A 72,089-nucleotide genomic window follows, 5' to 3' on the forward strand; every position below is an offset into this window, starting at 1 on the left:
GAAAATGTGTTTTTCAAATATTCATAATTTAACAAGTGCTTTACAATTAATTTCACTGCAACTGTAGTAGGATAATGGCTTCAATGGTTTTATTGTGATTATTATCAATATTTTACCCACTCGATGAGAAGTGACTCAAGCAGATAAGGTAGAACCTTAAATACGTCTTTTGATTTTAACAGCTAAATTTAGATCAAGTGAAGGAATATTCGCGAAGACAGTCAATGTGCTTGACGTAGGAGTGATGATCCCAATGAAAGCCCGTTACTCACCCGATGCCAGTGGCAATGCGATAACTTGGAGGAAAGATGGAGGTGATATTCTTACACAATTTGAGGGACAGGCACAGATCAGCTTCCCAAACCCGATCCAGATATCAGACCAAGGGATTTATGAGGTCTACTATGATGGCGAGAGAGGTCAGAACAGGGGAGGAATATACAGACTCATTGTCAGAGGTGATCTCGTTATCTATCTTCTAGAACTATTACTGTTCGTTCTGTAATTGTGGGATACTTCTAGGACAAATGTACCATAAAAATTATCAATGCCATTTCCCCCCTTTTATTCAATATGAAAAAAATATGAATTGAATTGAAATATCTATTTTTGTCTCTTTTTTGTCTGATATTAGAATGTCCTGCTGGTAAGTGGGGTCCGCCTGAATGCAAGGGTATCTGTGATAACTGCTATAACGGTGGAGTCTGTGACGACAAGTCTGGTCTATGTATATGTCCCAACAATTTCAAAGGAAATAACTGTTTACAAAGTAAGTATGCTTGAAAATTTTTCAGACATAGATACTTATATTTTAAGCGATACATATATCAGGAAGATATGACACGTTTTATTTGACTATCATTAAACAGTCATCTATGACACATTACCAAAGGGAAGAAACGTGTGAAAAGAAAAATCGACATTCTCATTGGTTATACACAAACATCATTCCGCTTTATTTGATTTATTCGAAATGAACTATCATGGGTCGAGATCGTTTTTAAAATTATTTTATACCCATATGTGAATCAGGAAACATAATAACTCATTGTAACTTACTTATTTTGTAACTGGTTTTAAAGGTAGCGATTCAAACATTCAATTTTCAGTTTGTCGGGACGATGGTGGAAATCGTTTTGGCTTAAACTGCGAGTTTAGGTGTTCGTACAACACAGATGGATATACTCGGTGCCATGGAAAGCTGTTTTGCCTACCAGATCCTTACGGATGTACATGTGATGTTGGTGCTCATGGTCATGAATGCAATACACGTAAGTTTGCTACGCTCGTGGAGGCGCAATCACCACGTTAGGCCTAGGGAGTTTCGCAACCGCGTGGAAAGGATCGATTTTGACCTTAACGTTTCATGAAGTTCTAATCATCTAAACCCACATTTCCTCATTAAATCAGTTTTTATCCTTTATATGCCTTATCCCATCCTCGTATGGGTGTATCACTTCAAAAAGTTATCCCTTATCTTATCAAAGTCAATTTGCAGGGCTATTTACCTTGATGCAACCCAAGTAGGCCTAGATCTTGAACCTATTTCACTCAACTACGATAGATGCTACGAGTTGATCCAAGGAATATCGAAGTAGCGAATCTCTCACAGGTGCAGGAAATGTAACGTCCCTGGTATCAAGGAGTTTGAAGCTCCTCGCTGGTATCTATGCAGATACAACAAGCCTTGACGATGATGGCCTCTTGTCGAGGCCGTGATGGCAGAGCCAACTCGTGATAGCTACAAGGGCCATCATAGGGCCACGGATAGACACGAAAGTATTTTCCCTCATCTTATTAGAAGTTATACGAACCAATCTGTTTTTTTTTTTACTTCTTCCTAGTCATTTCATTTTGTTACTTCTCCCTATTTCCCCTGACGTGCCTGTGTCTCACCTACTTAAGAAAGCATTGGGTTGGCCCCTGTTTCTCATTTAGTGCTGCTTTTAATCACCATTCCATTGTAATCATGGTAATTATCACTTTGAGAATATATTGAGTAATTTCGTCAAGAATTCACGTTTGGAAATTCTTTTGCAGCATGTTTTGTTGGTACGTATGGCCCAGGGTGCTCACAGAGGTGCCACTGCGCAGGCGGAGCATCATGTGATATTTTCAGTGGAACATGTCGAGGTGGATGTCAGTCAGGCTGGTCTGGGGACAATTGTCAAAGTAAGTGAAACATTCTCAATACTTTCAAGTGCCGGGAGCAAGGGGACGAGTCAATGATCAACCCATTTGATGCAACTAGCTGGTCTGATGATAAAGAATCTTTTAATGAAAACCCAAACACCTTTCTCTTCTTGCTCCAAAAACACAATATTTCAAATGAATTATGTAAATTTAAACGATGAAATCGATCATGTATTTTAATGCCAAAACGTTTCGCGAAGGGCTACGTTGATAACAAAACGGTCAATATCTGAAGTAGGGAGAGGTACAGTCCAAACGAACTTGCTGGAAAATAGCACACCCAATCTGCCCTTAACTATCAATATCATGTTTTATTCCATTTGTTTGCAGTTCCTGATGTGTGTAAAGACGGTTATTATGGATCTCAATGCATTGATAAATGTCATTGCTTGAACAATCTACCTTGTAATAAACGCACAGGACAGTGTCTTTGGAAGAAGTGTGATATAGGATACCATGTACGCAATGACCGGGTCAAATGTGACGGTAAGCAATATATAGTTTATAAGAAAATCAATACAGTTTTGATTTTCGTAATCAATTAAAACTCAAATTTTATTGAATTTATCTCGCAAAGATCGAGATTCTTGCCTTGCATTGAATTTGTATGTTTTACGATGTCATGTCTTCTCATATCCTCCTTTCGAAATTGTTTTTAATTCTGTAATCCTTTGATTCTTCGAGGATTTCTGCCTCGACAAAAACTTAATGTTTTTGGCAGTGTTTCTCAATTCCTCGTTCTGATATCTCATTTTCCTTGTGCTCATGAATATACTGCATGTATGTGTAATCACGTATGCTTTCTATTGACTATCTGATGACCGCAAGCATTTCTTTGTAATTCGTTTTTATTGGGATTAAAAATGATTGAATTGAATCTACCAGTAGAAAACTTAAACGGTTTTTAATAGCCTCATCTTTAGATTTAATAATTAATTTTATATTTAGATACATTTAGGCAGAAGCAGATCCAGTAATAATGAGCCATGGGCCTATTTTAGAATGACAATATATGTACAGGGTCAGGGTGAACGCAATAGAACTTGGTGACTTGTGTATTATATATATTTTGAAGTTCAACAAGAAAGATATGATTTATATATTATATATTTATATTGAACTTTGTATTTTGCATTAATATGTATTATTTATTGAAGGAAATCTTCAATAAGGAAACCTTCAATAACAACCTTCAATAACAAGCTTTGCTTTTGGGAAGGTTTCTATTTTATTTCATAATGTTATATTATATTTTGCTTTACCTTGTAACCTTGTTGAAATTTTGGAATGAAATAGATTCGTTATCAATCAATCAATCAATGTAGAAATTAAAAACGAACACACAAAATGTACTTTTGTCAAACAATGTTCTTAAATGTTTCTAAAAATGATGGCACAATAAGCACGCTAACAAGTTTGAACATGTACTTAAAAAAGTGAAATCCGCAAATAAAATGTTTTTAACATGGTAACCAATAAATAATTACCCTCGCTTACGCTCGGACCTGAAAAAATATTGCGATTTATCAAATTTCAATTCGAAATTAAAGATCCAATGTATACCTTCAGCAAATGGCCCATTTTCTGGTACCTATATGATAAGTATTCGATGTTAAACTTATTTGATGGTTGTAATTGAGAAAATTAGCGATAGTTTGAAAGAAATTTAATTTAGTAAAGAAGGAAAAATTGGTGTTTTAAAAGAGTAATCAGCAGAACGACGTCAATTTCAAATTGAAAACTTCATGAGTAGGCCTACATCATCACAAGTGATCGAAAGTTAACAAAAATGAATGTCGATATTTTTTTGTTAGCAAATTGTAGCATGCTAGTCTGATGGGGAAAATGTTGTTGAAACAATGGAACCACGGTGAATGTCATCCGCGACAGGTATTGCCGTTGTATATAATCATACATGCTTTTCTGTCTCTTTTATGTATTATTTCAGTTCTTCCAGTCTTAGAGAACGCGCCAACTGTAGTGAGCATTTCACCAACTACGGTGGGTCTTGAGTGGGACCCTTGGTCTGCAGAGGACCACATGGGTGTTGCTAATCTGATAGGCTATGATGTCTTTGTAAAGAGAGGAGGTGATAACTGGGTGAAGGATCAGAGAGTAAACAGATTCACCACATCGGTTACTGTTATTTACCTTTTTCCTGACACCGAGTACAGTTTCAGTGTAGCAGCGGTGCGAGAAGGAGATGGTGGGACTGGGTCCCTGTCTCACCCGTTGATCGGCCCAACAACTCTATGCATTGGTATAGACTTTATTAAAAAACCTCAACAAAACAAACAAAAACATTAACGATGCCAGAATTTTCTAAATGGGGAAGGGGGGGGGGGGTGTGGTGGGAGGTAAGAGAACCCAAATGTAACATAACGTTTTTACTTTACATGGTTGAATGATAGAGGTGTTATTATTCAGGAGAGGATCATTACTTTTTTACAAGTTTTTCCTTCTTCTTTCTACCACTTCGTGCTCTTCTTCCATGTTGTTTACTCTTCCTATTTTTGTTCTAATACATGAAAAATCGTTGGGCGGTGATATCGTCCCTTGGCCCGGCCTGTGGTGCCCTCTGGAAACAAACTACATCAATGTATGTGAAGGATCGAACCTTGAAGAATATGTTTGTTTTAATAGCACGGATTTCCCCCAATTTTATGCAAAAAATGCGATTAAATAATGTCAAAAATAGGGGATAACAGTAGGACAGGGAAATTTGCTGTCATTTGTAAACCTTAGGCGATTACAGCGAATAAGATGTCGGGCAGGGTATATTCTAATCGATTCTGTGTCATTTTCTTCAAACTTGAACAGGTGATAATCTCTAGCTTAGTTTTAATAAAGAAATAAATGGTCAAATGGGTGCAAAAAACTTTAAATCCACATAAATAAATTTTTGCGGGAAATCTATAACATAAATTAACGCAAAATTTAATTTCCATTCCCTCTCCTATTATTTGTTTGTTTTGGTTATGTTTCGAACTTTCGGAAGTAGTGCTTGAACCAGGCAGAACCCAAAAGAATACATCATATACCACACTGAAATAACCCATGATTATTTTAATCCATAAACTTATTCTTATGATTTTGATCTTTAGAACCCAGTGTTTCTCCAACTGGATTACAAGTGGAAGCATCTAGACCTAAAGAACTCCAAGTGGTATGGGAGGTAGGATTATCTATATTACCGATTTATAATGTCGCAGACAATAAAAACCGACCGCTGTTATATCCTTAGAAATTAAGTGCAATTGGTTGGTCAGCAGTCGGTTTCTACGTACTTTACGCTGTTTAAAATTTGATGCAACGCTGTACTGAATTAACTTTACAGTAGATGTTTGAAGATCAAGTCCATGACCAAAAAATGTTTATATGAATCAATAGAGATAAATCAGACAAGCTGAAAATTTCATCAAAATCGGATGTAAATTATTATTTATCACAAAACAGTATACATATGCATAAGTCATATGCAAATGTGATTTTTTATGATGTCCCTAACTCAACATTTATTCTGTTTTTATTGCTTGAATTATACAGTAATTGAATTTTACAGATATAACAATAATGTCCACAAAATGATAAAGAACATTAATTCTACATGTTCAGGGATGGGGGGGGGGGGGGTAAACTTAAATTTACATGATAATGCGGAAAAAAAATATTTCGTATTTCATATAATCAAATACAAAAGAAACAGTGAGTCGGTGATGTCATGAGTCCACTCATTTGCATACCGACCAGGATGTGCATATATTTTTGTTTTTGTGAAATTAAGCGAAACGTTAAAATATCAAAACATTCTTATTTTACATCCGATTTTGTTTTTCACTGTTATGCTTGTTGTTATTTTCTCTTTTTTACAATTTTTTTTTCTTGGAGTGGACATGTCTTTTAAAAGTTTAAAAACCATGCTTGATTAAGCTGGTCATTATAGGCTCGAAGCGTAAGACCAATTTATTTGCCAATGTCAATGTACGGATTAATGACCAAGTTCTGGAAAGAGTAGAAAACTGCAATTGTTTGGGTATCGTTATTGAAAAGGAATTAACTTGGCGACCATACATTGACGGTGTCCGATCCAAAGTCCTACGAAGTTTCTTTATGTTGAGGAGAATCCGACCATATATAGACATATCCACTGCTACTCTTTTGTATAAGACAATGATTCACCCCCATTTCGACTATTGTAACACCGTGTGGATGAAACCTGATTCAACTTCTCTGAAACGGCTTCAAATCCTCCAAAACAGAGCATTGAGGATAATTCTACAGGTGGATTGTCGCTACAGTAGAACACTTCTTTATCAGACTGTTTCTGTTGACTGCTTAAATGTAAAGTTAAAGAAAGACCTCGTCACTTTGCTATTCAAACTATTAAATAATCTGCTTCCAAATGTGCTAGACTCAAAACTTACAATTAAGGACACGCACCATTCACTTAGAAATATCGAACAGTATATTTATCTTCCAAAACCCCACACCAATTATTTGAAAAATAGCTCTTTATATCTTGTCAGTCATTTATTCAATAATCTCCCCCAATCTGTAAGAACACAAACAAATCTACCGGCTTTTAAAAAATGCATCCAAAATATCTTTCCTATTAGTTTTCCGTAATTGTTGCTGACTGAGATTCTGACTATTGTATTGTTTTCGTTTTTTTATCATGTATATTGATTGTACTTTTGTTAATGTTTTGAATGTGTATATATTTATATATTTTTTGTTGCTTTTTTAGTTCCTATTCTCTTATCTCAAATCTTTATTTTTATCATGTACAATGTAACTTATATCTGTTCAAATGTTTGTACATGTATTTATTATTTTGTTCATGATTTATAATTTATTGTTTTATGTTTTTCAACTTTTATGTACGGACTTGCTGAAAAACAGCCTTGCGGCTGATAGCAGGTTTTTTTATCCCGTATTTAAATAAATAAAACATACATACATACATTTATTGAAAAATAAATAAAAAAAAAAAGCTTTGTGCTTTAAGATTTAAAGCACTAGTTTATGCTTAAATAACTACTTTAAGATTCATACAGTGAATAGCTTTGTATATATATAAAAAAAATAAATAAACAGCGTTTAGGCTGTGTATATCGATGACAATATTATGTAAGGATGATAATCACAATGACTTTTCTTTTTTAATGTACATTTTACGAAGCAAGGTAGCCTAATAAAACATGTTTTCAAGGATTGTGTTTTTGGCTAACAAGAAAAGCGCAATATAAGTAACAGTGATGATGATGATAATCATAACAATAATAACATTCGTGAAATTAATGATAATATTAATTCTATTTTCACATTTGTATTCCAGCACGTCCCTAGAGAATCGGTAAACTGTAGGAGCGGAGTAACGTTTTATAAAATCTACTATTCCCCCTCTGGATCAGCTGCTTCAAACTCGAGCATGGTTTCTAGTGATGTGAACAACTACACAATTACAGGTCTAGACACCTATCTGGAATATACCATCCAAATAAGTGCATGGAATAAAGATAAGGAAAGTAAGAAGAGCACAGAGAGAGTGGGCAAAACCCTGGAGGAAGGTAAGATCTCATGTCTCGGGTTGTGCTTTGGAGATATACAAATAGAATATTATGATTATGGACATCCCTTTTGGTACATATATATATATATATATATATATATATATATATATATATATATATATATATATATATATATATATATATATATGTCAATTATGTGGATGTTTACACTGCTGGACCAATGGGTAAATTATACCCCGCCCACCGTTATTATTTAAAGATAAAAAAATATACATACATTAAATTGAAATGATTATACATAAATAAATATTTGGTACTGCAAAATTGGAAAATAGCATTACAAAAGAAGATACTGAATAGTTGCGACATGCACCCATTGGATAAAAAAACGATGTTTGAACAGAACACTAGAACGAAAAGCTTTATGTATGTACGTTTTTAATGCAATTTCCAAATAATTGTGCAGTATGATTATGAAAAGTTGTAGACAAAACTTAAAAAACCGATTAACTGTTTAAGCGAATTTGTTACAGTATGGATTGTAAGAACGGGGGACATAGAACGAGGAGGACAAGAGTAAAATCAAGAAGATTGAGCGGTAGGCATGGTAGGGTGATGATAGGAATTTGATATTTTACACGTACTGCCGTATAAATGCTAACAGGATGTGTAGTGCACCAGCCAAGTTTACGAAGCCGAAGAAAGGTATACTAAGTATACCCAGAGTATGTTTTGAAAAAAAATAATTCACTCGTCTGAATTGGTTGGAATGGCTTGCAACGATTACTTATGTAATCACGTCACGGCGTGTTATCAGGTTTTGTGTACATTCGTATACTAAAAGAAAAGTGTTGGGTAATGTGACCCAACAATTCAATAACCCTTACTGTGACTGCTCGTGATTTACCAGCAGGTAAAATAACAAAGTCTAGACCCTACACTTCGTAGATAAGAGGACGCGTTTACACGAAAGTACTCCAAATGTGATAGCGCGTCGTGACGTGATTACGTGAGTAAACTTTGCAAGCCGGTCGGAATTCACTCGTTGTACGTAATATGTGGTTCAACAGGCGGTTGTAAACTTTTGCCCTTTTGAATAGAGAACATCATATTTATTGGTATTTGTACCCCTGTCCAGTCGCCCCTGCTCCAATCAATGTGACCGTTCCGAGGAGTACTCCCAGTTCCTTCACCGTATCCTGGGCCACTCCTCTACCATCCAACCTCAATGGAAACATTCAGAAGTATAAAGTCCGCTACCAACAAACTGATCCGAGTGTAGATGGTGTCCATAATACGGAGGACATTATGATGAACCTGATTAGAGGGGAGTATACTGTTACAGACTTACCCGCAGAGACCAATTACTCAGTGCAGGTGCGGCATCTCAGTCATAATGATGATGATAATAATAATAATGATAATAGTCGTAGTAGTAGTAATAGTAGTAGTAGTAGTAGAAGAAGTAGAAGTAATAATAACAATCATGATAATAATGATGACGAAGACGACGATGATGATGATGTAAATAATAAAAATAATGATGATAATGATAATAATATTAAAAATCATATTTTTTTGTATTCATACTAACAATAGTAGTACATACAATTCTATCGATTTTTAAAGAGAAAAAAAAAAGGAATCGTAGCGATGCAACAGAACGAAAAAGAATACAGTATTTTATGCAAGTAAGAATTAACATGGAAGACCAATGACATCCCAGAATACCATGTAACATTCACAGAAATTCAACATTGCATGTAATGTTGATAATGTAGATAAAGGAGATAATCTCATTCATCGCCTACATCATGGTCAAGATGAACATTTTGACGAATTTGTTTTGTTGTTGAATCACTTTAAATGATATGACTGTCAATCTTGTTGGTTTATAAATTAGATACAGACAGTGAATGGAGCTGGTTCTAGTAACTGGTCGGAACCTGTAAATGCCAAGACTGTATACTCAGGTAAATATTATGTTTTTTTTTGCTTCTACCATTGTCACGAGTCCATTCAGGTTGTGCTTCTTCGATATAGGTGTGATAAAAATATAAACTTTAACCTCCTGTAACTTCTCAGTTATTGAGGCAATCAATTTAACATGCTGATGATCATAATGTGACTTCAATAACCCCATTCTCATTGGTCTTTCTTTTGCCATTTTGTGACTTTGGATTCCGGAACCAATTGATTTCAGGGGCTACACACTCTTTGTGATTAAATCAATCTCGTAATTATTGATATGTGCTCAATAAAGTTTATTGGAGCATGCCTGTGTCAAACTTTTGTTAATTTGCACTCAGTGAAATTTGTGTAGTGCGCTTGTGTAGATTGATAAGTTTCTTTTGGAACCCAGTTTTAGTATGAGTACATGCATGGAGTATGGGTGTGTGCGCGCGCGGGTGTGTGTTTGCGTGAAAATAGGCTCTTTTTTTTTTTTTTTATACATGTACGCATAATGCTCTATTGTAGAATATAGCATTGGCTATGTTCGCCAATCCTCAGCAAATCGCACATACTTACATACATACAGAGAGAGAGAGATGTAGAGTGCGACAAATGTAGCAAAATACGAATCCTCACCATTTCCTATCAAAATTTATTCAGCATCAAAATTATCAATGTGTGTTTTTATATAGTTTTATAAACACACCTCGTGTGACTCTTTTTAAACACATTGCAGGTGGATTTGTTCCGTCGGTAGAATTGCTGATATGGTGTGTGGTGGCTTGTCTTGGCATCCTCCTGGTTTTCATCATTGTTATTGTCATTGTTAGGAGGCAAGTGACCGGGATTTTAGATTTTATTTACTAGTTTTTTTTTCACTGTTAACAAGTACAAATAGTCAATGCGCCAGTACCAACATCTCAACAAATATTTTCATGCATAGATAACAAGCAAACAAGAACTATAACTCGCCACAAAGTTTTATCCACTTCGCCTGTCATCGCAAATGGAATTAGAAATAAAATTTAAATTTAGCAAAGACAATTTTACATTCCTTTTAGCTAATTAATGTTCCCTACGAATACATTAACCAAAAAAAAAAGTTTTAATTGTCTTGTCACACAACCTATGAAAAATGGTATCTATTCTCAATTAATTGAAACTCTGCGCTGGTTCACCATCTACACATAACTCAAACAATGACATGTGTTTTTTGACAGCTCCATCTTTCCATTCATATTCAACTCAATTTATTTTTATTTCTACTTTTAGTTTACCTTGATTGCATATGGTGTAGTTATGCAGGGAAATTTTATTAACCATATTACACATTAACCAGGTGTCGTTTTATAAAGGATTATGGACATGTTTATGAAAGAGATGAGTCGGTTACGAATGCAAAGCTTACAGAGAAATGATCATCTCTTGTCAATAAAATACGGTTTTACTAGACAATAAAGCTAAAGCAAAATGTATTGGAACAATGACGTTACTCAATGTAAGAAGTAAAGAATAAATACAGAAATAGAAAGTAATATAATTGCTTAATATCAAACACAATGGGAAACGAGTGAGTTAAGCAAAGTACAACAGACAAAGATAAAATGCTCGTTCACTTGACAAAATTGAACATATCATTTTCAATGTAATGCAGAAAACACTGTCTCTTAAGAAAACGGAAACAGATAAATTGATTAATTCATTAACATATATTTATTGACAAATTTCTGCATAATCGTGATGATTACAAGAATGTATGGACAATTTTTACTGCCTCTCCCTTTCAATAGAAAGACACGCTCTTGTAGGAAATACTACATGAATGAAAAATGGGTTGATTTGTTTTACGTCTTTTCTTACTAAAGGAGAAGAAACAACACATGTCGAGGACCAGCAACAGCCACGACAAAGCAGACTGGTGAGTGATTCTTTTTAATTCATTTTTGGATATAGCACTAAATGTCTTTTAGTGCTATTAATAATTACAATTGTCGCATTTTGGGGGAACATTTATCGTGATCTGCTATTTAGTGACGTTACGACATGCTAGTTACATGTAGTAGTAACCATTAAACCACAATTACTACGTTTTCTACAGTTGGGCCCTTTTGATTGCAGGAAGGAAATCTGTATAGGTGCTACATGTCTGTATCATGGATAAGTCAACAAATTGTGAATGACGAGGTTTGAAAATTATTATCTATTTTACATGCCATTTTCTGATTGGTGTATTTTGAAGAAAAAAATATCATTTTCGTTATGGTGTCTGTGCTCCCAAATAACGTTTTATGACGCAAATTATTATTACTAGCGAACTTCAAGATTTGAACGCGGGGTCAAGAACTAGGACACGTCCGCAATCCGCTTAGATTAGAAGTCTTTGTTTAAATAGGGGGCTGTCAACATCCGTAATCCTTCTATATCTATATGGTTGGTAATAATTTCAGAATATATTTGCATTACCCCATTACGTATCACATCACGACATGTTTTTAAATTCCAAATAGGTTTGTCTACTGTCACTTATGAAGTTGAAGAAACCGACAACACTTATAATGAAGTATCTTATGATAGTATGGCCGTTCACCATCCTTACAAAGTAGACCTTCCACTGGTAACACGCCCATCTTCGAAACAACCCATCAAACCAAGTTTGAAACCTGAAAAACCAAAAGGGAGTCCGATTACCATGGTTACATTAGTTCACCCTGCATGCCCTGAGAGACTGGAAAAAAAAGAATTGTCTTCAACGATGCCGAAACCATTTGTCCTGTGTGAGAAAGAGAAATTGCGAAACTTGGGAAATGATGATGTCAACATTGACCATGTTGGCAGGAGGAAGAAGATTGAAACGCCAGTCCAGGCTCGAAGACAGGAAAATATCGTATCACCAGAAGTGCTGTGGGACCGAACTAGGATTCAGGAAAATCTAGGAAAGGGTGGCACTGAAGATGGTGATACCGGGGACATCTACCAAGACGTGACGATTCCATCAATGGTGTTGGTATCCGAGCTTGAGACATACATCCAGAGAAAGAAAAATGGGCATATTAATGAACTGGCCAATGAATTTGATGTAAGTCTCAATTTGACTTTAATAGTACGTGACTGTCTTGACATAAAGATATTACATGTACACTGAGGAGCGAATTAGAAGAATAAAAGTTGGTTTGAAATCAATCTATTTTTGTATTGGTTTCGTTGAGGATAAGTAATCAGTTTGGGTTTAAACAAATTAACACAGGACACATACTTGCTCTAAATGCTTTATTTAAATGTTCTGATGACCATGTCTTACAAATACTGATTCACCGCCATAAATACATGTAGCCAGTAAATTCAAAATGAAATTTCAAATCACAATGTAAATGTATTTCAGAAGGTCACATAAAAATGATTATAATCGTGTTTTCCCACCATTCTGCTTTAATAGACAATGTAATATGGTATTGAGGGTAAAAAATTCAATCTCAATCAGTTTCCTACTCGATATATCCGCAAATTTCGTAGAGATAAATTTCAGTTAACCTCATTTCCTACCGATTTTGGCAAAACGCGAAGGTTCAGCTCGTTGCAATAAACAGCTAGTTGCTAGTTAATATGCCATTGCATTTGGGGGGAAAAAATATGTTATACTCATTTCACAATGAGCTTTTCTAACGAGATCCATATAAGTGTTGCTTTCTTTGACAAAATGTAGCCCGGAATAAGTCTTTGCTTTTGCTCAAGTCTTTTAATTGCCTTTAGCATTTGCTTTAAGTGAACCTCATGTCCTCATCGACAAGACCAAAACCAAAGGCTATGTTCAGAATGGCAGATAGGGAAATCCTTCTTCCAGTCTTCTCCCCGCCTCCATGGTCAAATAACTTCGATCCAGCCTGGTATCTTTGAAAGAGGCGCGGTGTAGTAGTTCTGACTCTTGCCTTATAATCAGAGGGTTACCTAACCTAACTTGAAAACTTAGAAGCAAAAAATACAGGTGTTATGCAAATAATTAAAATTTCCTATGCATTCCTCTGTCAATGTTTGTTTAATCACTTCAAATACATTATAGAAATCGAAATCTAACGGCTTCCTTTAATGCAGCTTATGCTCTGATATGTTTGTTTTAAGCAATCATAACAGCTTTTTTGCTTTATTCTATTTCAATGTATTAATTAATTTCAGAGGTGGAGGGTCAAATACGAAAAATATTTTAGAAGGCGTGGGGTCATTTTTTTTGCGGGAGTATATATTCACAGTATTACAAATTCTTGAAATATTTATGATAAGCTTTTCAATCTATTGATAGCTTATCAGTGCCGAGCAACTCCATCCTTGGAATGTAGCATCTAAAGAGAAGAACAAGGCTAAGAATCGCTTTAGGAATATCCTTGCATGTAAGTGCCATGTAAGCTAGATGTCAAGTTCCTATAATTTGTAATTAATAATGTAGATTTTCAGGAAGGGTTACAACCGGTATGATCTGTCGGGAACATGGTGCGATCTTGTTTGAAATAGAGGGAGTTCGAGAAGTTAAGGGGCAGTCTGTGAAACCTTCGGTAAAGAAATGGACGTAGATGCGGGAGAGAGTAAGAATTTGGGACTCTACATTAGCATTTAGATGGCGGAAGGGTTCCACCAAGAACACTAGAGTACTGCAAAATGAATCAGTTGAGCATGCCCAGACTCGGGGTAGACGAGAGTTAATGGCCAACATTTTCTTGCCTCGTTTTTTTAACCGAGCCAATATTATGTTTCCTAAATAACGCAACGGACATGCAAACTATGGAGAGAATTGTTCCATCGAATCATGTTGTATGTGGTGTTTTAGGGGAGCGTTCTCAACATGTAAAGTATAAAGTCCCCAATGAGCACCGGGAAAGCTAGGGGTGAAGAAAAAGTCTTTAATTTCAAATCGATATACATTACTTTTAGAGAGATCACAAGTACAGATAGCCATATATTTCATGCTCGCTGCGGTATTCATATTGGCAATGTTTTTACGGCCATATGATATCTGGGGTAAAGGTTTAAAATATCTAATAAGTTTGTAATTAGTAAGCTAGCAATTTAGTTTCAATGTTTGTTCGACGACTAATTTTGGTCCCGGCAACGATAATTGCTTTTACACTCATCTCGTGACATTAGATACAATGAAACGTGTTATTTGATAGGTATACACTGCATGAACCTATGGGACATAGTCACATGAAAAACAATGGAAAGACATTCTCAATGGCATTTTGTTTTAATTTAAGATGACCATTCTCGTGTTGTGCTTAAGAAGGTTGATGGAGATCTCCATTCTGACTACTATAATGCTAACTACATCAATGTAAGTATTATTGCATTTATCCTGAATTTACCAATTTGTTGTTAGTTTTTAATACGTAAACAGTAGATTTTAAAAACTTAGTAATATAAGATCCATATTAGGTGAAACTTGGAAAGATTTCATACGCATAGACATTCTGAAGGGCAAAAATACCCCACAACGTATTAAAACATGAAAACAAGCACACATAATACTTTATAAGTTATTATAAAGATCAATCTATATAATAATATATACGTGCATCGTACAATATTCAAAAGGGTTAATGCCCACAAAAGATGTTATTCTTTTTTATTTGAAATTCTTGTTGGTAAACGACGTAAAAAACTATTCATTTCTGCAAATTACAATAAGTTACAACAAATATATCATATACACTTCATTACGCATAGTACAATTGCACAAGTACGGTAAACCATTACAAAAAAATATCATAGCGGAAGGGAAAAAAAGAACTATGAAATCTAATTTCACAAAATACAGAGATACGTCATATATTTAGCTGTCAGTCTACATGTATATAGTTTGGTAATAGATTTGGTAATATCTATATACACATGTAATGCACATTGAATGTATCTATCCCATTGTGAAAGATATGTCATTTCTTCTGAATATTTTTTTACTAAAAATACGAATATTAAATTATATAACCTAAAGCAGATGCTATAAATCTGCCCATTTCATTTTACCACAGGATTTTCGAGGGGAAAGAACTTTCATAGCATCACAAGGTAAAACAAAATACTTGTATTCCTACCAGTTATATTGTGTATCATTTGCATTTTTTTCTTTGTTATGGCGAAATGGAATGTAAATGTATTACTCCCCCAATAAAAATAATGGCGTCGTCCCTGTTTTGAATGAATAATGTCTTACAATTAAATACAATGATAGGCCTAATACTTTGAGGTAATAAATTTAACATAATAAAATACGTACAACTCTGGTATTTCATAAACAGTAGGACATACTCTTTGACAAATTTTACAAATTCTTTCCAATACCCCTATTTATTTATTTTATCTTGCCTGGCGTTACATACTTGTTAATAATGTTTGTTGAATGTGTTTTATTTGAATTTTAATAATGTGTGATTTTATATACCGGAATGTGCAATACTCTCAATGGTTTTTCTATGAGGGCTCGCATGCCTATGGGCAATATTATTATTTTTGCGAGCCCTGGCCCATGGAAAAAACAGTTCCTTGCTCTTTTCTTCTTCTTTTTTTTACCAAATTTAATTATTCAATTTCAAATTCTATTTTTGTAGTTACATTGTACAATTTGTGTATATTTTTTTATGGCCAAATAAATAATAATAAATAATATAAGGTCCTTTTACTAGGAACAATTGTCCGCAAATGAATTTGTTTATTGCTTGTTATTCCAGCACCAAACACGGCATCTTTGACAGCATTCTGGAGGATGATTTGGCAGGAGAATGTTACCACTATCGTCATGTTAACCAAGTTGATGGAAGCAGGAAAGGTAACAATGGTAGAATAAAATAAAAGTAATCCAGACCGAGCACTTAATTGATGAAAAGTCATAAGAATCATATTATTTTTCACTTTCCCAATATATATTCATGAAGATACATCCTTGAAATGTTAATTTTGATATGACCCGAAACGTTTTATTTGCCACATTTTACACAAGAATATTATCATTGTTAATGACGTCATTGCCGCCGATATAAAAACAATCAAGATCATGGAGAAGGAATTGCAATCAAAACTACAAATTTGCCATATATATGTATATCTATCTTTATCCGGTAGGCGAGCAACCACAAAGAATAAAAAATAAATTGAAAAAAAATCATACATTTATTGGAGATCCAACAAGACTTGGAGGCCCATGGATCCACCATTGATATCACAATCACAGACTTGGACCTACCAATGAAGCTAAATGATAAAGATACATTAAATCACATGTGTTCTGCTGCTATTGGTGTATTGTCTTTGGAGGTAAATTTTAGGCACCCTAATTTGTTGTTTAAAATGTGAGTATTTCAATTTGTTCAAAAATTTATACAGGATCGCTGCAGACAGTATTGGCCGAAGAACTCGGGAACCGTTGAAGTTATTGGTGACTTTTGTTTGACCTTGATGGAAGTCGAGCAGTTCTCGGATCACACAGTGCGGACTGTGATCGTTAAAATGGTAATGTTGTATCATAAATTTGATAATAAAGTGATGTGTATTTGAAAAATGCTATGCGATAGCTATGGCTTAATGTGAAAAAGATAATAAGGTATTCCATTGACAGGAATGCCTTATCTTTTGTAGTTGTCTCTTTAATCTGGATTGTGATTTTGCCAAAAAATTCTGGTTTTAGACTATATAAACCCTATATCCAGAGAGCGCCATTTACCACTAGAGCCCCTATTATACTTTTACAGCCGGCATTTTTATATAAAAACACCTTGCGAACCCCGATCGCTGGATTTCCGGAGTGCCGGTTCGTGGTGGCCATTCGTAGCGCCATTCACCACTAGAGCCCCTATTATACTTTTACAGCCGGCATTTATATATAAAAACACCTTGCGAACCCCGATCGCTGGATTTCCGGAGTGCCGGTTCGTGGTGGGGCGATGAAAGCATATAGTGAAATCATTTCCATCGGGCGCGTCCAACCATCGGCGACAACGTCAGATATATCCATATCGTGTATACGATGGCGCCTAATACAACGATGATTGGTCCCGGGCTGTTAATATTGGACGATCTATAATAGAATCCGTGGTTTCCTAAATAAAATAATATATCAGCGAATTAATTTGTGCCATATACAATCATCTTCTGCAAACATTTTTTTCTGTTTTATTACCCCTTACAGGCAGAGCAAGGAGTCCTCGGAGGTGGTGTCGAGGAAAGACGCACCATCACGCAGTACCACTACAGTTCTTGGCCTGACATGGGCGTGCCGGAGTACTGTACCACCCTTGTCAGTTTTACCAAGTCTGTCAATCAACATTATAAGAGGGTGCAATCAACAGGACGAACAAGTCCTCTGCTGGTGCACTGCTGGTAAAAGATATTAATGATGTTGCTACAGATGAATTTCAGCCATTAAAAAAAAAAATTATTTAAACGAAAAAAAAAGATGAATGAGACAAGCATGACGATTGTGATTCTTGGCACAATGTGATTTAAAATATTGAAGAAAGTTGGCACATTAAAATAAAATATTATTTATATGCAATATATTCAATATGTATTTTGCATAACCCCGCCCCCCCCCCCCCCGAGATGGGTTCTTATGGGATTCCAAGTTGAACGAAATGTCGCAAGCTATACATTTAAAGCCTGTCCTTCATTAGTGGTAATATATCTGAGGCATTAGATACGTTTCCTTGCGTAAGTTTGTCTAGATTCCAATAAGTCCAATAAACATAATCAAATATTGGAATCGAAATTGGACTCCAAAATTTAATTTCGTGCCAAAAAAATAAATCAAATAATCGCCAAAGCAGTATCCATGATCATCATCATCATAAATCGTCGACCTTTGTAATTGTCAAATGATGATGATATTCATGCTAATAAATGGTGAAGGAGGAAACGTCGATGCTAATGGTGACGATCGACGATGAAGAGAGGAAGAAGACGACGAACATGATGGTGAAAAAGACGACGACGGTGAAGGTTACGGTGGCTATGAATCCTGATATCATAGGATACATTTATAATCAACAGGGGCTAACATCTGCCTGTAAGACTTTCTAATTGATTCCTGTCGAACGTAGTTCATGATGAGACTGAAAATTGCTCTCGCGGGTGTTTCACAAAATGCGTTCGTAAAGTTACACAAAAATGGATCACCTGTCTAGATGCTCATCCAGCTATATCATTTAGAAAGGGTCACCGGTCGTTTGTTAAGTCAGTCGTAACTTCATGTGCTCAGCTGAAATACGATACAGCTGTGTTAAAAGCATTATTTTCGACGAATTTCGAACAAACATGAACTAAATTGTCACATTTCTTCTCTTTTTGTGTGTTCCATGTAGTGCTGGGGTGGGGAGGACTGGAACCTTCGTATGTCTTTACAACATGCTCGATATGATGAAGGAAGAAGGTGGAGTTGACATCTTTGGTTTCATCTCCCGGATGAGGGACAACAGATTCAAGATGGTTCAGAAGAAGGTGCCCAGGCCAACTGCCCATTCCTCTTTGACTTTGATCCAGCAATAAATAGCGTTCAGATGTATATAATGGTCGCATATTCAAAGACCATTAGTCATGTTGGTCTGGTTGAATATATTTCCCCATTAAACATGTCATGAAAACCTTTAGAATTATGCGTTGTTAATCGTAGAGGACATTATAATTCGGTTTCCCGCATCTCACTTTATACAAAAAAAGGAGTGAAACGATATTGACTGAATATGCTAGACACATATCATTCATGCACCGACACAATGAGTGTTACAACGTGTAATTAAAACATTTGTAGAAATACCACACATGTTGTGTCACATAACAGACATAAAACTGTTTTAAGCCTCGTGCTTTAAATTGTCGGAATGCCGTTTCGATTAGCTGCAAACGCCAATAATGATAACCAAGTATAAAGGCTTTATTGTTAGTAAGCGGTATTGGCCTCTTAGCTCCTTTCATGAAAACTAAATAAAGATGTCTAATGACATTGATAATCATTATCTGTTGAGGTGAAGCGCGCACATCCAGTTGTGGAAGTGTTCAATTCTGTAATTTTATTGTGCCAGGTTTTACCCCTTTGTTTAGGCCTCACAGACTTACCATCCCTGATTTCAAGGACGAGGAACCAATATCGATTTCTATCTGGCACATCTTCAAGGACACTTGTTGTTTTCATTATTCCTGACGTATGTCGCGATATTTCCTCCTCTTGATTCACACTGGAGCAAAACATCGCGGTCTTCTGGACACGAGTGCGCTTGCGCAATGGATTAATTTACCCGCATCCAGCTTGCTCTGCGAATTAGCATCGCGCGAAATTTAAAGGTGACAAATCATCGCGGAGTTTCGGATCATTGCATTCGCATGAGTATCATCGCGAGTAAATTACTCGCGAAACACTGCAAGATATGACTCGCGATGTTTCGTGCGGTCTTTGTGCGGTTTCTCTGTTCTCATTCAGATAAATTGCACGAATAATCGCGATGATTAACTGCCAGTGTGAATACCCCTCACGATGAAAGGACTCACAAACTAACCCATTGCCTATACTGGAACTAGGTGGTCTCTGTATAAAGCCTATGCAGATTACAGAATCAAGTAGTCAACAGAGAAAAGTCAATCTTTGCCAACCATTCTTTTTGGAATCATTTTTGTTTAATCAATCACCCATAGTAATAATTATGTTCAAGGAAATAATGTAGGCCTAATTGTGCTTAAATTTTAAGGGGCAATATGTGTTCCTGTACAATGCCTTGCTAGAGGCATACCTTAGCGGCGATACGGAAATTCCGGCCGTCAAATTCCGAGAGGTGATGGACACGGCACAAAGTGGCAACTCCATGACAAAGAGAGATTTCATTCACTTGGAATTCGAGGTGAGAACATATTGTGCATCCATGGTTATGAGTAATAAGAAACTGCTAAAGGGCAAGTTTACATTGGCAAAAAGTTAACTGTAAAAATAACAGAAGAAATAATTTAAAATATGTTGGCGAAGGTTTGAGGAAAATCCATCCAAGGATAAACCAGTTATTGAACTTTTTAGAGTTATTAGAAACTATTCTTTAGACGCTGAGAATCGACTAGATGTACTTCAAAATTTATGAAAACAAACCCTTTATGTCTTGTAAATATTGATTTTTGCACCGGAGCTCAAATATTAATCTCCTATTAAAGCGAAATGTCAATGTTTACAGACCATGACGGGGATATTTGGTGGTGTTTTTTTTTAGCCAAACGGGTGACTTTTTCTTTTTTCGGTGTGCCGCGGCGGGTGCTTATGCAAATTTCGTGGGAATGTCTTTCTCTCATTCAGTACAGGGAGAAAGGTCTTCGCTGAATTTAAAACACAGTGAAACTCGAGTCATATGCCTATTACGGGTCTTAAAACTGATACATCTTCCGTTTAATTAAACAATTAAAAAGATATCTCAAATTTTTGTTAAAAATAATACGATTGTTATCAAATTCGAGCTTTATTGAAAGAAAAAAAATACTATATTACTAAAATGCAGTTATTCTCGTATGAATTTTTAAAAGAAAAAAAATGCTTAAAGAGTTTGAACAAATCATTGTTGAGAACATATTATCGCGAGACTACATAAAAAAGTGTTGCATTCTATACAGGGATGCAAAGGTCGATATATGAATAAGAACACAGGTTCGATATGATATACTTTTGGCCTGCAGAGGGCATTGTTCAAAGCGACTGTTGCATATTTTTTGCTTTAATATGAGATAAATGGTGTAAAGATATCCATACTCCTTTCAAGCTACAGTGACAATATAACGATAAAAATATCATTTTGTACACAAATATCGGCCTATAAACATGACACCATAATCTCACTCTTGTACAGGTTCATAGAATCAATTAAAAAATATCGTTAAGTCATAATGAGTGAAATCATGACAATGCAAGATTGATCATGAATTTACATTCAGTCTCCCTTCCCCACTGAAATTATTTCGAGCGAGCCCAAAAAAAAAGGGGGGAGGGGTGGCTTATTGGAAATGGAGACCCGCAATGATTATTGAGAGATCTATACCCCAGTGGTTTTCTGTACCTTCACTCTAAACAAAAGGTTTACCCAATATTGGGTAAAATTGGAACATGCATGTTGGTTGGGTGAAAATATGTCAAATATTTTGTAAACTTTACCATGTTAACGCAATGCTGCGTTGAAATTTGTCCTTAAAATATGCATTTAGCCCAATATGGGGTAAAACAAATACCCATCAAACATGCATGTTCCCTTTCTACCCAAGACTGGGTACAATTTACTCATTGTTTTTAGAGTGTTTAAACTACTTTAAAATTGCCTTAGATTTGTTAGCCATATTTCTTGTCATGTTTTTTAATCTTTGCTTTAGACACTGCGAACGGTGAATCCATCACCACCAGCTAATAGCTTTCGAAGCGGAAGGGCTTCCAGTAATCGCAGGAAGAATCGCTTTCCTGATGTTCTTCCACGTGAGCTAATCCAAAGAATAATTTGATCATTGCAACATATATGTTTTGGGGTAACTATGTCACTACCCGGATAGTACTGCTTTGGCTTTAAAGGATAGGTCTGGTATTCCATTTCCCAATAAGGTAGTAATTTTAAAATAATGTGATTAGCCCTTACATGTATATTGTTGTAGGCTTTTATTATTATTATTGGTAATTGAACTATTGTCAGGCATTCCGTTTAGTCTTGTTTGCAGACCACCCCATTATATGTCTTTAATGAAACTATTTTTCCATGTACACTTGTGCCCAAGCAAGACATGACTTAACCATAGTTTAAGCTTATTTTAAGTCGGCTATTTGGACCAGGTTTTTTACGAATGGGCGGCAATTTGATATTTTCTTGGCCTTTCATTGCGCAGAACAGCGAAAATTTGCAGGCGTGGAGAACTACATGTAAACTACAAGACTGTCCTGTAAGGAAACCTTAGTGCGCCAAAAGTCATTTCCGGGCTTTTCGAGATTATTATTTTTTGTCGTGCCCAGTTGAAAGACAACACGTTTAAAAAGTGTTTCAGTACCATTTATCATTCCGGTGTATGCATTAAGGTTGTTAATTTCCTACTTCGAATCGCAAAATGTCACATTTTCGTGTGAAATGAATAAAAGGGTATAAATTTAAAAACACTGTTCCTTTAATTTGCATTAAAACTGTTTAGATTTCGGTGGATTTCCATCTAAATTCTATCAACACCATTTTTTCTTGATTTTCATGTTTTCAGTTGATTCAAGATCAGCTGAAAACTTTTGCAACTTTTTTATCGTCGGCGGTCATCCGAACCGTCGTATCAGTCAATTTTGGTCAAAAAAAAAAGAAATCGATTTTGAGACTTTTACAGAAAATTAAAGTACAATTCTTACTCTATTCATAATTAATTTCTACGCAGCAATTTAATATTTTTTTTTATCAGATATGAGAGGATTTTCACAGCGATGCCATACATTTTTTGAATAAAATGCGCGAATCCCATAGAAAACGTGGACTGTAACAGAGCGATACGACGTTTTCACTGACCGCGATTTCAATGCGGGCGGTCAGCCAAACTGTCGCATCGACCATCTGCACTGCATTGACTTTGCGCGTAAAAAGCGATACGACATTTTGACTGAACGCGCGCATTGAAATCGAGGCCAGGATTGTTGTATTCCCTATGGCATTTTGTACGGGGGGAATCTAAACCGCTTAAACCGAAATTACAAGAATGTAGCTCTTTTGCGATATTTTCTCCGATCCTTGCTTTTAAGTAAAAATAAGGATGCCTTTGTCAAGCAACTGTCTTGGTCATTCCAACCGCGAACTTTTCTAGAAATGAATATGTTGTAAGGCTCATGGGCGGAAATCCCAGGGGGGACAGGGGGGACGTGTCCCCCCTACTCAAAATAGTAGGGGGGACACAATATCAAATGTCCCCCCTACTATTTTTTGTCTTTTATGATGGTAAGAAATACATCATTCTAAATCGAAATAAAACATGTATTTTGGGACGAGTTGGGATGAGATGACCGTACTTTTGGGATGATAATTTTCCCGCCCCTTGTCCCCATAGGCGGATCCAGGGGGGCCGAGGCCCCCCCCCCCCTATTGGCGGAGCAAAAAAAAAGAAAAAAAAGGGAAAGAAAGAAGGAAAAAGGAAAACAGGAGGGAAAAGAGAGGAGAAAAGGAAGAGGACGACGAGTGCATAAAATAAGATGAGGGAAAGACTTGGAAAATAAAAAGAATCTTTCGTGCCATGAAATAAAATTTTCCCTCGCGCTTCGCGCTCGCATTGCCTGTTAGGTGATTTACATATCTTGTCCAATATGGAGCTAAAATATCAAGTTTAGAAGTCAATATACAAAACATATTTCACCTCGGAGATCGAACTTTCATTATTTTGTGTGATTTACAAATTGATTTTTAAAAAGTGCTCTGTAAAAATGTCAGTTTTATGGTCTGAATAATTTTATCAACATTTGCTGCTTGCGCTGCGCGCTCGCAAATTTTGATTTATCAGGTACCTATTACTTTTGTGTATTCCATAAAGTTTTCAAATTATCCCTTTTCAGGTCTGATTGTCAAAACGTATCAGCTAGCGCTGCACGCTGGCATTTTGATTGGCGAGTTATGTATATGTTTCAATATTGATTATACAACGAAACTACTTAAAATCCCCTTTTCACGACGGTTTATCAAAAATTTTAGCTCGCGATTTGTGCTCGCATTAATGGTTAAAAACATATTAACTGATGCATCCTATTCATAATTACAAAAGTGAAATGTCCAGTTTTTATGCCATAATATCATCAGATTTTGCGCCCTCATTTGGCATTAATAAATATAATATTAATTTAATAATTAAATTGTCCCTTTTGTTTCATCTCGCGCTTAGCAAGAGGAATAGGAAGATAGTCATCACTTTCATGACATGTCGTAAGGATGTCCCGGTCGCGCGTCCCGGTCCTATGTCAAAACTCAAAGTAATAATAATGAAAATTTTAGCTCTTTTTTTTAAGTGCAATCCATATCCACCTTACAATTTTCCTACAAAGTGCTTGAAATATAAAGCTGTAATTGACTCTTTTTTCACAGATCGAAATATCAAAGTTTCATGATTAAAGATGTATTTATAATGCCTAGATTCTAGGTCTAAATATGAAACACACGCGCGCATGTTTATTCAAATACTCAACTTGTTCTCTATTTAAATCATTATCCAGTTTCAGATCACAATATAAAATTTTTTCTGCTCGCGCTTTGTGCTCGCATTATTAATGTAGGAAGACCCCCTATTACTCATCCTTTTCATGATTTACAAAACATTGATTTTGATTGATTTATTTTATTTAAACACGGTAAAAAGCCCTCGATCAGCCTATGGCTGTTTACAAAACATGAACAGAGTGGCCCATTTTTAGGTCTAAATCTCGATTTTTTTTTTCTGCTCGCACTTCGCGCTCGCATCAATTGTTGAATTATATAGCTATCCTGTTCACGATTACAAAAATTGATTAAAATTTTCCACTTTCTTTAGAAATTTTCAAAATTTTTCAGCTCGCGCTTCGCGCTCGCATTTTTTTATTGTTGAAATAAGTAACGCCTTCATGGCTAAGTGCAAGCAGTCCTCAACAGGTACCGTTTCAACAGGTACGTATATAAAAATTTTCTGCTCGCGCTATGCGCTCGCATGATTAATACTCATGATTTACAAAACATGAATAGAGTGTCTCGTTCAGTAAATATTATAGGACTAAATCTCGAAATTTTCCGCTCGCGCTTCGCGCTCGCATCAATTGTCTACTTATATACCTATATTCTGCTTGAGTTACATAAAGTGCTTAGAATTTCCATTCTTTAGGTGAAAATGTCAAAAAAAAATCAGCTAATTGCGCTTCGCGCTCGCATTATTTGATTGTTAAATGCTAACTGCACGCAGTCTTTAACAGGTATCTTTTCCATCAGTTCATTTCTGCTCGCGCTTTGCGTTCGTAGTAATTATTAAGTTGCATACATATTTTTTTCAGGATAACAAACATTGCCCAGAATGTTCAAATTTTAGGGAAAAATACATAAAATTTCCAATAAATTAGCTCGCGCTTCGCGCTCGCATCATATAAATAAGGATTATGATATTATATATGAATTTATAAGAATATAAAGCTAAGAAGTGACTAATGAGGACTACCCCTTCAAAGAAACAAACACAAATCATCTTCGAGCTGCCGATCGGGGGGAAATATGGCTGAAACAAATTTCCGCCCCCCCCCCTATTGGCGAAGACTGGATCCGCCCCTGTGTCCCCCCTACCTTTTGGGAGAGATTTCCGCCCCTGGTAAGGCTGGGGAACTAAGTGAAAATTATAGGAAACTTTGACGTCGATTTTCTCTGAAATTCTCTGAACGGTTCTGAAGACTGCCGACGTTATGTTAGCCGATTTTGCTTGACAAATCAGTCGAAAAACGGGATTTTTCCATATCACGGAGTAAACTGTCATCGCAACACTGTCACCTCTTAATTGACAGAGGTCCGTATCTTTAGCTCGGGTTTAATTTAAAATCTGGTCTGAATGTGTGATTTAACTATGAATGGCAATTTTTGACAAAATTCTCTAACAGCAGAGGTTCAATTTCTCAGATTATTCCACTCCCAATTCACTGGAAACTGTTACAAAATGATAAGTGAAACAGTTTTCTTCAGCATAACAAATAATGAAATACCACAGTGAACATGACAAGCATGACATTTTTTGGCTTTGATAATTTTAGCACAAAGTCAGACCATGGTCTATGTTTTACTGGACTTCACAATACGGTTTAGGGGGGTAAAAATTTTTAAGCATATAATGCCATAACCCGACTCAAACTTTATTCGGGGAGGGAATTTTAATACTTGGAGAATGTGGTATTCTTAAGACCCAACTATGACATATTTCATTTCTAGTGGAAAGTAACAGACCATACCTTCTATGCCGTGGACTAGAGGATAGCACTGACTACATCAATGCATCGTTCATAAATGTGAGTAATACTCATTGGACTAGGTCGAGTTAAACATTTAGTTTTTAGAGGCAAAAGTATGGAGTAATTTCAAAATCATTACAACATTATTTTAGTAAATGTAAAAGCAATAATTATATATGTTAACACAATATTATCACATTTGGAAAATACAGAGCAAATCACGTACATGAATATAATCTTAAACACTGGCGGTAAATTTGGTCGTCATTTTCCTATTTTCCTATTTTTTAGAATGTATTTATTTATCTATTTATTCATTTATTTCATTTTATTTATCTATGTATTGATTTTTTTTATTTATATATTTATTTATCTATTTATTTATTATCTTTTTTTTTTTTTTTTTTTTTTTTTTGGGGGGGGGGGATTTACCCTTTCCACTTGAAGCATGTGGTCTCGATTCTTGTAAACCATAATTTGAGTATTGCGACTGCCATTGGAACGATGCAAATATAAGACACAGCATGATTGACCATCGAGTTATATCTTCAGTTATTGATCACAAGTTTCTTAAGAATGAGTTCATGTGCATCATTCACCGAAAGTTCATTTTCAATACAGCAAGTTATGAAACAGTATAATTAAAGGAGAAATATATTGATTCTGAATATGGCCTTATTATATATCAGTGGAAAGGTCATGATGTGGGGATTATCATTTGGTCATTCAAAAATAACGAAAATTATACATAAAGTGGAAATCGCCAATTAAAAAGCGCTAAAATGCCTCTCCGAAATACGCCTCCCATCGGTCTCTGAATTGACTCGAATTTGATGACGTGTATGAGTGTACGAGAGACGTGATTGGCTCTCCCACGTCAAGGTCCACTTGCATGCAAAACCTGTTGCGAGGGTACGTTTTCTCTACACTGTCACTGAATACTTCGATCACGAAATGAAAGAAAACCCATAAGTTTATCTAGATTTTGGATTTTCAAATTGATGATTTTGAAGATGAAGAGAATGATGATGAAGTTTCTAGCTCTAGTGACGTGGATGGAGGTAAATTAGGGGAATTACGTCTATGATGATGAGTCGGACAATTCAACTTGCATGCCGATTCGCTACCAACTCATGCAGCTGCTAGTGCTAGCTGCACGTAGGCCTACCGCGGGCCAAAATAAATCCATGAAAATTCCAGCATGACCATCCATACAGAGTCTCTTCCCTCTGTCAAGGCTCTAAAGAAGGAAACTAATGATATAAGTGTAATACAAACAAGTGAATATATCCGAATCTGAAGATAAATCAACTCAACGAATAGCAGCAGACGATATTCACCGACGATAAACTTCACGTGGCTGGGATAAATGTCACTCGTTCTGTTAGATATAATTTCTATCTCATTATTTTGACAAAATTAGGAAACTCGGGGAATTATTTTTCTATATACAAATATAGTAACACCTCGTACTATTTTTAAATTACGATAAAACCTTTTTTGAAGCAAAAAGTTGAGGTAAATTAGAATTAGATGTAAAAGATCATCCCCAACATGCGTAGCTCGTATGTGATTGTAAACAAACCTTCACAAACACACATTGCCTGCTCGCCTTGGCTGAGAGAGTAGATGCACGTGTTGCACAGCTCTCAATCGGCATTTTGGATGGTTTGTTTACAATCACATATGAGCTACACATGTTGGGGATGATCTTTTATATCTAATTTTAATTTACCTCAACTTTTTGCTTCAAAAGAGGTTTTATCGTAATTTAAAAATAGTACGAGGTGTTACTATATTTTTATACAGAAAAATAATTCCCCGAGTTTCGTAATTTTGTCAAAATAATGAGGTAGAAATATTTAACAGAACGAGTGACATTTATCCCAGCCACGTGAAGTTTATCGTCGGTGAATATCGTCTGCTGCTATTCGTTGAGTTGATTTGCCTTCAGATTCGGATATATTCACTTGTTTGTAAGTACATTTATATCATTATTTTCCTACTTTAGAGCCTTGACAGAGGGAAGAGACTCTGAATGGATGGTCAGGCTGGAATTTTCATGGATTTATTTTGGTCCGCGGTAGGCCTACGTGCAGCTAGCACTAGCAGCTGCATGAGTTGGTAGCGAATCGTCATGCAAGTTGAATTGTCCGACTCATCATCATGGACGTAATTCCCCTAATTTACCTCCATCCACGTCACTAGAGCTAGAAACTTCATCATCATTCTTTTCATCTTCAAAATCATCAATTTGAAAATCCAAAATCGAGATAAACTTCTGGGTTTTCTTTCATTTCGTGATCGAAGTATTCAGTGACAGTGTGGAGAAAACGTACCCTCGCAACAGGTTTTGCATGCAAGTGGAGCTTGACGTGGGAGAGCCAATCACGTCTCTCGTACACTTATACACGTCATAAAAAAAACAAATTTCGCGGACGTAATTGAGCGTGTTTGAAGCATTTAGAGAGAGAACTTTAAACTATCAATTAAGTGAGTTTCATCGGTCTCCATGATAAATGATGTACACCATCGTGTTCTTCTTATTTTCCCCTCTAATTTGATATATAATTCTTTATTTTTATGATTTTCAATATATTTCAACTTTAAGATCGTCGTTATCTATTGCAAAAATATTCTGGTAAATTCCAATATGTCGATTGCAAGAAAAAACAAAATCCTGATAAATGAATTTTTTCCTTTTGATTTTATTTTCATTTTGGGCCTCATTGGTACCCACAAAATGGTAACAAATGACATTTTCCTGTTCTTTCAGACATTCCTGAAGAGAAATGTGCTCCTTGCCACCCAGTCTCCGTTACCAAACACTATGGTGGATCTTTGGAGGCTTGTCATTGATTGGAAGTGCCCCGTCATCGTTATGCTGAATGAATTGGATGGGGTGAGAAAAATTAAACTGAAACATTGCATGGGCCGCGGAAGCAAAGGGGTGCACACTTTTTTTCCAAAACAGTGTACAAAAACGTAAAAATGACCAAAGAATTTTGATTTTTTGCACGGTCAGCCCCCCACTTTTAAAACTGTTCCGCAGCACCAGCATTGTGTGTTTGTAATAACTCTTTGCAGCGGCGTGCCGTGGGTCACGGCATTGGGGGGGGGGGGGCACCAGAAAAAAAAATTGTCACTGACCTAATAGAGACATTTTAAGGACAGTGCCATTAAACGAATACAGTTGAGGGCAGAAGTTTACATACACCCAGGAAATTCAAAGAAAGTTTGACACTTGCCAAATATCATGAAATTTACTCTATCTTGTAAAATTTGTGTTATCATGACAAATTTGATATCAGACAAACGAATATGTCATTCCCCTTTCAAATGCATAGATTTCCACTCTACCAAATATAATGTAGAACAAATTGCAATATTATCAATGGTGTAAAAATTTATAAGGGTACCTTGAGACGTACACGATTTGGGCCAAAAGCTAAAAGGTTCGTTTCTCATCTTTGGTTAATCAGGAGTCCTGTGTCCAGTACTGGCCAGAAGAAGAAAGCATTACATTTGGACCATTAGAGGTCACTGCACTTGAATCTGGAAGTACAGTAAACTTCGTCAAGAGGAAGTTTGGTGTGACTTCTGACACTGGACAGGTATGCCTTACATGTACATTTATGGTTACCGGTCATAAATCTTGGAAATACATGGTAAATGAACAAAAGTCGGGGAATGATTCAAAGAGTTGCAAGTCACTCCCTTGGCTAATCACTATGGGAGAGAAAATGGACACTTACTTGACAGAAAAGATAAGCTCATTCGTTAGAGCAGTGACCCAATTACTTTTAAAAGTTAATGTGTTACTGCTTATCGCTAGAGCTTCGATCGTGACAACTAAGTTAAATGAAAATCAGTCCTCGTATATCCAGTAAACAATTATAATCTACGTGTAATGATTAACCAATTTTTATGGAAAAGGGGGAAAATAAATCAGAATGATGAAAAGAGTTCGCCGGTACAGACTCGGCTCGCGGATTATCCTGCGTTGCGTTTACACGCTGCTCCGGCTCGCGGATCAGAAATGGCTGGCGGGGCAAACACACAGATCAGTGGACTGAATTTACATCATGAAATGCGTGCTAATTGCCGATGCAGACTCGGCTTCGTGTTTACACGGACAAAAATGTCCGTGTCTGCACCGGCTTGCGGTTCAGATCCTACTATTTTGGCGGAGCAAAATTACCGCGTAAATCACGTTTACACCCATAAAAAATGGCGAGTCTGGTAATGATGGAAAGAGGATACAGTTCATCAAAATATGCAGGAAATGAACACTGTGATTTTGGTCTTTAAATTGTACAAGACACAAGGTTAAGACCAAAGATCACAGAGATCTGCTTCAGGTAGATGCAAGTACAGCAACTCTAGCTTTGGCTTTGACAAAGAACGGTAATTGTTATGAAGAATGCCTCTTTTCTGTACAGTGCATCAACGTTGAGCAGTTTCAGATGCTTGGATGGGGTTTGTCAAACAAAAAGCCGAACTCCCCCCTTTCACTGATTAAGCTCATTGAAGCTGTTGAGGGCAGCATTGAGAAAGCAGAAAGCAAGGGACCCGCTATCGTTCATTGCATGTAAGTAGAAATAGCAATAGCAATGTGTGACCTGCTATCTCAAATCTAACAAAAAGTCGTCAGAAGTGAGGTTTGAATTGTTTAGTTAGCGTTAATTGAAAAATCACATTCTCTACATTTAGAATAACAAAAACCTGTACAAGCAATGTAAAAAAAAAAACAAGTGAGAGCTTTCCAAACATATTTAGCGTTAAATGAAAAATCACATTCTCTACTTGAAAATAGCAAAAACCTGTACAAGCAATGTAGAAAAAAATAAATGAGAGCTTTTCAAATATAAGTGCTAAACAAGGGTTGAAGGTAGGAGTTCACACAAGCTTCAGACATGTGAGATGTGCATCTTTGCAATCACTAGGGAATTTGGTATCTGATTGACCGATAGGTAACAAACACATATTTGAACTAATTAAGAACCTCTCTCTAAGTTGTTATTGAAGAAGTTTTTTCGAATGTAAGCCTTCTGTAACATGTTTATCTTCACCCTTCAAACATTCTGCAACACATTTTAAACATTTAGATAAATTCATCTGAAATTTTTAAAGATATTTTTTGAATTAATGAAGTTGCAAGCAGATCAAGTTGTCATATTTTTGTTCGAATATGATTGAAGGCTCAGTGCTGAAGCTTAACTATAAACTTACAGTATTTTTTAATACATGTATCGAATGGTTGAAATAAATGTACATTAGATAAAGCCTACACTTATATAAATGATATATGCATTGATGTTCTTCACCAGATTATTTATTTTATATACGGTCCAGAAACGGGATTGGTCGTAGTGGTGTTTTCTGTGCCTTGTGGTCAGTCTTTGAGAAGCTCAGAAAAGACGATAACGTAGACATCTTCCAAGCAGTCCAAAGGCTCCGGTCGAACAGACCCCGCATGGTTGAATCATTGGTATGATTTATAAAAAAAATTTGTTATCTTGTGTCAGTAGTGATAATGTCACGGAATTAGCATATTTGTGACCACGGTACTACAGTTTACAGTGTTTTCCTTTATAAATTAGTGGTGTTAGTTTCCCATTTACACCAGTTGAAGTTCCCGCTTCGTTGTGGAAATTCAGGAGAAAACCTGTTATGCGGCGCCAACTTCGTTTGATTTTCTCGAAAATGTGAAATTGTCACATGCTCCGTCCGTGCCACGTCCTTGCGAAGTTCATGTTGCGTGCGCAGTGTTCCCACTAAGTCTATTTTGCGCGCAGAAGCGGCCCATACTGCATCGAAACGGGTCCCGTTACGTTTTCACTGCATATCCAGCATATTGCGATTGGTTGTACATTCGTCTGTGTTGGCGTAGCCTCAATTCAGTATGGAGCTGTTTATTAGTGACACAATTTGTCAACAATATAACTTTTTAGCACACTGGAGGCATTTAGCACCTAACAGATCGGTGCTATAAACGGGAATCAATACCAAACCTACACATATACCAACTAACACTATACGATTTCATCCAAACGAAGTGTTTTGGATTCAGTCATTTAATCATTGAATCAAGAAAGGCATTGACGGATCTACGGGGGGGGGGGGGGGTGTTAACTTGGGTTACCAATACAAAAATAATGACCTACATCTACATTTTGGAGCCATCCCCGAATTATCTTCATTTTATAGAACCCCTTTTTAATTTTTCGGTTCTAAAATGACATTCGTTTGGTAGTGAAAGGGTTTTTTTTCTTTCTTTTTTTTTGCTTGTCAAATTTCTTGATCGAACACCCTCCTTTGAAAAATAGCTAGATCCACCCCTGATAGGCCTAATACAATAATGTTTTACATTGTTGTTTTTCCTCTTTTTCCCCTTGACTTACAGGAACAGTATGAACTTTGTCATGAAGTCGTGAATGAATATCTGCATCAGTTTGAAGAATATGCGAATGTGGACACCATCGAGGATCAACTTCCTATCATTTGACATTGATTTTGTGAAGGCTACTTCATTTGGACAGTGTACACTGGTTCACTTGCACAGTCGCTACACCACTTCTCCCTGCATGCCCTGGAGAAGAAATTAGTTCATCATTTGTTCCTATACATCATCTCAACATCCAGACCCTTTTTTGTTATATTAGAGGGAATTCCCATGATTTTAATGAGCAGAGTAAGAGTTGTTTTGGCATGTCCTGTTAATGCTCTAATAAAACAATCTGGGTGCATATATACAGCGTAGCAATTGATCGTGAGACTGCTTGGTTTCTACAATTAATTGCATAGATTGTTTTGTAGGTTCAATCGTCCCCGGTCTGCAAGAAACATGAAACAGGAAGAAAAAAAAACACATCGAAATATCTGTATGTTGTCATAAAATGTACCAACGTATCAATGCCGATACCTACTCACGGATATCACTTTTCTGTGTTCCTCAGTACTCATTATTCCTCGTGTTTTATTTCATTCCATTAAAATTGTATCTAGACTCTTGCTGAATTGCTCATCTACCACAAATAATGGATGTATTTGTTGGGGCAATCTTACCAGAAAGGACAATGGGTGATATATCATTTCCATTTGATAAATAGTTATATCCCCATTGCTACACAAAATAAAAATGATAGCTAAAATATTAAATTATACTTTACTTCACACAAAATTGGTTTCAAGTAGTTAATTTCGGTATGTAAGATGACGAAATTATAGAAATATTATAAGCTAATTGTATCAATGTGATTAAATTATTCTATGTAACAATTGTCATTTTTATAAAGTCAATATACGCTAACGTAAATAGAATAATCCTTGTTTTACACAAGATGACCTCAATGGCAAACAAACATCCTCCGGAAGACTTTCCTTGAAAACTTATAGTTTCATAAACTTCACCAAAATAAAGTAGAACTATTTTTCTTCTTCAATACAGTCAGCGATTGAGCGGGAGGGGGGGGGGGGGGGGGCTAATCAAGCGTTTTGTTTTTTCCTGTGTCAATTAACTGGCGGGCATAGATATATGAAGAGTTTAGTTGCAAAAGGGGTTAGGTCCACTTTGGACCATTCCGAGAAAAAAACATGTTTTTATTCTCACTTACTGAAATATTCTTATGAGAAACTAAATTGTCATGATGGACTACCCTATCATGTGAACATAAAATTGGGTATAAAAGAAATCTACCTGTCTTCAATTTTTTTCTATATATTTTTTTGTGTGTGGACCTAACCCCTTTTTGCAAGTAAACTGAAATGAATCCAATCTATTTTGATTAAAAAAGTGATTTTTCTTTGCCACTTTTATCATGTTTCCATGTAAATTTCAAATCTTTGATCGACTAAAAATTTAGAGGTTTTGAGACAGAATTTTTTTTTTTTTATGAACAATGGACCCATTGGCGGCGGAGCAGAGGATTATCTTTTGTTTTGGAGGGGGGGGGGACGCAAAAGGGGTTAGGTCCACCCCAAGAAATTTCATTTTTTATTCTCCTATATTGCAATATTCTTATGCGAAACTAGATTTTCATGATACCCTACCATGAGAACATAAAATTGGGTATAAAAGAAATCCACCTGTCTTCATATGTTGAAAAATATTATTTTCCAAAAAAAAATCTGTGTGGACCTAACCCCTTTTGCAACTAAACTGAAATGGAACTAACCCCTTTTGAAAAAAGGGGGTTTTCTTTGTCATTTTAGATCACTTTTTAATGTGAATTTCAACTTTTCTTTGGTATCATCTTATAGAGCTACTAAAAATCTATACTTTGAGATAAAAGCATTTGATGAAAAATGGACCTAACCTCTTTTGCAAGTGAGCTCTTCATATACAAAAAAATATCTCTCTCTTAGGGGTACATATCCCCCTTCTTTCTTTCTCATTTTTTTCTAGGTAGGGGGTAGGGTCATGTTTATTAGATGTCTTACCCATGGCCTCATATTCTGCTTTGGGGGGGGGGTCTGAATTGCCACACACTCAGTTTAATGTACATATTTATGGAAAGGAAAGATGAGCACGATGTATAAAAAGCCTCAAATGTTCATGCTGAACTACATGTAAGTTTTCGAAATGACCCAACCCCTTCCCCCTTTACGGTGCGAGGTAATATGAGGAGGGGGGGGGGGGGTCATAAAGATTAAACTTTATTTATAATCTTTAGTGCCGACGAAAACTTTTAATTCTCGGTAGCGCTTGGTCATTGCGGTAATGGATAATGTAGGTTTTTTTTATTGATCTTTGTGAAACACCCAAGGCACTTGCCTACAGATGGGGGCATTGGTGCCACCCCTTCCACGCCCCCCCCCCCAAAAAAAAAAAAGAATCATGACTAATGGAAACGGAAGAAAAAAAGGAAAGGGAAAGGAAAAGGTGAAATAAAATACTATTTTCTAGATATTGTATTAAAGTCAATCTCAAAATTTCATTTTGTATTAAGAAATTTACTGTTTCTGCTCGCTCGCGGCTTTTTCGAAATATTGTCCAATTCGCCGTCCGTTATGCCCCCTTAATTTTTTTCCGCTAATTACGGCCATTGACCCAACGATCAAATTTCTTTCTATTCATATTGGGCTTTGAAACTTGAACATCATCAGCGGTCCTGTAAGATAATCGCCAGATTGACAAAGTTTGTGTTGTGAAAATTTCGCATCTCTAAAAAATCACCCGAGGAATTCAATGTTACATGTCAAGAAGGCACTGGTGTACAGCTGAGGTGAAGGGGGGGGGGGGGGGGCTTGGGAGTACGGATCAAAAATTTGTACGACTAAGACAAAAAAAAATAGAAAAGAAAGAACAAAAAAGGGGAAATACACTTTTTTTCGAAAATCATGCCAAGCTCTTTTTTCTTCTAATTTCACCCCATACGCCATGTCTGACACTTTCGATAAAAAAGGCTCATTATACCTCACTACATGCGAGAAGGTTTTCTTATTTCTACCACTTTTCTACCTTCAAGGGAAACCTACCATTCCACAATTCAAAGCCCATTAAGATTGCGAACCTATATATGTCTGTCTTCATAATAAAAAAAAACAGATATGGTTTATTGTTGTAAATCCGAAACAAGGAAGTGAAAAGGCTTAAAGTAATTTTGTTTGTAAATGGTAAGGTTCTATATTTTCTTGCCATACCAGGAATTTCATGAACTCTTTCTCATCACCCCACTGTATGTAGGTTAAATTCCTTAAACAAACACTTCACAAGAGCACATCTGAATGACTTATACTAAATGTATAATATTTAAAAGGGGGAGTCAAACATCATGTAAAATAGGTCTAACGTGAGACAAGTAATGAAATAAAGTACTAACGAAGCTTGAAGGAAACACATTAAAGAATAATTCTCACATGTCAATGTTTCATGATTTATGAAATTATTTTTGTTCATAATACGACTATGACAGGATTTGTCTCATGACGCATCGAATTGAGAGGAAAATCATGTCTGAGAAATGAAATTTCTTTAAATAATTAATATCACATGACAAGTGGAAGAGCAATTCGCATGTGATATCACAAAATTATTAAACACATTTCTTTGATTAACTTGTAGGTTTTTGCATGATATTCAATGTAAATCACTTCACTATAAATCTTCATAATTGCTGATTACATATCGTCTACAACCATGAAAAAAGTCCATTAATTATTAGCTGTACATGACAAGTAATTGCAACAAAAACTCCTTGACGATATTGTAAATCATGGATGTAGGTTGTTGGTAATATTTCACAACGCTCCATATTATATACGTAGGTTTCAACGAAAATCAAATGTTAAAATAAAATTTAACATGTTTAAATTAAGTCATCAGTTTATTCAGAAAAATAATTATAAAGGATCACCTAGGTTTAAAATGGTATACCCGCTGTGTATTATCGTTATTTTTGGTTTAGCTTGTATAGTAAAATCAATATATTTCAACCGAATTGTCTTCTTTATTTTCCTGAGTTTTTTTTACATGTTTGATCTTCAACAATAAAAAAGTAGAAAATTTGCCATTTTAAAATCTTGATCCGTTTGACTGTTGATTGTATATTGATTAGGTATAGGTGTATTTCAACGCTTTATTGAAAACCAGTTTGGTTGTTTCACCACAATTGTTGTTATTTTCAATTAAATAATCATAGTTATTTCCGTCTAAATTGTTCAAGAAATATTTGTATATGGAGCTCCCATGAAAATACTCCGATCACTATCAATTAACTCTGTAAGTTGATAAGAAAGTGATGGTGTAACACGCGCTATTTTTTTATATGTGGATGAAGATGTACAGTTTCGTAGTATTTATCTTATTAAGAAGCTCAAAATAAAATAAAATGCAATTTTGTTGAGTCTTTATGTTCGATAGGGAAAATCATGATCGGCATTAATCAGATTTTATTTTTATCGGAAATCTCATAAATCGAGCGTGATTTTTGTGATCTTCATAAATAACTTAGGAGTTTTGTATAGTTGGAAAATATACGGGTGTGAATAATAAATAAGTAGGTGTGGGTTAATGGAATATGGATGTGATGGATGGATAGGTATGAGTGTGAAGAAAGAATATGAGGGTGTGAATAAATTTGAGGATGTAGGTGAGTATGATGAGAAGAAGCAATATGAGGGTGTGGGTGAGTATGGTAAGAAGAATGAGTGTGTGGGTGAGTATGGTAAGAAAAATTAATTTGAGGATGTGGGTGAGTGTGGATGTGAAGAATTGATATGAGGTTGTGGGTGAGTATGGTGAGAAGGATGAATATGAGGGTGTAGGGGGAGCATGGATGTGAAGAATTAATATGAGGGTGTGGGTGAGTATGATGAGAAGAATGGATTTGAGAGTGTAGGTGAGTATGGTAAGAATAATGAAATTTAGAATGTGGGTGAGTATGGTCAAAAGAATGAATTTGAGGATGTGGTTGAGTATGGTAAGAAGAATGAATATAGGGGTGTGATTGAGTATGGTAAGAAGGATGAATTTGAGGATGTGGGTGAGTGTGGGTGTGAAGAATTGATATAAGGGTGTGGATGAGTATGGTGAGACGAAGTGGGCGTGGGTGAGAAAGGGTGTAAACAATTAATATGAGGATGTGGGTGAGTATGGCTGTGAAGAATGAATATGAAGGTATGGTTAGGTATGTGGGAAGAATGAATATGTGGGTGTGGGTGAGTATGGGTGTGAAGAATGAATGTGAGAGTGTGGGTGAGTGTGGGCGTGAAGAATGGATATGAGGATGGGGTAAGCTTAAGGATGAATAAGGAGTAGGTGAGCATGGGTGTTAAAAAAGGAATACGAGGTTGTGGGTGAGTATGGTAAGAATGAATAATTATGAGTGTGTGGGTGAGTAGAGTGAGAAGAAAGACGATGTGGATGGGAAAGGTAAGAAGAATGAATATGAGGGTATGGGTAGATATGTGAGAAGAATTAATATGAGGGTGTGTGTGAGCAGAGTGAGAAGAATGAATATGAGGGTATGAAGAATGAATACGAGGTTGTGGGTGAGTATGGGTGTGAACAATGGATATGAGGATGGGGTAAGCTTAAGGATGAATAAGGAGTAGGTGAGCATGGGTGTTAAAAAAGGAATACGAGGTTGTGGGTGAGTATGGTAAGAATGAATAATTATGGGTGTGTGGATGAGTAGAGTGAGAAGAAAGACGGTGTGGATGGGAAAGGTAAGAAGAATGAATATGAGGGTATGGGTAGATATGTGAGAAGAATGAATTTGAGGATGTGGTTGAGTATGGTAAGAAGAATGAATATAGGGGTGTGATTGAGTATGGTAAGAAGGATTAATTTGAGGATGTGGGTGAGTGTGGGTGTGAAGAATTGATATAAGGGTGTGGATGAGTATGGTGAGACGAAGTGGGCGTGGGTGAGAAAGGGTGTAAACAATTAATATGAGGATGTGGGTGAGTATGGCTGTGAAGAATGAATATGAAGGTATGATTAGGTATGTGGGAAGAATGAATATGTGGGTGTGGGTGAGTATGGGTGTGAATAATGAATGTGAGAGTGTGGGTGAGTGTGGGCGTGAAGAATGGATATGAGGATGGGGTAAGCTTAAGGATGAATAAGGAGTAGGTGAGCATGGGTGTTAAAAAAGGAATACGAGGTTGTGGGTGAGTATGGTAAGAATGAATAATTATGAGTGTGTGGATGAGTAGAGTGAGAAGAAAGACAATGTGGATGGGAAAGGTAAGAAGAATGAATATGAGGGTATGGGTAGATATGTGAGAAGAATTAATATGAGGGTGTGTGTGAGCAGAGTGAGAAGAATGAATATGAGGGTATGAAGAATGAATACGAGGTTGTGGGTGAGTATGGGTGTGAACAATGGATATGAGGATGGGGTAAGCTTAAGGATGAATAAGGAGTAGGTGAGCATGGGTGTTAAAAAAGGAATACGAGGTTGTGGGTGAGTATGGTAAGAATGAATAATTATGAGTGTGTGGGTGAGTAGAGTGAGAAGAAAGACGATGTGGATGGGAAAGGTAAGAAGAATGAATATGAGGGTATGGGTAGATATGTGAGAAGAATGAATATGAGGGTGTGGGTGAGTATGGTAGTGAAGAATTAATATGAGGGTGTGTGTGAGCAGAGTGAGAAGAATGAATATAAGGGAGTGGGTGAGTATCGGTTTGAAGAACGAATATGAAGGTGTGAGTGAGTATGGTGTAAAAAATGAATATGAGAGTGTGTGTGAGTATGGTTGTGAAGAATTAATATGAGGGTGTGGGTGAGTAATGTGAAGAGAATGCATATCAGGATGCACGTGTGTAACTATGAGCATGGCGTGGAGAACGAATATAAAGAGTAGATGAGTCGGGAGATGAGTATGAGTGTGAAATGAGAAGGATGAATAGGCGAGTATATGTCTGAAAAAATACTTAATCTTGCACGAATGGGGAACAATATTTTATGGTACATGATACTTTGCTCTTTGCCCTCCACAAATATTAGCGTCATGTGCCACATTATTAAGGGTGCCCCCTTTTCATGTTTATAAAGAGTGGTTTTGTATGGACTAGGCTAATTTAACATATAAAATATATTGATGGGTTTATTGTAAAGTAAAGCTTTGAACAATGCAATTCACACATTTATATATGTGTACACATAAACAAAAACTTCTTTAAATGTACTCTGTGTGCATTGTGAATGGAATGATACTTGAGTCACAGTTGGCAGCCATTTTTAGTCAGACAATCATGTATGTGATTGTCATTAAAATTTGTTTCGATTACAGTTGATTTTGGGGTTTAACTCAGTTTGTGGAAATAGATGTGAATTGAATTGAATATCAACTCGTTCACCATTTATTTTCATTCTAGCAAATAAAAAAAAAATCGATTACACATTTTCCGTAAACTTTAACGTTTGAAAAAAAATCATCGTTTCCCGTTTTCTGAGACGCGCTCTATATTCAATACATAACACCAGATAGAAGGAAACACTAGAGAGATTAAACTTCAAGAGCTCAGTTGACAGACTTAAAATTTGAATATCTTCATTCCATGAGTGAGATTTCGCATATACATAATGTGTGTACTTTGAGCCTTGAAGAAGAGGAAGTTGGCGCATTTTGAGTGCGGAGTTTCATCTGTCCTTTAGTTCAACAATTCAGATAAAATGGCAGCCCTTCATTATATAAAGGTGTTCATATCTTGCATGTCACTTTTATTTTGTTTCCTGATATCGATAAAAGGTACGTTGCTTGAGTTTTCATTTATTCAAAAGTTCATGTCCATGTATACCATGTATACCTGTAATGTTAATTTTTTTTTTTTTTTTTTTTTTTTACTTTTGCAAGGTCGAATGGAGGTCACTATGTATTTTGTATTGACTGGCTGTTTTCTTTATTTTTATCTATATATGATATATACCTTGTTTGTATATTTGCGTTTTTTGTCAATTTATATGTCATATTTTTTTTTACCTTGTACTAGCATTTGTAATTCAGCCTTCGGCTGCAATGAATGTTTCTTGAGTACCAATAAAGACCATTATTATTATTATTCATGTACATAATCATTTACATGTATTTAAAAAAAGTTGTATATTTGAAAAGGTTTATATAAAAGTTCTTTGGTATTTTGATGCATTGATGCCCGCTCCTTGAAGCCAGAATACGCCTTTGAAACTTAAATGTCGGGTTTTATTTCTCATTTCACTGAAATTTTTTTTGAAAAGATTATAAGAGCAGGGTATAATGAATTAAAATAATTACAGTTCCATGTGCGGAATGAAATATTTGTTGTAATCCGCATTTGTGGTAAATTGACCCGATTTTTTTTTTCCAAATCCCCCACCCCCTCCCCGTACCTTATTCTCTTTATTCTAATTTCTTCCTTCCTTTGACTTGTCTTATCTTATATATCTTTTTACTTTCCCTTCCCCCTTCTTCCCTTTTTTGGGCCGGCAATAAGGAAATAGCATAGCACCCATGGATCTGCCTTCCGGTAGCTTAAGTACATGTAACTACTTCATATTTATCATGTTTCATAGGTGGACTTCTAGCTTTCCCTCTGTTGCATGTCGTGTCATTATAATGTTCCCTTTTGGATTAAAGATTTAAGACTCGGTCCACAACATATACTACATTCCATAATACTTTTAGTAAACATTTTTTTAAAGGTAGTTAATATTTTTTCGATATTAATCTCTAATCTTGTCCAAAGCGATTTGAGTTCCCTGGTATCCCCACCCCCTGCATTGCCTCTAGTCTTACTTTCCCCAAACTTTTCTGAAATTATTACACCTAGGTTTGTTTTTATATATTTAAATGAATGAAACCCTACAAGCCTTAACCTATAATTGAATGTTTTCCACCATTTCAACTTTTATGCCCTTTAGATTAAACTAATTTTGTTAGTCATTGTATTTATACAAATTTATACATTTTAACATTTTAATGCGTACTGCAGGTATAAAAAAGTTTTTTGTAGACGAATTTGGTGCCCCCTCCCATTGCAGGGCCATAAAAGAAGTGTCTTATCTTATGTTTCAGCGATAAGAGTTTCCCCCGTTTCAAATATTGTTCGATTTTGTATAACTTGCGTACATGAACTGTATGTAATCACTCTCTAGTCATACTTTGATAATCGTATATTGGCAAAGTGCAGCTTTTAACAATTGAGGCATAGTTTGTTCAGACAGTTGTAATGTTTCTATGGGCATGTATTATATGACTATTAAATCTGAATGAAAGCAAAAATTCAGACAGGAAGTGGAACAGAAAAATGACGTCAGCCAAAAGGACGGTTCGTTTGTTAGAGGTGGTAATGTTCAAGGCAAAAATCTTTGTTATAATTCATGTTGTTCAAAACACACGAAAATCATATTTTGATCACCCATTTTACAACTAACAACTAGCAAGCAGATTTTTTTACTTTCATGGATGTATATATCCTGACTCCTGACAATATTCCTATGAAATCTACCCAGAAAATATAATCGATAACATTCTCAAATGACGTCATAAATATGGCTCCCAGAAACAAGATTTTTGCCATGGTGATTGTCAATAACACATATCTACTGATACAAAAAGTAAAATATCCAGCAATTAAATGATTTGCTCTACGACAATTAAGATTTTCAAATAGCGTACATATAGATCATCAGCCATCAAAGATTTGTTTTTAACTAAAGATACCACCCCATTTTTATGGCCATATAACATTTTGTACTCATTCATAAAAAAACAAGGTTAGAGCCTCTGGCAGTCTCTCCTGCACTGCGCTTTTTTCCAACACCGTGGTGAGTGCGCCTCACAGCTGACCTCCCACTGCTCTTGCAACTTTCACATAGGTTTTTGATTTCAGCTGGAATAAAGTTTTAAGTGTAGTACCAATGTGATTGTACTAGTTTTCTGACACCAAAGAAAACGTTTGGGGCAAAACTTGTGCTTTGTTTTATATGATTGTCTGGTTTCAATTATTCAAGTTTTTAGCTGTAATGGCTTTTAGCTTAGCACTGACTTTGGCCATAAATTTACTTCAGTCTATTGTGGTCCACCCAAGGGGGCATTGAACACAATGAAAGGACTCAGCATTGTCACCCTCCTTTCACTGGTTCTTTTCTGTTTGTCCAACACCTTGAATGAGGATCTTTCTTCTTCATCTATGCATACCTGGCCTGTGAATAGAGGCCATTACTACCACCATTGTCGTCACTATAAAAGGAAGAGGATTCTGCGCTGCAGCAATTCAACCAGTACATATCGCATTGAGTTGACAAAAGCTGATGATGTACATCCAAATTCTGGACCTGGGTAAAATGCTGAGGATAATGGAGCTTCTGCTGCATCTTCTTAAAGGAGTGAAACATGCAGAGTGGTATATAGTACAGATTAACTAGCTGTTGGACCTACGCTTGTATGCATCGAATTGACTGCGGAAACTTGGAAATCACTCAACTCACTCGGGATCACGAATAGACGCCCAAGCCACAGAGGTTGCAAAGGAGGTAACGTATACGAATGCGTGCTGAAACGATCAAAAAGCTTTCCAATGGTTCCCAAGCTCATTTGATCAAGTCCCTATGCTATGAACATTGCATATTAATCTCTGGAATGCAAGATCTCTTAAGAAGAAGATGCTGTATTAACTCTTATCCGCCTGGGGTATAGATATAGAGACGATGGTTTACCTTGATCCTTTGGTCAGTCCTTCTTATGATCCGCGTCTGGTAAGTATATCTTAGTATTATCCATACATGTAGCTGCTGATGATGTCCGATACGCGATGCGGGCGACGGCTACCACTAGATGTCCACGTTGACTCGACGTGTATTCTCATAAGACAAACTGTGAACTCTGAACCTGACTGACTGACTGGTACCAACAACTGTCTTAACTGACTAAACGTTATAAACTGATCGAACTAACTGAACTCACTGTCTGAGCTGTTGTTGTTGTTGTTATTTTCATTAGGCAAACTAGTCAGTTTTGGTTATTGTTGCCTTGTTAATTTGCTTTCTTTTTTTTCAAAAGGAATAATTTCTTTGTTCAATCTATATCAGTTAAAAAAGTAAAGGAAAGATAGGAAAGAAAAGTTCTTAGGAAATCGTGCAAGACCACCTCTCCTGCCCTGTATTAGAACGTTATCCTGACAAGGTACATTTCGAGGGCGTCTCAGGAGTACAAACAAATTGTACTCCCTATGTCTCTCAAACGTGAGCAGGTGGCGCTCTATCCGATACCTCGTAGAACTCCATTTAAAATCCACAGGTGAAAATTTATTTCAAATCGATCAGATCAATATCAACATTTTTTTTTTACACAAAAAACATTTACAGTAGAGTAAATACTGACATTCAAGGGCCATATGATAAAGTGAAAGTGACAAGAAAAGTGCACACAGACTATTTAGGTGAAAACATCATCGATTACATCATAAACAATTCCCCCCCCCAAAAAAAAAAAAAAAAAAATGAATAATTATATACACCTTGCTCAGAAAAGTATTATGGTCACGAAGTCTTGACTACACCCTGTTGTAATGGTTGCCATCCTGGCAACCAAATTGAAATCTAGGAGTCCTTTTGAAATATCTGATAAGTGCACTTTGGGTCTTTACTGCGAGATTATCCACTTTACGTTCCGCATCAGAGATATTGTTAACATTTAATTCAGCATGTAATAGGGCTCGTTGAATTATAAATCTAGGGCAAACATATAAGAAGTGGTATATCGTTTCTTTTTCATTGCAGAAATCACACTTTCCAGTTGTGTGTCTTTCCGTCTTAAAAAGGAAGTCATTCAAACCCAAACCTCCCAAACGTAATCTGTGGATAATTTTTTCACCACTTTTGTCTGTGCAGAGATAATCAAAGGGTGTTTTTTCTGATACAACTTTCTGGTATTTTCTTAATTCTGAAGTTGACTTGTCCCATCTCTTCTGCCATTCATTTCTTGCAAGGACTCTTACAATCTTTTTTATTTCTTGGATATTCAAACCATTATTTATCTCTATTTCTTGTTTTAGGGCTGCCTTTGCATAGAAGTCAGCCGTTTCGTTTCCATTAACCCCACAGTGAGATGGAATCCACTCTAAGCAAATCAATATACCTTTATATTTTAGACAAGTAGCGGTATTTATGATTTCTCTAACGAAATTATCATCGTTGTTTTCCTTCACTGCTTCGATAGCACTCAGAGAATCGGTAAAAATTACCACTTTATTATAAACATTCAAATTTTCCAACCACTGCAGTGCCAGGACAATGGCGACCAATTCCGATCTATACGATGATGTAAAATGTTGCATTATTTTACATTCGATTACCCGCATAGCAGGCACGTAAAAACAAGCAGAGGCATTGCCGTGCACCGGGTCTCTAGAACCATCAGTGTAAATATGGAGATTCTCTTTCCACTTTGTATTAATATACTCCACAGTTGTGTTATATTGATAAAAAACGTTATCACTTTTGGACACAAGCTCATGCAGCTTCAATGACACTTCTGGTGGAGAGAGATGCCAAGGAGGCATGGGTGTATAAGACTGAAAAGATTCAGTTGTGTAGTATATCTCATCTTCCAAAACTCTTAAACCAAAAGGTTTTCGTGCTTTCTTATTTTTTTCGTATTCAAATTGCCAATAGTTCTTCAATGAAGATTGGAGTGGGTGTTTGGCGTTTTGTCTTATTTTTGCTTTGTAAACCTTGCTAAGCATGTATCTTCTCAGATCGAGTGGTTATTCACCAGTATCTACCTGTAGGGATTCCAGGGAGGTACCCGGCAACGCCCCTGTGCACAATTTTAAAGCCTGGTATTGAATAGTCAACAAGAAGTTTTTCACATGATCATGAGCTGAATCATATGCTTCTGCTGCATAATCCAACAATGGCCTGATGACCACTTTATAAAAAGTCAAAAGGCTTTTATAACTACTTCCCCACTTAGTTCCCACTAGTCTTTTCATTATATTTATTTTCTTTTTTGATCTTGTTACAACCATATTTATATGTGGTCTCCATGTTAACTTTCTATCCAGTACTACTCCTAAAAATAGATGTTCGTCCTTTTGTGGTATTAAAGGGGACCTCATCTAATTCAATCTGTACACATTTGTTAGTGTTACTAAAAAGCAAAGTAACAGATTTTTCTTTAGAAAGGGTAAAACCCCATCTGTTGAACCACACATTTAGGATATCCACATAGGTTTGTATTTTTCTTTTTAGAAAATCAATGTTTTTTCCACTTTTCCATATAACACAGTCGTCTGCGTATATAGAATATTGACAGATTCGTCCATTGGTATGTCCGACAACATTAAATTGAAAAGGACGGGACTTAGGGAACTACCCTGCGGTAGCCCTTCCTCTATGTCCTGTATAACTGAGAGGTACTTATTTGCCCTGACCTGGAAAGAGCGCCCGCTTAAATAGTTCCATAAGAACTTGACTATGTTGCCTTGGAAACCAAGTTTATTAAGTTTATAAATCAAGCCCTCCTTCCATAGTCTATCATAAGCCTTCTCCATGTCAAAGAAAACGGCCAGGGTATGTTCTTTATTCCCAATACTTTTTTTAAATGTCATTTTCAAGTTGGGTTATATTGTCTTTTGTGCTTCTTGCCTTTCTAAAAGCACTGTGGCAAGATGGTAACAAACTATGTTTTTCCGTAAACCATACCATTCTTCTTTGATGATTTTCTCAACTATTTTGATGAAACAGTCATTAAGAGCGATAGGCCTGTAGGAAGACACGTCTGTAGCTTCCCTGTGTGGTTTCAATATTGGGACTATGACGCAATGCTTACATTGGAGGGGAACAGTTCCTGTTTCCCATATGCTATTAATTATAGTTAACATTATCACTCTCCCTTTGTGTGAGAGATTTTTATATACTTCATACCCAACGCCATCTTTACCTGGAGAAGACTCTTTACATTTTTTTAATGATATTCTCAATTCGTACATGGTAAAGGGTTCATTAAGGACACTACTACCCTTAGCATCACCAAATGATGATATGATGTCCTCATATTTTTTAACAATATCTATTTGTTCAGGGGTAAAAACTTTGCCCTTAAAACTATCGTTTATGTTTTTAAAGTGGTTGGCGAAAGTATCCGCAACGTCATTGCCAGTAACAACGGAACTATTCTCTCTCATGAGAACAATGTTTTTCCTGGGCGAAATACCATCATTATTGATCCTTTTAATCATATTCCAGATCTCGGATAAAGGGGTAAAACGATCAATGTCTTGACAGTACTTTTCCCAGTAAACTCTTTTGGCTTGCCTTAAAGTTTTCTGGGCAATAGATCTTTTCTTCTTAAAATCCTCCAATAAATCTGGAGGGGGTATTACATAACTTTTCAATTTGCTCCTTACTCTATTTCTCTCCTTTATTCTAGAGGAACATTCTTTATTCCACCATGGTACTGGGTTTTTCTTAATATTCTTGGTAGCTCGATGTCCTTTCAAATTTTCCAGGGTAATCTTAATTGATTTCATGAAAGAATCGAACTCTATGACCTTGCCTCCTTTCTGTAAGGTATTCCACTGCTCATCAGTTTGCCGCCTAAATTCATCCCAATTTACATTCTTTGTGGATAACATTGAACTGATAGACTGGGAGTGGTCGATCTTTGTTTGCGTACCATTCCCTTTCAGTATGTTCAACTGGCTTAACAATGGATAATGGTCACTTCCAAAACTGTTGTTCAGGACCTGCCACGTTGTTTTGTTTGCTGTACAAGGAGGGGCTAATGTTAGTTCCAAACAAGAAAAATTACCCGTGTGGTAGTCTACTCTAGTGGCACTTCCATCATTTAAAATAACAAGATTTCTCTCGTTTGCAAATTCTTCCACTACTTTGCCATTAGCATCTGTTTTTTTGCTGCCCCATAATGTATTATGGGCATTAAAGTCTCCCAATATTACAATGTTTTTCCCCCTCACATTTTTGAAAAGTTCATTCAGCGAATCTGTGCTAAGTTTGCTGCACGGGTTGTAAAAATTAACTACATTTAAAACCTCATCATCCAATACAATTTCTAATGATATGATCTCCAGATCATCGTGTTTAAAAACACTTTTGTAGTTTAGTGAGTAATGGACGTACATGTATATGGCGCAACCCCCTCGGGACCCTCCTTTTCTATTCCTATATTCGCATATATAGTCTGGTATCTGTAAGACCCTCCCCTCTTCTAACCAAGTTTCTTGTACACAAATAATTTCTAAGGGTCTTTTTTGTTGATTCAAAAATCTAATTAGCTCATCCCCGTGGCATTCAAGACCCTGTGCATTCCACTGGAGAATGCTAAATGCCACGAGGGTGATCAGACTGGTAGAATAGGCTGCGAATTGACTGTAAATCAACGTCTGTGGGATGTAAACCCAGAGTATCTTTCAAAATATGTGTTATTTCATCAAATGGATTACAGTCAGGCTTTGTTACTATTCTGATTAGTCTAATAAAGAAAGAAATAAGTGTGATGTCTGAAGCACCTTTCAAGAAATTACTATGCGTTTGGCCTACATTCTCAGACATTTTACTTGTCACCTCTGTTTTGGTAGAAAATTGCGAATCCGAGACGATTTCCATTTCGGTTTGATCAGAAACTGCATTTCCTTTCTGAGTGTTTATTCTATTAATTGGATTTGTCACTTTTTTCATTTCTGCCTTGTTTACAAAATGTTTTCCCTGCTTCATTTCCTCGTTTTGTTCAGAGCGTAGTCTCACTGCTTGCGCATATGAGATGCGATTATGTACTTTAATTTGCTGCACTTCTTGTGCTTCTTTTGATGCCTCACAACCTTTATAAGCAGCCGAATGATTACCACTGCAATTTACACATTTGAAATGTTGTCGCTCCAGTTTGCAATTTTCTACCGAATGTCCTAGGCCACATCTGGGGCACCTTTCCTTAGCACTACATCCACTTGCTAAATGCCCGTATCTTTGGCATTTAAAGCACCTGAGTGCTGGTGGTATGTATTCCTTGACTCTTATTTTCAGGAAGCAAAATTCTATTTTCTGGAAGCAAAATTCAACATGTTCTGGAATTTGGGGGGTAGAGAAGAACAATATTACTGTCTTTAGGGGCTTCAAATCACCCTCAATTCGTTTCATCATTCTCTCAACCTTCACTACTCTGATTTGTTCTAGCTCCTTCAGAATATCTTCCTCAGAAGTTTCTAGAAAAATTCCAAATATGACCCCTTTCGAGGCATAGGTTTTTTCCCTCTATTTTGACTGGAATATTGCCAATTTCTGGTATCTGAGTTAAGGCTTTACGTTGCTTCTCATTTTTAAACTTTACTAAGAGATCCTTCTCACCTCGTACAAACTTAATGAAGTCAGGGGGAGACCTGCAAGCTTTCCAATATCCTTCTTGACAGTTAGTTCATTAACTACACTAAGGTTTTTATTTCTATCAATGGGTACTAAGAGTACCTTTAGGTGGTCTGCTTTTGGGCCATTTATTCCTGATTTGAAAGGAGTTGACGGCGGTGTGCCAAAATCGTTATCCGCTGCCAGCTCTTCAACATCACTTAAACTACCTTCTCTCAATCTTTTCTTGGCTAATTTTAGTTTTCTTATAACTTGAAAACCTCCCTCCTTTTCTGGGGGCTAGCGGTGAGCTAGATTCTCCGCCACGTTAGTGGCGCCCGCCATTGTGGTTTGGCGGGAAATTCAAACCCTCGCTATATCTAAGTGCAGAGTGCGTGAAAGGCCCAAAAATGTCATCTTACCCTTCTGCAATCCGAATTTCCCCAACATTAGCAATAGCAAAATCCAAAAGGATCCAAGGTATAAATCCTAATTCCTATATACATCCGAAAGATAGTCCAAAACTGAAAATGATACAGCATAGCACAACAACTCGACTCGACTCGACCCGACTCGCCTGTCAGTACTGGTCTTACTGATGTAAGACCCCTCAGTGAATGCATAGAAAAAAGCAATTGCTTGAATTTTGAAACCACGACCGCCACGACGCGACACCCCGATGATATTGATGTACCGTACCTGAATCGGTGCGGGGCTATTTATATACTTATGGCGTGGTCGCGCACGCATGGTCCGTCACGGCACTATTGAGGTCACGATCAAACGTACCATGCGTGCGCCCACGTTCCAGCCACGATCTCCATAAGGCACAATGTGTCAGACTTCGTAGTTTCACAACATGGGATATCTTGGCACTCAGTGAAACATGGCTAAAAGGGGAATGAACTTGATGGCCGGGTCTTGTGTTAAATCCCCAACGACCTTCAGCTCACCGAGAATAAAGAGATCAGGTGGCGGTGTTGGTGTATGCCTTCATCGACGCTTCAACGTTCTTGGAAAATAATTTTGATTATCTTTTGAATATCTTCGCCTGGTGGTTATCTACAGACCATAGAGAATATTGATTAACGATCAACATCTTCAATCTTTCTTGATGAGTTTGGTACCTTGAATGACTGGCATCTGAACGTAACCATTTTTTGCTGTGTGGTGACTTTAATTTTCATATCAATGATGAAACAGATCGAGAGGCAGTTTTGTTGCTGGTTTTGATTTTCGTTAGCTAACTTGATCCAGCATGCTGACTTCCTCACCCATCAAAAAGGCCATACTTTGGATCTAGTTCTTACAAAAGCATCGGAATATGTGATTTCTAACGTTTATTCATCGCATTTTCTATCTTCTGATCACTATTCCGTCGGATGCTTGATCCAATGAAAATTGATATCAGTTTCCGCTAACTGAAGGACATTGACATTGAAGCTATCCGTGAGGACATTCTATAGTCTGAACTTTATGGATCACCCGCTTTTGACCTTGACAAGCAGGTTCTTCAATATACCACTGTGCTTCAAACTCTACATAAGCATGCCCTTTATTATTAGATGTGCAACTGCTCGGCCTCACGTTGGTTTACGGATGATCTGCGGAAGAGTAAACAGAAAGTAAGACAACTTTAGAGAAGATATAGTCTCTCAAAGACCGAAATTAACCGCCAGTTCACGCCGGATGATTGTTATCTCTACAGCAACCAGCTTGCCAAGGCGAAAAGAGAGTTTTACTCTGAACAACTCTTCCAAAGAGTTGATGGTTTGTCCTCTACCTCCACGCGACAAGTCCTCCCATCGAGTGATGATGATCCTCATCTATATCTTTGCCGATCGTTTCTCTGACTTCTTCAGCACCAAGATTTATGTCCTTATCATGTCCCTTCAGAGTCTAACCAATCTAGAACACGTCAGTTTTCGTAGTAGTCAGCTATGTTTTAATGGTTTCTCTCCAGTGTCAGAGGCCCAAGTTCGTAGAGTTATTAAAGAGTCTCGTTCAACTTCGACTCGGCTCGACCCCATCCCTACCTGGCTACTAAAGAAATGCATTAATGAGTTAGCCCCGATTATAACAATTATTGTGAATGCTTCGTTTACTGATGGTTATTTTCCTGATTCTCTCAAACATGCTCATGTAACTCCACTCCTGAAGTCCACAAAGCTGAGTCATGATTATCTAAAGAACTACAGACTGGTCTCTAATCTTCAGTTCCTGGGAAAGACTGTAGAGAGGGTTGTATTAAAACAAACCCAGGAGTATTTGTGCATAATCTTCATTACGAGATGCAGTCAGGACACCGGCCACATCATAGTGGTGAAACCGCCTGTTTGAAGTTTCAAATGATATTCTTCTTTCCATAGATAAAAGTGATGAATCGATTTTGTTGATGTTGGACTATTCTGCAGCCTTTGACAACGTGAATTATGATGCCCTTCTAAGTCGTTTGCATGAAAGATCTGGACTTAAAGACACAGCCTTGGAATAGTTTCGTTCCTACCTTACTAACAGAAACCAGTCTGTTTTTGTTAGTGGCTCTGAATCCCATGCCAGCTCTTCTATCTTCGCAGTACCCCCAAGGTTCTGTCATTGGACCTTTGGCATTTACACTCTTCTCGTCTCCATTAGACGATGCCACTAGACACCATGGCATGTCATATGTAGATGACACTCAAATTTACATTGTGTTAAAGAAGGATGATCATGATGTTGCTTTACAAATACTCAGTTCATATTTCACAGACATTAGTAATTGGTCCATACAGAATGTATTGAAGTTAAATGAAACTAAAACGTCATGTTTACACTTTGTGAGCAGGCATCGAACTTGTAGTCCCATTGGTTATATATGTTCAGATGGTACTGATGTAGAATGTTCTCCACGTTCCAGAAATTTAGGGGTCACATTTGATAATAATCTGTCTCTGAGGACTCATGTGAACAATGTATGTAGACCTGCCTCATTCGCGTTGAAAAAAAATTGGTAGCATCCGTCCATTTCTCTCAAAACAAGATCACATAAAGACTCGTTCAAGGCACTAGTCATGCCTCATGACTTTTGCAACAGTCTTTTATATGGTCTTCCTGATGCACAAATTAACAAACTGCAGTGAGTACAAAATACAGCCGCTAGACTGATTGCTAATCATCGTTCGCGTGAGTCAGTCACTCCACTGCTGGAGGAGTTTCACATGCTAAATTGATTTAGATTTTAAGATTCTCCTGTTGACATTCCAGTGTTTGAAGAAATCAGCTCCAGTCTATCTTCAAGAGTTGATATCAGAATATTCACCCTCCCGCAACTTGCGCTCAAGAAAAAAATCACTTAAATAGTTCCTGCCACCAATATTCAGTCTTATGGTTCACGATCTTTTTATTCCGCATCACCTCATCTCTATAACAATCTACCACAGAGTATAAAACAAGCAAATTCAACAAAAAAATTCAAACCCATGTTAAAAACCTACTTTTTTGTTAAAGGACAAGTCCACCCCAACAAAAACTTGATTTGAATAAAAAGAGAAAAAATTAACAAGCATAACACTGAAAATTTCATCAAAATCGGATGTAAAATAAAAAAAGTTATGACATTTTAAAGTTTCGCTTCATTCCACAAAACAGTTATATGCACATCTCGGTCGGTATGCAAATGAGGGAACTAATGACATCACTCACTCACCATTTCTTTTGTATTTTATTTTATGAAATATGAATTATTTTGATTTTCTCGTCATTGTTATGTGAAATGAAGTTTCATTCCTCCCTGAACTCGTGGTATTCCATTATTTTAATATTTTGTGCTTCAGGCAAGAAGGTCCTAATCATCAAATTCGTAAAAATTGAAATATTGTATAATTCAAACAATAAAAAAACAAAAGAAATAGTGAGTGGGTGACATCATCAACTCTCTCATTTGGATGTAACTGGCTCGTTCATATAACTATTTTGTTAAAAATAAGCGAAACTTTGAAATGTCATAACTTTCTTATTTTACATCCGATTTTGATGAAATTTTCAGCATTGTGCTTGTCTGATTTTTCTCTATTGATTCAAATCAAACATTTTTCTGAGGTGGACTTGACCTTTAAATAGACTTTCCCTTTGCATGTGAAGCCCCTCAACTGTCTACCATGTCTACTGTGAACTATACAATTACTTTCGTTTTTTGCTGAAATTTCCTTCTCTCTTTCTATTTTTTTCTTAAGCGTTTAAAGACATGTTTTGTGATAAGCGCTTTACAAATAATGTTAATTATTATTAGTATTACGCGATTCAATATGGTAGAAGTGTTGACTTTGAAAACTACTATAAAGTAATCAATTACCACAAAAAACAAGATTCATATAATGATGTCATGCTATGTTCATTGAACCTAAATGGCATTTGATCTTGATCTTGTGACCTAAGACTTGTCAGTCATACTTGATTACCCTCATGTCCACATTTCAAAAACTGTATCCATAAACTTTCAAAGTTGTCACGGCAATTTAACAATCACCTCCAACATGGCCAAAGTTCATTGACCTTAAATAACCTCGGACTTTGATCATATGACCTGAAGTTTGCACGGAATGTTCAGCGATACTTGATTATTATTATGTTTAAGATTTATGAACTAAATTCATCCATTTTCAGAGGTATACTGCTAAATTCACATATACTCCCAACTTGGCCAAAGTTCATTGACCCTTAATGACCTTTGACCTTAGTCATGTGACCTGAATCTCAAGAAGGATACTCAAATAGCTAAGTTTTATAAACTAGGTTTATATACTTTCTAACATTTCAAAAACTTAACCCCAGGTTAAGATTTTGATATTGATTCCCCCAACATGGTCTACGTTCATTAACCCTAAATGACCTTTGATCTTCAATTCAATTCGGTTTATTAGATATAATACAATGCCGTAGTCCGAAGACTAATTTTGCAAAGTTTACACTGAATATTATTTACATTTGAAGATTGTGTGTACACTTAAAAAGATTATTCACATATAAATGAGAAACATTCGGTTGATTTAGTCATGCATAAGTGAGATTGCAGTAGATAATAGTACTAGCATGTGATTCAGATTGTGTATTGGGGAAAAACCTGTTTTAACTTAAAATCATACAACAAAAATGTCAGAAATATAAATCAGATTTGATTTCCATTATGAAGTTATGAAATAGAGATTTAGAATCAAGTTTTTGCAACAAAATTAATCATAGTTATAGAACATTAAAAAAAAAAAATCTTTGAGATATGAAGTCCATTAAGAATGGAACAGAGATTACTTTGAGATATGGGATTGAGGCTGATTGAAAATTAATGGGAACAAATACATGCATATAAATTAAGAATCATTCACATACAGTACCAGTCACAATTCTTTGACCACCCGCTCACCTCTCTCACCAGAGAACAATAGATTCAGTGGACCGAATATATTGCTCTTCGGCGAATCAGGCAAACAGGTAGTCAAAAAACGGTGACTGGTAGGCCTACTGTAGCTAAACATTTACAACTGAGCATTGACCAGTTTGACAAGTGAGGGTACACTTGATTTCCTATATCGTTCAGTTCTAGTATAAGGAAGGTCCAAGTGATGAGAATTCCTCAGTATACCTCGCGAGACATGCTGCCGTTCGGCAGGTAGCAAATGACGATGTCGCGACGAGAGAAGGATTGACTTGGCAAAGTTGGTCAGCAGGTCTTTTCTTCTCTCGGCAAGGGAAGGAATGTTAAATCTGCTCAGGAGTTCCTCATAGTGATGTTGGTCAGGGTACGATATCATACTGAGAGCCCTACGTTGTACCCGCTCTATGCTGTCTGATTGCTGAGTTGTCAAACTACTGCTCCAAACTGGTGCACAAAATTTCATCAATGGCCTGATATACATTGTGTATATGAACACGAGATCAATTGCTGGAACTCCATTCCTTTTCAGCTTGTACAAGATATACAGACGTTTCGAAGCACGTTTGATGAGCTGTTCCACTTGCTGATCCCACTTCAGGTTTGATTGTATAACAACACCAAGTAGGCGGAGAGACGTAACAGCCTCCAAAACTTGATTTCCGATAGTGATCACTGGTGGAGGTGAAACATTACGCTGGAAACTTACATGCATCACCTTGCATTTTTCAGCTTTCGGTTTCATCGAATTCAGCTCACTCCAGGCAGATAGAGCATCCACATGAGATTGCAGATGACTTGACTCGGATTTATGGATAACCTCAGCAATCGTTAGGTCATCAACATATTTCCATCTCTTTGTGGTTGTCTCCGCGGCATCATTGATCATTATGAGGAACATCACCGGGCCGAGTTTGGTTCCTAGTCATGTGACCTGAAACTATAGCAAATTGTAGTACTTGATTATCTTATACCTGATACCTTATGTCTAAGTTTTATGAAGTAGGTTTAAATACTTTTTAAGTTATGCTGTCATTTCAAAAACTTAACCTTCGGTTAATATTCAATGTTGACGTCGCCGCCACCGTTAGAAAAGCGGCGCCTATCGTCTCGCTTTGCTATGCAGGCAAGACAGAAGTCACCTTCTGTTACTCAAAATATATGGAAATAATAACAATTATGTGTGAATTGTGATGTATTACTTTATTTATATTAAGGTATATAGTGAAAATTCTGTTTTAGACAAAAAAGGGTTGATCATATGAAATAAGGTGAGGGAAGACCTGGACAAGAAAAAAAAATCTTTTATGACACTACAAAATTTTCGCTCGCGCTTCGCGATTGCATTACCTGTTCGATTAGACAAAAACTTGCTCAATAGGCTGATATGGGACTCTATATATCAGTTATTGAAGTCAGTATGAATACACTTATTTCAGCTCGGACATGGAACTTTCATTATTTTGTTTGATTTTGATTGATTTTATCAAAAAGTGTTATGTAAAATTTTCCTTTTTTATCATCTAAATCAAAATTTTAGCTCGCGCTACGCAGTCCCGAATTTTTTCACTGTACAACACGGATTTTGGAAGAGACTTTTGGGCCCGTCGTAAAACACTGTCCTTCAATCCAAGTTGTGTGACGTGAGATTTTTTTTTACGTTTAGCATCCGCAACGTAATCATTCAATCTGCATCTGCGTTTCGTGTGCAAAAGTCTGGTTGCTACTACGGTAACAGCGATGTATCCGATTTAGGATGAGTTTCCAGAGTCATATTTGGTTCCTCCCAGAGCTCGAGGGGTCGCCCGAAGGGGAGGGGGGGGGGGTACTTCCATTGACGAGTGCATACCAGGCGCGACCACACGTAAAAAGGGATTTCCTTTTCAAGAGGTTGCACGTTACGTATATGTAACGTTATAAGGGTGTCAAAAACGATATTTAAAATACCGAAAAAGGGATATATTTCGGTAGGAAAGCTTCATGTCTTCGGTCAAATTTCCAATACTGGTTAAGGGTAGGGTTTCACACGCCAAATAATTGTTAAGGGATGCATTTTCATAATCTGGAAAATACTTTCTTCCCTTGTTTAGGGTGCTTTTCGAAACCCCATGGTCGCGTCTGTTATCCACTCGTCAGTCCAAGTGGGCACCCCCCCCCCCCGGGAATTTGTTATCGAATCGCTCATTTTCGGAGAAAGTAAACAATAATACCCATCACATTGTGTGCTAGATGGCTTACTGTTTGTGTAGGAGGAGCGAGCAAAAGAAAACAAAATGCAAAGTCGGGTGGTTTTCAGACGGATAGGTCTATTGCATGCTGTGTTCATATCAGCGCATGCGAATTAATTTCGCTGGAGAGGTGACCTGACCCATGGAATCAATTGCTTGTTATCCACCAATAATCCATATTAGATGCAATATCGATACGATGGACTAATTATTTATATATCATCCTTAATGTAGTAAAAAAAATTTCCATTCTCAATATGTACTCGTTTTTTTTTTTTTAACTCTTTTTCTTATCCATGTCATAATCCACCATTTACGCCTAGCGTTTCTCATATCTCCAGCCTGCTGCCAGAGTACAACCCCGCGGGCTCAGGCGGGCATAGGCTATGATGACCAGTCGTACATGAATGAAAGCGGGATTTAATCTCACAACTTGGAGTGGCATTTATGGTGTCGCATAAAAGAGTTTTGCACACGAAAAGCAGATGTATAGGGCCTGTAACACAAAGCTTAGCAATGATTGTAGAACAGTTTCTTTACGTTTGATTCTGAACAGTTTCTTTACGTTTGATTCTATTGACTATAATATACAATCAATTTTAAAAATCGATTGTATGATTAATCGTTAAAACATTGTGTTAGGGGACCCTAATATCTGCGTCCTGGAGATTGCGAGAGTTCGTTATTATTTGGTTTGTCAAGTATTATCTTTGTGTGTACCATAAGGTTATCAAAAAATGACTTTTCAACTCTCATTGTCAAAAGATGTCATCAAGTGCTGCGCGCTCACATTTTGATTGGTGAGTTATGTATACCTCTATAACATCCCTTTTGCGTGACGGTTTATCACAAATTTAAGCTCGCGCTCTGCGCTCGCATTAATTGTTAAAAATATACTTACCTATGCATCCTGTTCGTAATTACAAAAGTGTTTGAAATGTCCAATTTTCTGGCCTTAATATCATCCGATCTTCATGAAATGTTAAGTGTCGTGCTTGCTAGATCTGTCCTTTTTTTTAATTCAAATCAATTTTTTGTCGGGCTGGGCTTGTCCTTAAAGCTAGGGTTACACCAACACCGAATTCTCCCAAATAAATTCGGACAGATTCTGCCCGAATACGGCCTGATTCGGATGGTTTCTGTGGATTAGAATGTTCCCGAATCCCTCCCAAATTTTCTCGCGTTCGCGGAGGGAGAACACAATGCGCTCGAAACCACCTGAATACGTGTATTCGGATGAATTCGCAGCTGATTCGGTTCCGGTGGTAACCTTAGCTGAAAGCAACATTATTGTTGTTGGTCATGTGCAGGTGAAGTGGCCCATATCACAGTGCTGACCGCAGGATATACCACGATAGAGACATCCTCTGTTGTACTGTACCAATGCTACCGGAGTGTACCGGATAGAGATGCCTCGTTGGCATTTGGACGATCTGCTCCTATAACAACAGACAAATCACCACCAAGTGATCAGCCACATCATACATATAGTCATATCAGAGTGGTCAACTTCCCTAACAGCAATAATTGGCCTTCAGATGGTTTTGGTCCCTTCTACTGTGAAGCTGTAAAAGATGGTCGAGAAATTACAAGGGTTACTACATTTTTCCAGAGAAGTGATGGTAACATTATACATTTTGTTTTCAGTTGAATTCTGCAAAAAAATGAATATTACTATATCTCAACTAGCATTCAGATTGATATCTCAAGAATTTCTCAACTCTTGGTTTATATAAAACAAGGACACTATGTAAAGGGCTCTCCGTAGATTTCTTAAGTGGATAATATGTAGTATTGGCAATCTCCTTGTTCACTATTATTGTTACTATTACTACTATTTCTACTACTGTTACTACTACTACTACTACTACTACTACTACTACTACTACTATTACTACTACTACTACTAATAATAATAATATTATTAATAGTATTATTTGTCATATTCTCTAACATTCATGATTTGTTGGTGAAACAATAACTCGATGAATTTTCTTGATTTATAACAACAAGTAACTTGTTATTTTATTTAAGATTTTCGGTTCTAATTGTCTTCCTTTTTTTACATCTGTCTCTCTCTCTCCGTAATTCTTATATACAATATATTTATAGGGTTAAAAAAAATATATATTGTAAAGAAACTTTTAATACCCTCAGCCTCCCACAATTTTAGTAGAGAGTTAGTCCATGATCTACGTTAAACCACGGAACTAAATTCCGTGAATTAAACCAGACAAAAGAATACAGGCTAATAAATTTGTATCACAATTGCACTTATTATTTTTGGATCAGATATATCGCATTCAGATTTTTTTAATTTGGTCATCATATTCATGTTAACAGCTAAATTCATAGCAAGTGATGGAGTGTTTACGCAGACAGTCAATGTGAATGACACAGGTGTGGTGATCTCAATGACGAATCGATACCAACCTGATGCCAGTAGCAATGTGATTACATGGAGGAAAGATGGTGATGATGTTCTTATACAATTTGATGGACAGACCAGTATCAGCTTCCCAAACCCAATCGAGATATCAGACCAAGGGATATATGAGATATATTATGATAGCGAGAGAAGTCTGAACAGAGGAGGAATGTACAGAATCATTGTCAGGGGTAATCTTTGCTTTATTTCTAATCACTTTTAAATAGAATGATTTGAAATTACCTTAATAACCAAACATACTTTGACATACTTACTGGTATTCAACGAGGCAATGGAACTTTCCATGGTCTCAGCTAGTTCTCTGTTTATCTTGTTCTTTCTATTTGTCTCTTTTGTGTATGATATTAGAATGTCCTGCTGGTAAGTGGGGTCCACCTGAATGCTATGGTATATGTGATAACTGCTATAACGGTGGTGTCTGTGATGACAAGTCTGGTCTTTGTATCTGTCCTAACAACTTCATGGGAGAAAACTGTTTAGAAAGTGAGTATGGTCATTGATTTTTAGTTTAATACTTAGAGCATATATCATTTTATTATTACCATAATTATGTTTCATATTGCTATATCCATCATCATCATAAATCAATTTGCAATGTTAGTAAGTATATTAACAAAGCACATAAAATAACTTACATGTACATGTATTATAGTCGTTACACACTCATGGAATTGTCTTTGGAAAATAGGTGAGCAAATAATGCAGGGAATATGGTTGATTTGTTTGTAGTACATGTAAATGTGGTACTAGTTTATAGCATAAATAATTCGAGTAATGCTAAGGTTTGTTAAAATGTGTGACTCTGATATCTTTGATATAGGATTACAAACTATGGAATGCACCATGTAATGTATCTCTCTATTTCCAATTAAATTTTTTCTCCAGTTTGCAGGGAAAATGGAGGAAATAAGTTTGGATTAACGTGTGAATTTTTTTGCTCAAGTGGTAACTCGCCCACTAGCTGTCGTGGCCTTCTGTTTTGCCTACCTGACCCTTATGGATGTTCATGTGATGTTGGTTCCCAAGGTCTTGCATGTGATAGTGGTAAGCCTTGTGGTAAATGGTGTCTGTAAATCTTGTTCCAGTTATAGACTTGTAAATGTTACTTAGAAAATACATTAAAATTAAGAGCATTTAAATGAAATTCAATCAGTTAAGAGCTGCACTTTCAAATGCTTAACACTATCAAAATGAAAATAGCTTTTTCCAGTCTCCTATACACTCCTGTTCAAAATAAACTGTAACGTTAATGATCTCCTATCAATTGAAAAGGGGTTAATACAGAAAAACTGACTTAACCTTCCCAAACATCACTTGTTGTTGTTTGTTGGAAATTAATGGCGATCAGTCATATTTGACTATTACCGCCAACTCGTTAGGCCAACTATTATTTTCTTTCTTTTCTTCGACGTGTCCTTTAAAATCGTTCTCTCCTTTCTTTGTTTGTTTTTCTAATTATTGTACCAATACACTCACATTAAATCATTAATAATTTCAACCAATCAGATATAAGTAAAATGGTACAGTCCAAAAATGAACTAGCCCTAGAGATTCTTAAATAAAAACCAATTAAAGCATAGTAGGGTGATCATGAGGTTGAACTTAATATCAATGAGAATGAGGCCATGTGTGGTCTCTATGTCCAACCAGAGCGCAGTATCCTTGTTTTAAGCTGCTAAGTGTTCTTGGCTTATGAATTGCTAGCTGCTGACCCATCTAAAATATATCTTCTTAGAATGCCTATATCAATTATCATATTAAAGTTTAAATCTTCAGCCTAATCATAATTTATAAATCATTTGGGATCAAACAGAAATTAAGTATAAAACAACAACTTTTGTTGCATGAAAATAATTATTTTGCATTATCTTTTAGATCTTAAGTTTCTCTTATATTACAAAATCCTTTTAAAAATCCAAACACATGACCTGAAAGAATGTTTTATACGCCCGTCCCACAGGACGTATTATGGTATCATGCTCGGTGTCTGTCCGTCCGTTAACCTTTCATTGTAAACGCAATAAGTTCAGTTTAACTTAACCTAAGGTCATATAAGTTGGTGTGTGTGATACGAGCATGAATGCCAGGTAGTCTATTGGTTTGGGGGTCAAAAGGTCAAAGGTGAAGGTCACAGTGACATGTTTTCATCGTACCCGTCTGCAGTCCTTGTAAATTCGATAACTTCAGTTTGACCTAACTTATGCTCATATTGGTGTGTATGATACTCGCATTGATCCCAGGAAGCCTAAGGATGTTGAGGTCAAAAGGTCAAAGGTCAAGGTCACACTGACATGTTTTCATCTTACCCTTCTGCACTTCTTGTAAATGTGAAAATTTCAGTTTAACTTAACCTAGGCTCATATAATTTCATGCGTATGATACTAGCATAGATCCCAGGAATTCTTTTGATTTTGTGGTCAGAAGGTCAAAGGTGAAGTCGCTACCTTCCACTTTTCTTGCTTGACCAATAAATTCATTTTCCGCGTTACAGGCGGGCGTATTATGTGCTCGCCTTAGTGACACTCTTGTTCTTCTTTATAAAGATTTAAAAAAACATAAAATTTTGCCAATATTTAGAGCAGCAATGGCCGAACAAAAAGAGGCGTTTGCGTCCACACCAAGCTAATTTACAATGCAAAAACCCTCTAGTCATGAATATCACTTGGATAAATAAGCTACTTTTTTGATGACCTACCGACTGACTGCATCCTGACAAAGTTCTGGAATTTAATTGATGATTACGAACTACATGTATGAAAGTAAGATTAAGCTCTTGTTGTTTACATTAAACCATAATGCATTAGTATGCATGTACATGAATAATTAAGAATTTTATGTCTGAACCATGTATTCGCTTTCCACATACAATTACTTGAAAATGATAGTTTGGACTATGTTGTCTATTTGTATTTGAACGATGAACGGGTTATACATGTGCGGGCTGTCATGGGGGTAAAATAAAGTAAAGTAGGTTATGGCCAAGAGGAATTGCAAAAAAAGAATGGCGAATAAGAATGGTGAAGGAGATCGGCAAGGAAGAATGGCGAAAGAGGAGAAGAAGGAAGAGGAAGGGGGATGGAGCAGGAAAAATATATTCTTTTTGGAGTAGAAATGATAATTCATGTTTGAATGTGCCTTTTCTATCCTGTCTCTCAGCATGTGATGTTGGCACATATGGTCCAGGATGCTCAAAAACATGTAACTGTGCTGATGTATCATCATGTGACTCTTTTAGTGGAATATGTACTACAGGTGGATGTCAGTCTGGCTGGTCAGGGAACAATTGTCAAAGTAAGTCTATGTTTTAAGCCATTCTAATAGAATACTATTGTCATTGTGAAATAAACATCAGTGCACATACATGTACATGTATGTACATGTAAGGTACTGCACACTTTACTCTATCATAACACAAAAACGTTTGTCTTCACAACATGCAAAGTACCTGTGCAATCAAAATGTGACATTGTCTTATTCCATGGTGTGTACTTGCTGCTGAGCTAAACCCATAGAGAGAAAAAAATAAATGTAATAACATTCTCGGGAAACAGTTTGGAAATCCTTTGTTTGAATGAAACTGCTTGCTTGAAAGACAATGCTTGTATACATTCTTCTAGTATAAGAAAAGCAGGTTCAATATCCGTGGTGATAGATTATAATAGCTACATTTACCATGTCTTCATTATTTGTTCATTTTTCCCCCTTGTGATTTCTCAGTTCCTGATATATGTGAGGCTGGTTATTATGGATCTCAATGTACTGATAAATGTCATTGCATGGATGATGTATCATGTGATAAAACAACAGGAGCATGTCCTGAGAAGTGTGCCTTAGGATACAGCATACGCGACGGTCAGGAAAATTGTCAAGGTAAATGAATGCATTTGAGTGACTCCTATTTCATTTCCTAGAGACAATATACTTACAAATATTTCTCAGTTTTGTCTTTATGCCATAGGGATATATCAGTCAGATATTATTTTAATTTCTCCCGACCAACCCCACCCTTATCCCCGCATACACCGTCACTCTCACACTTATCCCAACATCTACTAGTTATGAAATAATCACTTAGAATGTGTCCCTTGATTAATTAATATGAAGCTATAAAAAGCTTTTCTGAAATTATACAGGCTAGTTGGTCTAGACAATTATTTCCTACATTGTTGCACATGTTGTAATGCTGAGATTGTTTGGTTTTTATTCCAGAGCTTTTTTTTCATACTAGACATGACCTATCACCATGGTGATTCATGTTTTACAAATAATTTTCTGAAACAAACAAAAAATGTAATTCCTTTTGTTGATGGTTTTTTGAATTTTGATTTTGGTCAAATTGACAATAAACTGCTTGGAATACAAACAATTCAGGAAGTGAGGACTTCCTTCCTTTTTCCCTTGAAACTTCATTTAATCTCTAAACTGTTTGTTGTAATAATGCCTTTGCATTGACTATTTCAAACTATTACCATGAGGAGGTATGGATGTAAATGGAATTGTATGCTGCTTGAAGATCTAGCAATACAAAATATCTGCCCCAAATTAGGAAGACATTCCAGCTCATAATATTACATTCATTGGGAATTGGCAGGTCTGGAGAAAATTATGTCTGCAAAATCAATTATACTGTGATTAGTTTTTGTTTACTCTTCCTTCAAGTAGACTGCAGGCTATCTAATGAAAATAGTAACATTTCCGTACGTTTATCAATTCGTATGATTATCACCTATACATTATTAATACAGATGTTAAAATTGTCATTAAATTCAATAATCGCAGTGGACCCGCCAATAGACCACTTCCTTTGTCTATTTCATAAAAATGTAATTTCATTCGACTTCACCCTTTCAAAAGTTGAACTTTTGTTTTAAATGTTGTTCATCTAATGCTCATCATGTAGAATGTGAAGGAGGAACCTTTGGTCTGGATTGTCTTCAGCAATGTCACTGTGCTCAAGAAGCCTGTGGGATACAGAGAGGACTGTGCGATGGACAGTGCCTTGATGGCTGGTTTGGACCCTACTGTCAAAGTAAATCTATCGATTAATTTGTGTTTTCTTTTAAGGTGAAGCTCTTTACATGATACATTCGTCAGTTTGACGGCAATATGTACTGATTGTTGTTTTCATTGAGAGCCAAAATTATAAAGATATCTATCAAATCTTTTATGAAATCTTAGCAGCTGCTGAATAAATATGAAATACAAAGTGTTGATTTCGTTTATAAATAGGGCTCATTAGGAATGAGAGTAAGTTGGACAATTTTCACAGTACATGTAATATTTAATTTTCATTCATGAATTGTTAGAGATGTAACCTTGATTTTGATTTGATTTCCGTTTTACAATAAGTACATAATAATCATGATAAACATAACATAACAAGGTCGAAAATACTACAAGAATAATATAATATATATATAACATAATCATAGACTTAAGGAACACAATTTTTTTTTTTTAATCTCAGATGACATTTGTATTTAAAAGTAAAACAGGGGGTTTTGCCGAAAAAATCAAAGCCTGTACAAGAGGTAAGCCCCTAACTTAGTTACACTACAAAATAACAACAAAGAAATATTGGGTCGTAATAGTATGAAGAAATTATGTTAAAATAAAATATGAAAAAATAAATACCAAAAAAAAACCTAACTGATGGATCGTGTGAGAAAAAATTGTGTTTTACAATATTAAAAGAGAGAGGGGTGAGGGGGAGAAGACAGGAGGGACAGACGAGTGCAGTGTACATTAAGTAGAAGGCGGGCATCAGGAGCAGGTACTTTGGCTAATTGCAATTTTGAGAAGAAAATAATAAAACAAATAATATACACGTCTATACGCATCATCACATATCACATATACGCAAAAGTCAAGTGTAATTAAAATAATTATTCAGCTTGACCTGTTTGCAACGAGTATTGCATAATTAACTTTTTTTCAGTTTGCGTTTAAAAATTGTTTACATTAGGGGATTCTTTGAAATCTTGAGGCAGAGAATTCCAGTAGGCAGGCCCGGAGAAGACAGATTAATTATTTGCAAATTTAGTTCTTGTTAAAGGAATAGGTGATAATATTGTCGTTGCCTTGTTGGGTAGCAGTGTACGGATGCATTTTTACGGAACATATAAGAGAAAATGGCGGGGAGATCGTCTTTGCTTAATTTGAACATAAATTGACTAAGTTCAAAAAGATACATGTCACTTACTTAAAGAATGTTAATTTCAAAAAATAAGATATCAGTATGTGATCTAAAGTGTGTTTGAAAATCCCCAGGCAAGTATTCCATAATTAATATATGGTAGAATAAGGGTGTAATATAATGTTAACAAAGTGCGGGAAGGAAGAAAATGTTTGAGTTTATTAATAATTCAAATGTTTCTAGAAATTCTTTTACATATACTATCGATATGAGGCTTCCATGATAATTTGTTGTCAATAAGGACACCCAAGAATCTGGTAGTGGAAACATTATTAAGAACGAAATTATCAAAGAAAATACTGTCAGGTAGAGTATTGATTTTATTACTGAAAAGCATGTAGTTTGTCTTCTGATGATTAAGCGAAAGTTTGTTAGCCTTGATCCAATCTGTAACATTCGTTACTTCAAAATTTACGATTGTAACGAGTTGGTTGATATCATCATGGGAAAAGAAAATATTGGAGTCGTCAGCAAAAAGTATAAATGAAAGTAAATTTGATGTATTTTTAATATCATTGATATAAGTAATAAAAAGAAGTGGGCCTAGTAGGCTACCCTGGGGGACACCGCAAGTAATTGGAAGAGTAGTCGAATTGCTATTATTTACTGATACAAATTGAGTCCTATCAGTGAGGTAGCTCCTGAACCACTCCAAGGCCTTCCCTCTAACTCCGCAATGACACAGTTTATGTAGGAGAATTTCATGGTAGTGTCGAAGGCCTTGGAGAAGTCCAGGAAAATACCGACAGTATAACAACCATTATCGATGGAAGTGGTGACTTTATTAATATATGACAATATTGCATGGAAAGTGCTATGATTTTCACGGAATCCAAATTGGAAGTTTGAAAAAATGTTGTGTAATTTGAAAAAAGCACTTGTTCTGGTATGGACAAGTTTTTCTAGAATTTTAGATAGTGAAGTTAGTAAGGATATTGGACGATAATTGGAAACGAGTTGGCTATCACCTTTTTTGAACAGTGGGATGACTTTGGAGATTTTCATTTTATTGGAAACCCGTCCAGTGCTAAGAGAGATATTAAAGATATGTACCAATGGATCAACGATGGCTGTAATGATTTTTTTTTGAAGAAAGTTAGGTATACCGTCATACCCCGGGATTTTCTTATTCTGTAGATTGTTAACAATATTTATGATTTCCATCGAATTAGTAGGATTAAAAAACATGGAATTTGGGTTACGGTCATCAAGGTAATCGGAAATGGATTTGTTAGATCGAGGTATATTTTTAGCCAAGTTGTTGCCAACATTTGAAAAATATGAATTGAACTCTCCTGTGATTATATTAGTGTCGTCTGTGATAGTATCGTTTGATTTTATTTTTGTGATTGTAGAGCTTTTTTTCTTTTTGTTCAGTACATTATTAATAATCTTCCAAGTGTTTTTCATATCATTTTTGTAGATGTTTAATTGGGAAGTGTAGTATTCTCTTTTGGCAATACGTAATAATGTGGTAAGGGTGTTTTTATAACAAGCTTACTTAGAACGAGAGTTTTCGCTTGGTTTAGAGATATATTTATAATAAAGATTATTTTTACGATTAATAGATCGTAAGAGAGATTTAGTAATCCACGGATGTATTGGGATTTTTTTTATAATTTGACTTTCGGTTGGAGATAAGAGGGACATGGGCAGTTGGACATGGGTGTCTAGATAAGATGTTAATTTGGTAATAAAAGAGTCGTAAGCTACATCAACCTCTGTGGAGTCAAAAATGGTCGACCAGTCTGTATTGTCTAAATTGATTAAATGGGAAATGTTATCATCGGTTATTTTACGATAGGAAGTATTATATGATTCATTCTTAAAAAGCTTATTTTCAGACAACTTCGCAAAAATTGAAAAGTGATCAGAAATATCACTAAGGACTATACCAGCTTGGGGGGTAGGGTAAGTTACATTACTAAAAATATTATCTGTGATAGTTGCAGAAGTATTACTTACTCTCGTTGGTTTAGTAATTAGTGGTAAGAAAGAATTAGTCAAAAACGTTTCGAGAAACTCTTGCGAGATATTGTTAGGGTTGCAATTCATTAAATTGATGTTGAAATCCCCCATAAAAACAATCTTTGTTTTTCAGAAAAGGGTTGAGTAAAAAGTCATTGAGGGTTTCCAGAAAATGTTGAGTATTTAATTTGGACTCGGCGAGGTCGGTATAAAACTCCCAGTAACAGATTTTTTTCCTTTTGGGTTGATGATTTCAACAAAGAGTGATTCTAAAGCGTCACTGGATAAAGTCATATCATTTATAAGATTATATTCGTATTGCTGGGGTATGTAAAGTGCAACAGCGCCACCGGGTCTAATAGTTATGTTATTAACAACTAGATTAAAATCAGAGAGCGCAAAAAGAGAACAGGGATTTTCCGAGAACCGCGTTTCAGTTAATCCAATGATTGAATGTATCGGAAACTGATTATTATCAAGAAATAATTTTAACTTAATCGAAATTTTTCTTGGCACTACGAATATTTAAATGCAGAAGAAAAATATCTTCTTCAAGACTGCTAGAATCAATTAAAGATTTAAAATGTTGTTCTGTAAAATACTGTGAAGTATTAAGCTGCCCACATGGGTTATTGGGTGAAAGTTTGAGTTAAGATCAGCAGTATTATCATTCAGGTATTTATATATATATATATATATATATCAAAGTATCAAAATAGTGGTTTTCGAACGAAGCGCCGTGTTGTGATGGAAGGGACACAGGTCATTGTTGCATAACGAGCTGAATGGAAAGTCAGACAAATCAGCCGTCGGAGCTGGAAAGAATTACACTAGATACGCTAAAAAGAGTAGACACGCCGCCATGCTCCTGCTCCTTTTGCTGTGCGAAAAGAGGGAAACGGACGAAATAGAAATATGATGTGCAAGAGAAAAAGACAATACAAGTTTAAAGGAAGTAAAATGGGAAGAGAAAAGATAAGAAACCCGAACCAGACCAGATACGAAAACGATCATTACTACTATGGGGATGTTGTAGGATAGATTATAGGGGGAAACAAAAGAAATCTAAAAGAAAACAAAAAAATAGAAAAAGAAAAACGGATGTAATTGAGAATGCTACAGACCAACTCACGTGATAAGGGAGAAATAAGAATACTTTGCATGTCTCCCTTTAGGAAATATAAAATCGTTGATTATACCTTATGAAAACGATAACAATTCAGCAGATGTTCGATGAACAGATTAAAAACCAGTTGCTTATACAGTGGAAACGCTCTCCATTATTTTTGCATAATGCTGTCCACCACAAGAGCCCCACAGTGTTAACTTTTTAAGTAAATGAAGACTTGAAGAACAAAGTTTACTTTTTAATATTCATCAACAGTAAACAACCAATGAAAAGATCATATAGCAAATATGTAGTGTTAAGCATCAATCAAAACAGCGCTTTCACTGAGTAGTCATGATTTTGAAAAAAAAAAATCCTCTATCAACAATCAGTGGCTTATTATGTTAACTGTGTAATAACTTGAAGTTAAGAACTCCAGTTATTGCAATTTTTTGTCTGTATACAAATATCATTAGAGCACGACCAAAATAAGTTTTTTGTGGGTAACGTTGCAATCAGTAGCAAAGGTTAAGTCTGATATATGCCTCCGGACCCACAAAAACGTACTTTCACACGGTTTGAATAGCGTGTGAATTGACAAGAAACTTAGTAGTATGTAATAATATATATTGATAAATAATTTTGGATACAATGTCACCAAAGCGATGATAACTCAAAACCAGACTCGTTTTCGGGGGGGGGGGGGTGGGGGTCTCATCCAGCTATCGTGTTATGCGGGTTCGAATTCAACCTTTCCGTCGTTATGCAATTGCAACTAGCCACCTTTCGCAATCCTCATGGACGCTAATATTAGGGTCCCCTAACACAAAAGTTAACGCTTAATCATACACTTGATTTTTAAGATTGATTGTACATTATAGTCAATAGAATCAAACGCAGACAACTGCTCTACAATCAACGCTAAGTTTTGTGTTACAGGGGGGTTACAGGCCCTACAGATCTGCTTTTCGTGTGCAAAATTCTTTCCCGCGACACCCGCACCATTTGCATGTACATTACGACTGATGGCTGGAGATATTCGAAATGCAGGACCTACAATAGATTATGACATGGATAAGAAAGGTGTTTTTCAAACAAATCGAGTACATATTGAGTGAGGAAAAAGTAACTGAATTGAGGCTTAGATATAGATCATTACAGTCCATCGAATCGATATTGCATTAATGTGGATTATTGGTGGATCTCTGGCAATTAATTCCATGGGTCAAATCACCTCTCCAGCCGAAACCATTTCGCATGCGTTGATTATGTACACAGCATGTGTATGTCTGAACACGTACCAGCCTTTTGTTTACTCCTACACAAAGTAAAACATAATGCCCATTACATTGTGTGCTAAAGGCATACCTCTAGCAGAGAATGTAATGTTTTACTTTCCCCAGAAATGGGGGATTAAATTCGAATTCGCGGGGGACCACTTCCATTGATGAGTGGATACCAGGCACGACCATGTGGTTTCGAAAAGCACCCTAAACAAGGGAAGCAAGGCTTTTCCAGATTATGAAAATGCATCTCTTAACAAGTATTTAGCTTGTGAAACCCTACAAGTATTGAAAACATATCCTCCTTGTAAGTATTTTAAACATCGTTTTTGACACCCTTATAACGTTACATAGGCCTATACGTAACGTACTTGCCCACTCTTTCCCTTTTTACGCGTGGTCGCGCCTGGTATCCACTCTTCAATGGAAGTGGGCTCCCCGGGCGGCCTCTCGAGCTCTGGGAGGAACCAAATGTGGCTTTGGAAAGCCGTCCTAAATCGGATGTATCGCTGTTACCATAGTAGCAACCAGAATTCTGCCCACGAAACGCAGATTGAATGTTTTCGTTCCAGATGCGAAACGAAAAAAATCATTTCACACAATTTGCATTGCAGGACAGAGTTTTACGACCATGACGACGGGCCCAAAAGTCTCTTCCAAAATCAACTACCGTCGCAAATAAGCGTTCGCGTTCTCCAACGAAAGGTCGGGACCATGCAGAATAGAGGCCGTTAAATCCAAACTATACAGTGTATAAATTGGAGGTTAAACAAGTATATCATGTATATGGGCTATCACTGTCATGAACCTTGACTACTTGAATTCTAACTTCACTCCCTTATATCTACTTTGGTCATGTTCAGGAATATCACGCTATGAAGTAGTAAGAGTGAACCCATACCAACCATCAATCATCACATGTTATGTTGAGGGGATCCCACTTCCTGATGCCTCATCAGTTGATCTTCGTCGACGTATTGACACTGACACTTATAACATCACAGGAATCACCAAGCGATCAAGCTCTGTATCAGGGTCAGAACGGGCTGTTCCATTTGATATTGAAAGAGTTTATCCACCAGAAGATGGGGACTATGTTTGTGGTCTCATTATAGAAAACCAGTTCTACTCAACAAGCATTATCAACATTATTAATGCAACTTATGGTGAGCAATAGCATAACATCACTCTATAAAATGATAACTTAATTTTTTTATAGATATCAATGTAGGTAGCAAAAGTTTATTTTCCATAGTGCAGAATCATTACTATAATTGTCAGTAATCATATTTTCAAACTTATTTTTAAACAGTTTTATAAGTCTTGTAATGTCTTTTTCTAATTTCCTGTGATATACATGTACATATATGAATAAACTGAGCTTTAAACTCCCTCATTGAAGATAAATCAGTGTCAGATAATAAATTGTAAACTAACACAATGACCAGCAGTGGCCATTCTAATCTTTAAGAAAAAAAGAATAGCAGCTATGAAAATGACTCTATTTTAGTGGTAACGAAATAGTACAGATGATAATGTCAGTGAAAATGAGAATATCAGAAGCTTCTTATTTGTGAACCAAAAAAAGGAGGATATATCTGGTAAGTAATGGCCGGAGGTGATGCCAGAGATAACAAGTCAGATATCAACAAGAGACCAGAATACTATCAGAAGTAATAATACTAGTTGTACTAAAGCTGTACTCGTTCATGATAATTATAATTACATATTCTCAAGATTAACATCAACGGAAATGCTGAGATGCTTCAGTCATTGATAATGAAAAAATATAGGCGTATAATCTGATGAATGATCTGATGAATAAGCTCATGCTCTGCCTCTTTCTCTATTGCTTTCAGTTCTTCCTGTCATAAGTACGGCACCATCTATTGTCAGCACCACTTCAACTACAGTATCTATACAATGGAAGACCTGGTCTGCAGGAGAAGACATAGGTGATCCTCCCCTTGTAGGATATGATATATTCGTAAGAAAAGGTGGTGACTGGGAACTGGATCAGAGAGTAGCTGACTCTAGCACTTCAGCTA

At 36.3% G+C, this 72,089-nt stretch overlaps 2 protein-coding genes across 2 annotated transcripts in view; both read left to right on the plus strand.

Annotated features, from left to right (window-relative positions):
• The first annotated feature begins 229 nt into the window (after positions 1 to 229).
• On the plus strand, positions 230 to 33,552 carry LOC129271729 (receptor-type tyrosine-protein phosphatase F-like). Its single transcript, XM_064106612.1, has 26 exons — positions 230 to 458; positions 635 to 769; positions 1,110 to 1,271; positions 2,041 to 2,172; positions 2,524 to 2,679; positions 4,142 to 4,453; positions 5,298 to 5,368; positions 7,532 to 7,763; positions 8,866 to 9,104; positions 9,631 to 9,700; positions 12,188 to 12,756; positions 13,972 to 14,059; positions 14,921 to 14,997; positions 15,695 to 15,731; positions 16,391 to 16,488; positions 17,043 to 17,198; positions 17,851 to 18,035; positions 19,016 to 19,151; positions 20,393 to 20,542; positions 22,041 to 22,140; positions 26,597 to 26,673; positions 29,393 to 29,518; positions 30,099 to 30,230; positions 31,059 to 31,207; positions 31,972 to 32,107; positions 33,023 to 33,552. Exons 1-26 carry the CDS (start codon positions 245 to 247, stop codon positions 33,122 to 33,124), a joined length of 4,041 nt encoding a protein of 1,346 aa, XP_063962682.1. The 5' UTR covers positions 230 to 244; the 3' UTR covers positions 33,125 to 33,552.
• A 24,799-nt stretch (positions 33,553 to 58,351) lies between these two features.
• The window catches only part of LOC129271734 (angiopoietin-1 receptor-like), a 17,208-nt gene continuing 3,470 nt past the window's right edge, over positions 58,352 to 72,089 (plus strand). The window contains exons 1-9 of the mRNA XM_064106446.1: positions 58,352 to 58,659; positions 59,381 to 59,656; positions 59,835 to 59,969; positions 60,372 to 60,530; positions 62,643 to 62,777; positions 63,204 to 63,356; positions 64,387 to 64,515; positions 70,905 to 71,207; positions 71,901 to 72,089. The exon at positions 71,901 to 72,089 is cut by the window's right edge and continues 117 nt beyond it. Of these exons, the coding sequence (XP_063962516.1) occupies positions 59,452 to 59,656; positions 59,835 to 59,969; positions 60,372 to 60,530; positions 62,643 to 62,777; positions 63,204 to 63,356; positions 64,387 to 64,515; positions 70,905 to 71,207; positions 71,901 to 72,089 (1,408 nt within the window). The 5' untranslated portion in view covers positions 58,352 to 58,659; positions 59,381 to 59,451. The remainder of the gene's footprint in view (positions 58,660 to 59,380; positions 59,657 to 59,834; positions 59,970 to 60,371; positions 60,531 to 62,642; positions 62,778 to 63,203; positions 63,357 to 64,386; positions 64,516 to 70,904; positions 71,208 to 71,900) is intronic.

The sequence above is a fragment of the Lytechinus pictus genome, chromosome 11 (assembly GCF_037042905.1).
Source record: "Lytechinus pictus isolate F3 Inbred chromosome 11, Lp3.0, whole genome shotgun sequence".
In the NCBI taxonomy this organism is placed as follows: Eukaryota; Metazoa; Echinodermata; class Echinoidea; order Temnopleuroida; family Toxopneustidae; genus Lytechinus; species Lytechinus pictus.

Bases quoted from the DNA above. Each gene is read 5' to 3' on its own strand.
- LOC129271729 (XM_064106612.1), top strand. From the start codon at position 245: ATGATCCCAATGAAAGCCCGTTACTCACCCGATGCCAGTGGCAATGCG. The intron at 15,732-16,390 runs GTAAAACAAAAT...TTGTTATTCCAG, and splicing joins AACTTTCATAGCATCACAAG to CACCAAACACGGCATCTTTG. The intron at 16,489-17,042 runs GTAACAATGGTA...AAATTTATACAG, and splicing joins AGTTGATGGAAGCAGGAAAG to GATCGCTGCAGACAGTATTG.